This window comes from Homo sapiens, chromosome 5, assembly GCF_000001405.40.
Source record: "Homo sapiens chromosome 5, GRCh38.p14 Primary Assembly".
NCBI classification, from domain to species: Eukaryota; Metazoa; Chordata; class Mammalia; order Primates; family Hominidae; genus Homo; species Homo sapiens.
This window is the reverse complement of record NC_000005.10, coordinates 164,105,372-164,177,460: the sequence shown is the minus strand read 5'-3', so window position 1 is coordinate 164,177,460 and position 72,089 is coordinate 164,105,372. Positions and strand designations below refer to the sequence as shown.

The 72,089-nt window shown below is 36.5% G+C and overlaps 6 annotated features.

Annotated features, from left to right (window-relative positions):
• Positions 44,578–44,922: a silencer, noted in NCBI's record as "fragment chr5:163559545-163559889 (GRCh37/hg19 assembly coordinates)". NCBI's record gives its function as "represses an EF-1alpha promoter that drives an FKBP-Casp9 reporter gene in an ReSE screen in HepG2 liver carcinoma cells {active_cell/tissue: HepG2}" and the evidence as "EXISTENCE:reporter gene assay evidence [ECO:0000049][PMID:32094911]".
• Positions 56,900–57,400: an enhancer, noted in NCBI's record as "H3K27ac hESC enhancer chr5:163547067-163547567 (GRCh37/hg19 assembly coordinates)". NCBI's record gives its function as "activates a minimal SCP1, AML or CMV promoter by ChIP-STARR-seq in primed H9 embryonic stem cells {active_cell/tissue: H9 hESC(primed)}" and the evidence as "EXISTENCE:reporter gene assay evidence [ECO:0000049][PMID:30033119]".
• Positions 56,900–58,153: a biological region, named in NCBI's record as "MED14-independent group 3 enhancer GRCh37_chr5:163546314-163547513".
• Positions 56,954–58,153: an enhancer, noted in NCBI's record as "MED14-independent group 3 enhancer chr5:163546314-163547513 (GRCh37/hg19 assembly coordinates)". NCBI's record gives its function as "activates an origin of replication core promoter dependent on BRD2, BRD4, P300/CBP and CDK7 cofactors, and independent of MED14, by STARR-seq in HCT116 cells {active_cell/tissue: HCT116}" and the evidence as "EXISTENCE:reporter gene assay evidence [ECO:0000049][PMID:35650434]".
• Positions 57,245–57,574: an enhancer, noted in NCBI's record as "active region_23584". NCBI's record gives its function as "activates an Ori minimal core promoter by ATAC-STARR-seq in GM12878 lymphoblastoid cells {active_cell/tissue: GM12878}" and the evidence as "EXISTENCE:reporter gene assay evidence [ECO:0000049][PMID:35858748]".
• Positions 57,401–57,901: an enhancer, noted in NCBI's record as "H3K27ac hESC enhancer chr5:163546566-163547066 (GRCh37/hg19 assembly coordinates)". NCBI's record gives its function as "activates a minimal SCP1, AML or CMV promoter by ChIP-STARR-seq in primed H9 embryonic stem cells {active_cell/tissue: H9 hESC(primed)}" and the evidence as "EXISTENCE:reporter gene assay evidence [ECO:0000049][PMID:30033119]".

The following is a 72,089-nucleotide window of genomic DNA, read 5'->3' as shown; positions in this document are numbered from 1 at the left end:
TATCCCATGCCAAGTGAGAGTTAATAGGAAGAAAGTATAGTAGAGGAAATATAATAAGGACTCTTTTATCAATGGCCAGGGTTTGAACCCAGTCACATTTATATACTAGCTATATGATCCTGGGCAACTTCATAGGAGTTTTTTATCTATTAAATAGCATATGCATATTGTTAGAGCTGGAGGCTATTATCCTCAGCAAACTAACGGAGGGACGGAAAACCAGGTACCGCATGTTCTCACTTATAAGCAGGAGCTAAATGATGAGAACTTATGAACACAAAGAAGGAAACAACAGCCACTGGGTTCTACTTGTTGGTGGGAGGTGGGAGGAGGGAGAGGAGCAGAGAAGATAGCTATTGGGTACTGGGCTTAATTCCTGGGTGATGAAATAATCTGTGCAATAAACCCTCATGACATGAGTTTACTTACGTAACAAACCTTCACGTGTACCCCTGAACCTAAAATAACAGTTAAAAATATAAATAAATAAATGCACAAACAAACAAATATCATAGGCATGTAAGGTACCCAGAGAAGTGCTTGACATATAGTACGAGATCCATGAGGTGGATGTTTGTTCTAGTTTTTATGATTTTGGGGGGTACCTTAGGTCACTGTTAAATATAATTATGCTTTATTAGACATAATTTGATCCATAAAAGTATCACATATTTTTATGTGGTCTCACATTTGTTAGATATTCTTCACTTTATAAAGAAATCCTGGCTATGCGCGTTTACTTGAACAATGTCAGAATAATATGAATTAACATTTATTGCCTATACTATGCCAGCATAATGCTATGTGTATTATATGTTAATTTAGCGATAAGTAAACTAGAGATGATAAAAAGACATAGCCTTTTAATTCATGCTATAGCCTTACTTCAATAAATACCTAAGTTCAAAACACTTTATGATCATTCCTTTCACATTTTGTTGTTTTTTTCTATAATCTATTTTGTATTTTCTTTTGACCTGTATTGATAAGGAGTGAAAAGTGAATAAATTGGATGCCATAGACCCCTGTGTGCTGGCTCACATGGTGATGACGGAGCTAATTATTAGGAGGATTGTGGAGTAGACTATTTGGGTTTTTGGGTCAGGATCCCACCCAGATCTTGGCCAAGGCAGGAAACCAGGACAAATACCTCTTTTCTGATCCTTAGGTATTAGTCAGGGGCTTGATTACCAGGTAAGGGGTTAAGAATCCAAGTTCTCTATGCAAAATAGGAAGATGGAATAGAGTTAACAGAATGGCCTACTAGTCCCTTGATTTGGAATATGTCTGGTCTCTAAATAGATCAAAGCTGAACTTACAGTTAAAGATTAAATAATTCTCATTGCAAAGATTATATAGTACTTCCCAAAGCCTGTTCCTCATAATACTAATACATGAATTTACCTGTTAAGAAAGTGTCCTCTTGTTGAATGATTTGGGGGAATACACAGTTTGCACACATTTCTATGATAAATGCATCAAGAAATCTTGCAGTAGAGAAACCTATTCAATTTTATTTGATGCAGTGTTTCCCAAAACTGTTTGATTGCAGGATACTTATATCATATCTTTTAATATTTTTCTCATGTATTCTACAAAATATACCTTGATACATGCCATATTATAAAAGTATGTCTCCAAATCTCTCTCTGTGTATGTGTGTATGTGTGTGAAGCAAAATACGAAAAGGCCACATCAAATTGCTAACACAAGATTTGTAGGCAGGTAGCTGATTTGGGGTAAAGGGGAGGAAAGAATCAAGCAGAAAATAAAGAAATAACACGTAAAGTAAAAGAGTTGACAAAAATGATAGCCAACAAATAAAAATATAAATAGGAATTTATTCAATAAATGAATTTCATAGAATCTTATGAACAAAGCTATAAAAAGCAAATTAAAGGATAATATCCAGTTTAAAAGACCAAAAATGTGTGGAATAAAAAACAGAGGCAGAAATAAAACAAGAATAGGGGGTTAAAAAGAACCAATTAGAAATATTGGCAATGAAGACATAGTATTGAAATGATAAAGAAAATTACCATGGATGAGGTAAACTCTAGTTTGGAGACAAGGAAAGAAATAATGAAGTATATCTTTGAGGAATTTGATTTACAAACTTTTAAGTATGCTTACTGTATGCCAGGTTCTTTTCTAAGTGCTTCACAAATGACTCACTTAATCTTCTAGCAACCCAATAAAATAAGCACTATTGTTGCCAACATTTTACAAATTAAGCTGATATATAGAGGGTATGTTGCTTGAAATCACGTAGTTAGTAAATGAAGAATCCCCAGATCACTGCCCACAGAGACAAAGAGACACAAAGCACGAAACAGCAATAAAGAGACCTAAAAGATAGATTGATGGGAATTAAGAAAATAAGACTCTAATTTCCAGATAATGATTAACTTTGAGAAATGGTGGAGAGTTATTGAGGATGGGGATAAAATGGTATCTATAACTTTTCCTTTATTTGAAAAATGAGAGATACCTTTGAAGAAAATATAGGAAAATGACAACATCTGTTACATTTGGGGGATGAGTGTTTGTATCTTTGGATATTTGAAACATCATTAAAATTAAAACTTTAGATTTTAATTGAAAAAAACCTCTTCAAACCCATCTATAGAACAGAATGTTAGAATTCCATTTTGTAAAATAAATTACATGCACAGAACTAAAACGTATCTTTTTTTTACATTTGATATAACAATGCATTTATGAATGTTCTTATATTGTATGACAGCAGTCCCCAACCTTTTTGTCACCAGGGACCAGTTTCGTGGAGGGATGGTTTCAGGATGAAACTGTTCCACCTCAGATCATCAGGCTTTAGAGTCTCATAAGGAGCACGCAACCTAGATCCTTGTATGTACAGTTCACAATGGAGTTCACGCTCCTATGAGAACCTAATGTCACCGCTGATCTGACAGGAGACAGAGATCAGGTGGTAATGCTTGCTCCCCAACTGCTGTGGCATCCTGGTTCCTAACAGGCCACTGACCTATGGTACCAGTCCGTGGTCCAGGGGCTGGGGACCCCTATTGTATGAGATCCTCGTATTAAGACATTTTTCTATGCAAAAACATTTTTCTATGCTTTGGTATCCAGTCTAGACCTTAATGCGTGTTTTCTGACCCAGATATATTATACTGCTGGTCATAAATTCCACAGTTAGGTTACACTGTGGAAAAGTATGCATTACTTTTGGGCACCATACAGATATCTTTTGAGCTTATTAACCTAAAGCTTATGAGAATAGGGCAGCTTATCCTTCTTCCTTGCCCTTCCACTTTCATGATTCTTACCACTGCAAATCCCAAACTCCAAGTTTCAAAAAACAATATATAATAAGTTTGTCTATCATTAACTCTTTGATTAGTTTGAATGAACTAACAATATTTCCATTAAAATTTCTCTAAGTAATAGACTTTTACTTATTTTTTTCCAAAAAATTACTATTTGATACGATTTTTTTGCATTTTTTCATTCTTTTGTATATGTTGATTGCTAAATACAGCCAACACTCAGATGGTCACATTTTATGACAAATATATGAAACGGATGAAAAGATTGTTCAGGATAAACTCAGCATTTCTCATCAAATGCTCTCACTGGGTTGAACAAAAAGAGGAAATGTGTGCAATGTTTACAGGTAAAAAGTTCTCGCTATCACTCTTAAAATTCCATAGGCTTAGAAGAAATTAGGGTGTTGCTGATAGAAGAACAGTCTGTAGCTCTTAATGTTTATTTTATACTATACCCTTTACAACAGAATTTCAGATTATTGATCGGCATTGCCTGATTCCATTTCATTGAGTCCTATGAGAGTTGAAATTGCAGACTGAGACAAACTAAAAGTACCAAGTTCATCATGTTTAAAACTGCTTTTTCAGGATATTGCTTTCTCTATGCTACTTCAGTGCTGTTCCTCTTCCACTGATAGGTTGTAATTGCAAAATGGATGGGGGAAAAAGCAAAAAAAAAAAAAAAAGCAGTTATGGTCTTATGTGGTACAGTCTGTGATGTGTGTCTGAAAGATTTATGTCCTGATTAAAGAAGCCCTGATTGAATTTTGTGATAGAAAATTGTTTTGGTTATTGGCACATGTGCCCGCACATTCTTTGATCCAAAGTCTGTTTCACTTATTGCTTTGAGAAAGTTAAAAAAAAAAAAAAAAGGCCTAGAGAAGAAAAATGCTGTTACATAGAAAGGAGATTAAATGTATTCTGTAATATAAGGAAGGCACTGGGATTTAGTAACCAATAACTCATGGTCCAGAAATACTTTCCTATGCATTGTCTTTTTCAGTTTACATTTCATTCACTCAACTCACTCACTCATTCATTTACTCAGTAAATATTTAGCAAATGCTCCTATGTGCCAGGCATGGTTTTAGGCACAAAGGCCACATTAGTAAACAGCACGAGAAGGACAATGCAGTTTGGTTTGTAGTGAGTGCTGTCAGCTAGCAAACAGAAAAGGCCTGGCTGAGTGAGGATTTCCAATAGTGATCAATGCCATGAAGAAAATAAAATAGATTTCGAACTGCTGAGGATTAATGTGAATGGGGAGTCTTTTTAGATTAGATGTAAGGTCAAAAGTGACCTGTTTGAGATGGTGACATTTGAATGAGCCATCCCCGCAGCTATCTACAAGGGCTGAAAACAGTGAAAGAAAGGAGTGGTCAGTGTCAGAACATTGCAATAAAAAACAACACATACAAAGTCCTCAGGTGGAAGTGGACTTGGCCTCTTCTAACAGCAGATGGGCTCATTGGGGGTGGGATATTGTGGAGATTGGGAGAAAGGTGAGAGTGGTAAATATTATTAGAGAAAATCATTAGTTCTAGCATGGGGGTAATGTTTATTAATCCTTGTATCATATTTGAGTCACCTGGGGAACCCTTAAAACTACCACTGCCTAGGCTATACCTGAAACCAATTCAATCAGAATCCCTGGGTGTGATACCTATGCATCAGCTGAGAATAGCTCACATGGAGAATCACTCACATGAGGATGTACAGATTCTGTGGAATGAATCCTGCATTTCTTTCTAAGTGTAATGGCAGCATATCTCCCCTTGAGTGTCTTTTCCTGTCTTATATCTAAGAATAGATGATAAAAGCCTTACTAAACACATTGACCAACATCACCATCTCATCAGGCCAACTCTTTATATATTCCACAACTAAAGAAATTACATTTCCCACAACCAAATATTTAATCAATACATTCTGCCTTTCATAATTTACTTCCACATTTTCTACATGTCTGTCAAACTACTACTTCCTCCTTTACTTCCTCCGAAGGTCATTTTACCCATTATCTTGTGTTTTCCTGATCACAGACACAGCACTGGCATTTTCAAAGTTACAAGCAGCAGATTCCTTCAGGTTTTCAGGGTCACACACCCAGGAAGTCTAACAAGGTAAATTGACTCCGTGAGCGGATTTTGTTTTCCACATTTAATAGAAAATACTTAAGTGTGCTATTAATTATTTTTATTTTAGTGATGAAAACTTGTCTTCAGTGGATTCTAAGTATCAGGTATAGAATACTGTGTATTATCAATCTTGACTTTCAACTCGGAATGCTGGCCCTGGAAGTTCTGAGTGTACCTCAGTCCAGCCATGCACTTGGGGCTTTTTATGAGTTACATTACAACAGTTGAAAGTATTTCATGTTTTTAAAATAAGCAAGTTTTAAAAATTACATGTGATCATACTTCTTAGCTCTTACTCTACTGGCTCTCATTTTGCTGCCAAATCTCTCCTTAATGGGTTGTTATTTGGAGAGCTATTGGTGATAATGCACTGGGGGGCTGGAGGTGGGGTGGGAAAGGTGAAAAGGATAGACTGGGGATGGTCTCATCACCTTCCGCCTTGAAGTTAATAATTCCAGGGAAAAGAGGAAAAAAAGAGATGTTACCTTGATTTTTGACCATTAAAGGGAGATTTAAGAATTTAGCATAATATTGAAGATATTGATAACCTTAAAATGTAATGTGCTACCCACTTCATGTTCTGTTCTTTTGATTGAGTAGTATTTTCTGATCCAGAAGTAAATACTGCACATTTTACATATTTCCTTACCTTGGTGTTGAATGACTTACAGAGCAGAAAGGACAATGAAGCTAAATAAGAGAGTACGATTCAACTCTGCTGTTTCCATTTATCAGATCCCATAAGAATAAGAGCATTGAAACACATTTCTTATTACGAGATTTTGTTGCCCTCAAGGACATGACTTCCTGATGCCCGGATCCTAAATCGGAGTTTTATGAATCTTGATTACCTTGTGGAAAATAAAACGTATCACAGAATTCAGTCTCACATCTATTTGTGCGGGGGAGTTAAATTTATTTCCTGACAACATCAGCAAGTCTGATTTTAGAGAATGCAGCTCATTAGAATAAGTTAACCATATTAGAATATATGCAGCTCCACTCCCCCCTGCCAGCTGCTCTGGGTGCTACAATGCATCCTGAGAAGCCGTAGAGGAAACAGACCCACATCCACCTTCATTCACTGATTTTGTTCAGATCAGGTAATTGTTTCAAACAAATTGACAAACAAAGACATCTCTGACAGCCAAGGTTTAGTCATTTCCCATATCAGGTCCTGGGCAAAGGGAAGTCTTATGAGAGACTGGAGTACCACACAGAACCCCCAAATTCAAGTCATAGGATGCAGATGGAGAGTTGGTAAGTAGAAAGACACTCATCGGTACAGCATCCAGTTTCTGACTGAAGTATTTGGACTCTCTTCTTCTCCTAGCTTGAAACTACAAAAAGATTTTGCTAATGTTCTTATGTTCAAAATGTATTTAATTTTTTACTTTGTTCTAATCATTCCTTCCACATACACAATCTATCCCATTCTTCATTCACGATGTTGCCAATGCTTTTCAGATCATTATTATTTCAGATCATCATTATTGCTCGATATCCAAATTAATCCCTGCTCTTAAATTCTCAGAGAACGTGGCTCCCCTCTCCAACACACATGCATATGCACACACTCATTCTCATACACGGGAAATCTGTCCTTTCCAATCTCAGTAGATTAATCTTGCTAAAGTATCTTTTTTATAAGATTTCACAAACTATAGTCATTAGAAATGTGTATAATATTTACATAGAAATATTCATTAGTATTAGTGTATTATTCCACTTCTTGAAAACCTTAAGTGTCTCTTCATTTAGAGTGAAAGACAAGCACCTTAACCTGGCCCTACGTATCTTTACTACCTGCTGGAATTCAGACTCTTAACCAGATCACAGAGGGCATCATGGGCATCCATGGGACTTTACACATAAAGTGCTCAGCACCGTGTGTGACACATTGAAAGAACTCAAAAAAGATGGTTCTAATCATTATCACTATTTTATTATTTCAATATAAGGTGGCCTTAGGATAATCAGGCTTGTTAACTCCAGTTTCTTAAATCATTTGAAGTATTCTTGTGAATTGCCATTTCCACGCATTTAATTATATTTCTCTCCCCTTCACCTATATATTTTACTTTTTTTTTTTTTTGAGACTCGGTTAGGAAGGGCACATGGGGTAGTAGATAGGAACAAAGGTGTCTGCCATCTGACTACTTGATTTTGAATCCTGACTTCACTGTTTCCTAGTTTTATGTAAGTTGTTAACCTCCCTATACCTCAGTCTCCCTATAGGTAAAATAGGATAATCAAGACACTCATTTCCTGGACATGTGAGATTTCAATGAGACAATGCATATCGAATATTTATTACAGAGCTCAGCATGCAGTAGACACTCAAATGATATTTTCTGAATGATTGAGTTCAAGTTCTATGTCCTCTGAAAACATTTTCTCAAACAGCCAAGCCTCTGATGATTCAATCTTTGTTCTGAAAACAGTCTGTGCCACTCACTCGTGGCATAGAATCTTTGCCTTGTTACAGCATTGTCATTGTCTTGAATCATGTAACTTTTATTTCAATATTAACTTTTGCACTCCAAAATGGTTGTCAACTTTTAGAAGAGACAGGGAATTATACTCTGCCTCCCCCATTTAGAATGTCCACCATGAGGATTTTTCTTCATTATTCACTTACTCACTTATCGTTCATTCAACAAACATGTACTGTCATGTTGACTTGATTAAGACCACATGTATTACAGAAACTTTGATCTCATGGGATTGAGAATTTTGTAGGAGAAAACAAATACAACATTAGAAGAGTACAAGCCATTAAATTAATTAAAATTATAGCCAACAAATATTGTTTGTTTTACATCACTGACAGAATAAATATGTACTCACATATACATTGTATACTCATGCAGCGAGGATAGAACTAGGAAGAGGAGTAAGCTCATATCAAGTCATAGCTAAGAATCGACTACTCAATGTTTTTGAAATTTAGGATTTTTACTTCTTACCATGTGTGATGGTTAATATTAGGTGTCAACTTGATTGGATTGAAGGATGCCTAGATGGCTGGTAAAGTATTATTTCTGGGTGTGTCTGTGAGGGTGTTGTCAGAGAAGACTGACATATGAGCTGATAGACTGGGAGAGAGAGACCCACCCTCAGTGTGGGTGGGCACCATCCAATACACTGCCAGTGCAGCTAGAACACAGCAAGTGGAAGGAAATGGGATAAGCTTGCTTGCTGGGGTACTGGCTTCTTTCTTTTTCTCCTGTGCTGGATGCTTCCTCCCGCTCCTCCTGCCCTTGCATATCAGACTTCAGGTTCTTCAGCCTTTAGACTCTTGGACTTACACCAGTGGCTTGATGGGCGTTCTTGGGCCACAGGCTGAAGACTGCACTGTCACCTTCCCTAGTTTTGAGGCTTTGGGACTCAGACCGAGCCACTACTGGCTTTTCTCTTTCCCAGCTTGCATATGGCTTATAATGGGACTCCACCTTTTGTTAGGGTGAGCTAATTCTCCCTAATAAACTCCCTTTCATATATACATATATCCTATTAGTTCTGTGTCTGTGGGAAACCCTGACTAATTCACCATGTCATCTTTAAGTGATATAAAGTATTGGGGGCAATATTCATTGCTCAGTTTCCCTAGATTTAATAACTATTCCCATGAAGAATTCTTGCTTTTTTACAAAGTGTGGGCATGATTCAGAGAGCCTTATATCATCCACTGGCTAGTGTTCTCTATTAATTCCTATCAAAATAATTTTATGTCTTCAGCACATGATTGGGTACCCAGACTGTTGCTGAGTTGCTGAAAAGGAAACAGGACATTTAGGATGGAACAGTGTGTCAGCAACAGCTGCTCAAACTTAATATGTGGAATCTGTTAGCTAGGCAAACAGTCAAAAGTGGCGTTTATCAAAAGCATTTATCAGGGGGGAAAGAAAACACACAGGAGAGAATAGTGTTCTATTGATCTGCAAGAAGTTTATTTTTCCATTCAGCAACGTTAAACTAATCAATTTCTTAAATAAAGCAAAAATACTAGTATTGATAATCCCAATGATGGCTTAAGTTTTCTAGGACAACAGAGGTATCATATTGATGTTGTAATAACGCAAATGCCAGGCTTGATTGTGTTTGACATGTTCACTGGTGGGTTTTGATTGCTAGAATTAATTTCTCACTGCGAAAGAGATGTTTTCAAGATATTGAGTTTAGGGCTGGTGAATTGGAAGGATAACAAAAAGGACTTTTTTATTTCATCCTCCCTTGGTTGCCATAGGTGTTTAGTAATCCCAGGAAGTCGAGAAAGAAAAATGGTATTGTAAAAGTAATAGAGTTAAAAAATCAAAACTGGCTGCTTTAGTCTAAGTTATATAATTATTCCAAAGATTTAGCAAACTGAATTTTAATGTCCATAATTAATGTATTTATAATACTTACAATATTTATTTAAAATATTACATAAATGTGTATTTTTGAAAATCTTTTTAAACCAGATTTTCATGCCATAGATTACTATGTAGTGAGCTATCCACTACTCATTCCATTTCTGTTCATGTTACCTAGGCCCACCCCACTGTGTGCCCCACCAAATTTTAGAATACAGTTGTAGATAAGATAAGGAGGAGGCAGTTAATATAAGCACCTCTTATTTAACCCCCAGGTAGAAATGTCAGCTGTCATCAAATATTTCTAACTCTGGGTGACTCACAGCACATTTTGGGGGGGTCTGTTCTAATTGTCCAATTCAGGAATATTTTTTAAAAGGCATAAATTTGATCTCACTGTGCATCCTTTTTCTTTAATTTTCATTTCTAATATTCAGAGTGAAGATGGTATTAAAAATATTCTTGGTTGGGTGTGCTGGCTCACACCTGTAATCCCAGCACTTTGGGTGGCCAAGGCAGGCAAGTTGATTGAGCCCAGATGCTGGGAAGTTGAGGACACGTCACTGCACTCCAGCTTGGGCAACAGAGCAAGACCCTGTCTCAAAAAAATATATATTTATTCGTATTATTTGCATATTACTGATTGTATGAAAGAAACTCTACAAGCTCAAGAGGAGTGTGATAGAATATAAGCTCTAATCATTTTGTTATTGAAAAAGAGTCAGTATACCAATACATACCAATTCAAACTCTCATAAACTTGTTAAAAAATAAAATGAAAAAAGACAACATATTTTTTCAAATCAGTTATAAATCATCAGTGAAATAAAAATATTTTAAATATTGAAAAATTAACAAAACTATTTTTCTCAAGTATGAACAGTAATCTAAGAGATTGCAAAAGCAAAGACAAAAACTACTTAGCTTGTACAAATCATTAGTGAACAAGCCCACATAAACACAAGTGCATATTTAAATGCTGTTTTAAAAATGCATTTTAGGGGGAAAATCCTCTATAATAGGTGTTATAGAAAGGTCAACAGCATAAAACAGTGATACTAGCTAAAATGAGAATGCCCTTGGGGAATTGTGGAAACCCACAGAAAAGTATCTGCCAGCATCTTTTGCAAGATGGTGTTATGAGAAAAGGGATGAAACAAATCTTACACGTAGCGTGTAGTCTGTGAAATACATTTAACACCTTGCTCGGTGAAATTTTACTTGCAAAAGCAATTTATTTCAGAGGAAACGTATTTTTTTCTTTAATAGCTTGTCAAATAGCTGTAAAATTAGTCAATTAAATGTTGTTTAATGATAAAGGAAACATGTGTGGGTGGTTTACCTGTCAGAAGCACAGTGTTTGAATATTATTGGGGAAAGGGCAGGAAAGGCAGAGGTGAAAATGGAGACAGGCAAGGTGGTTAAGAGACTGAAGACACAGAGAAGCAGAGACTTTTAATGTATGCCGTGAGGTAAACTGGAGAAAGATGTGATGAAAATACAGTTTTAGGAAGATTTCTAATATGGTTTAGCTGTGTCCCCACCCAACTCTCACCTTGAATTGTAATAATCCCCACATGTCAAGGAAAGAACCAGGTGGAGATAATTGAATCATGGAGGTAGTTTCCCCCAAACTGTTCTCTTGGTAGTCAGTAAGTCTTGTGAGATCTGATGGTTTTATAAATGGGAGATCCCTTGCACAAGTTCTCTTGCCTGTTGCCATGTAAGACGTGACTTTGCTCCTCATTTGCCTTCTGCCATGATTATGAGGCCTCCTAACCCATGTGAAACTGTGAGTCAATTAAACCTCTTTCCTTTATAAACGACTCAGTTTTGGATATGTCTTTATTAGCAGCATGAGAACGAACTAATACAATTTCCATAAGAAGCAAGAGGTAAAATTTCTACAATACCCCTTTAAAGAAAACTTTCAGTATAGAGTCATAATATTCTTCAAGAATTCTTGAGGAGATATATCTTAGTGAATATGTTGAAGAGCAAAGAGAAGGTTCATTATTGCTTAGAATTATTTGACTTGTATTTTGAATATGATAGTCTGGCAGGTTTGAACTTCAACATAGAGGTCAACTGATCCTGCATCAAATAATGTCTTCCAAGGATTCTAAGAAAACTATCATAAGACAGTGAGACATTGGTGCCAAACTGAGATCAGAGGCATATGTAGAATGACGTGTAGAATGATGCTTTGTTTGAGATTGTTACTTTATCCAGTTGAATAAGTGTTAACAGAAATGACCAAACAAAAGTTTCCTAGTGAAATTACTCACCAATTTAGAGCTTCAATAAACACTCAGTTTCTTAAAAGCAGGGCTCCTTCTAAATTGTAGAGAATAAAATTATTATCTCTGAGAATACTGGTGTAACCAAATGATGGAAGCATTCTCTAATAGTCAATGTTGAAGAATCTGACTAGACCACTGTCATTCCATTTCCTCTTTCTGGACACATGGAAAGACTGACTGCATTTTCCAGTCTCCTTCTCAATTAAGTTTAGGGACCTGTGACTAGTTTTTATTAAATGGAATGTGAGGAGAAGTGGTATTTGTCACATCTGGGCCAAAGTTAACATGAGAAGAGGGGAAAGCATTGATGGCTGTTGCTATTTTTATTTTGCTTTATTTTACTTTGAGAAAGACTCGGTAAATATATAATGGGCTTGATTCAAAGAGAGCAAGAATGTCTTGAAATGTCAAAGGCTTGCATTTGTCATTCAAAGATATAACTTTGCCATTCATTCTATCAGACAATTCTTCATAACTCTTCAGTATCTGTAAAGATTAAGCTTAAGGAATGTATCAGAATTAGCGGATATTTTTAAACTGGGTAGATAGCTAGCATAATGGTTCACTCATCTGAATCATTAAAGCAATATACATAACTAATCAGATAGTAACCCAAGTTCCCCTTCTCTACAGTGAGGTTGGTTTGGTTCTCATTACCATAGATCCATAATTTACTTGCCCCTGTGTTCTGAAGGTTGTTCAGATTGGGTTCAAATCTGAAGGATAAGTGATGCTCATGAGCTCTATCCAGAGAGACTATATAGCCATCATTTTTATAGGACATTGTAAACTTGTACACTCTGCACAGCTGCGGCTATTAACAATGAAATACACATAACAGCTATATTTTATCATATAAATACACTGGATCACTCCTGGAGCTTTCTTCTTCCACACTGTGCATTTAACTCTATGGCAATTCAAACTTATCTTTGCCTCACTCCATGGCACTGAATGTTGCCTCAGGATAAGATCCTGGATGAAAATGAATTAACCTTCAAAGTATGGAAGAAAACTTTACATAAAATGTAAATTCTTTATCATTAAAAAGTTGATTTAAAGTATTCTAGCGGTATTTTTAAAAATTAAAATTCATAATGCATATTAAAATAATGAAGATTTTTATAGCCCTGGTGACTTAGGTTGTTAGATGTGCCAAAGGAATTTTTTTCTCTACTTTTTTTTTATCTGTCATTAATTGGTGCTGTTTTTACACAGAACTGTCTTCCTCTGGAGTCACCACCTGCAGTAACTTATTATAGATTCTTCAGTTCCATTATTCATATTTGTGCTTCTGTAACTAGATACCACCCTACTGTCATACACTTTATGTGACACATGGTGCTTAGAACTTGCTACCATTAAATGCCGAAAAATAAAATAGAAATCCCATTCATTTAATGTTACTATAATTTGACAAGTCTCCAACATGGGCTGGAGAACTGTAACTTCTCAAATCCTGTAGCTGGCAGTTTAGAAACCCAATAGTCAATAAATTGTGAAAATAGAAAAATACCTGAAGCATATGAGATATACAGAAATTAAGCCTTTAAATATAAAACTGGTAACAGCAAAGACTTCGTATTAGTCCATTTACACACTGCTATAAAGAAATACCCGAGACTGGGTAATTTATAAAGGAAAGAGGTTCTTCTTTCATACAACGGATTATAAACAATACATTGAAACCCTGAAGTAACTCTGGTACTTGCAAACAGAGTTTCCTAGAGGATGTTGTTTGAGTTATCCATTCAGGGATTTAACCATTAACATTTCAGATTCACCTTGTTGTAGAATGGTGCCATATAATTAAGTATCCAAACATAAACCTTAAAAACGATGCTTGTAAAGATGTCCCATGGACATACACACTAACGAAATCACACAGGGATGCCCTCCCCTGGTAACAGGTAAAAGCGACAGCATTGAAGAATTTATAATATCTAATACTTACTTAATTGTGGAGTCAAAATGACTACAAAATTCTCATGAGTACACTTAGTTTTATTACATATTAGCTGATTTCTTCCCAGAAATGTTGCAAATCATGCCTTCCAAGGACTGATACCCAGATACTTGACTAACCAAAGCAAGGTAAATGATTTAGAACCTAGTCCCTCTAATCACTGTAAAAAGATAAACTTTTAAAAATGTATTTGATTTTTACTAACCTGTTGCCTTGATGAGTTGCACTATAGCACTATAGCATAGGGGCTTGATTTTAAATGATATAAAACCAATTCAAACTTGTTTAAGCAAATAAAGAATTTATTGGGTTTACATATGGGAAGCCCATGGGTAGACGAAGCTGGCTTTACACAAGCAATGTTAAATGCCTCAAGCAATGTCATTTGGACTGTTTCTTTCTCTCTTGGCTCATTCCCTTTGTCAAGGGATTTCAATTTTAGGCAGGTTTCCCATGTGCCATGAAAGATGAGCAAATCAGCTACATGATTTGAGATCATATAGTTTGACACCTGAAAAAAAGGGGAGCCCTCTTTCTTCACATTCCATACATAACAGGAAAGCTTTTTACTGACTCTCCTTATTTTGTGGAGCTATCACAGGCCCAACATCTGTGACCATGGCAATTTTGGTTGGGATGACACTCTAGTCCTATAGCCTGTGGCCAGGTGAGTCAGGCACCATGAGTGATAGCTTTACCATGACAAAATGGAGTAGATACTGGCATCTGCTTTCCTCTCACATAAGAGAAATGCTGGTATTTTTATTACCAGATAGCCACTTCTGATGTTTTCTACATGCTGAAATGACTCCATGATGGTAAAGAATGTGTACAGTAAAGCCCGGCCATAAAATGCCTCTCCATACCCATTGTAGGGCATCCCTATATAGGGATGAAACATACACATTTTATTTTTACCTCAGGGATTATGTGATAGAGCAAGTGTGTATGCTCTCAATAGGCAGATTAAGCCAAAAATAAATATTCTCTTGATTAGAATTGAATAAAACCTTGTAAGAAGTTTCTCAGTAGTGCATTCTCACATAAAAATAAGCCAGTAACAAGAAGAGTAATATTATTTTATCATAGTTTGCATAATTACTTTCCATACATATTGTAGCTTAGCTTGTAGTTACCATCCCCATAGTGTCATTTTAAATTAATAGGCTTGCATATATTTTACCATAGTACCTATTATATGCTAGCTAAGAAAATAACAGTTGTAATTATACCTAAATATAGTTGCTCAAAGATTTTTAAGATTGATTATTTGTCATCCATATTATTTCTTTTAAATGCTTCAAAGAACAGTGTCAGTAGACTTTCATATATCTATATTATTTTGGCTTAGAAAACAGATAAAAACAATAGATATTGTACACTACACTCGGAGACTTTTTTTTTTTTTTTGAGACAGAGTTGCACTCTTGTCATCCAGGCTGGAGTGCAATGGGACAATCTCGGCTCACTGCAACCTCCGCCTCCCTGGTTCAAGTGATTCTCCTGCCTCGGCCTCCTGAGTAGCTGGGACTACAGGCGCCCGCCACCATGCCCAGCTAATTTTTGTATTTTTAGTAGAGATGGGGTTTCGCCATGTTGGCCAGGCTTGTCTCAAACCCCTGACTAGAGGTGATCCACCCACTTTTCCTCCCAAAGTACTGGGATTACAGGTGTGAGCCACCATGCCTGGCATACTTGAAAACGTTTCAGGCTATTCTGAGTCTTTCAAAATTAGGAGTTAGAATTTTGGATTAAGTCACCCAAACATATTATTTTATCAGAGTTTCCAGCACAACTCATCCCATTTGTTAGGAGCATTTATTAAATAAATGCCAAATATTGCATATGCCACACAATGTATGCAATTATAAGAGAAATAGAAGATTCACCATGTTATAATCAAAGAGGAGAAACAGAACACACATAAAATACACACAGGACAGGCCGGGCGTGGTGGCTCATGCCTGTAATCCCAGCACACTGGGAGGCCGAGGTGGGAGGATCACCTGAGGTCAGGAGTTCGAGACCAGCCTGGCCAACATGGTGAAACCCCGTCTCTTCTAAGAATACAAAAATTAGCCGGGCTTGGTGGCAGGTGCCAGTAATCCCAGCTACTCGGGAGGCTGAGGCAGGAGAATCACTTGAACCAGGGAGGTGGAGGCTGCAATGAGCTGAGATCATGCCATTGCACTCCAGCCTGGGGGACAAGAGCAAGACTTCGTCTCAAAAAAAAAAAAAACAAAAACACACAGGACAATCTCATATATCCAGATGAATTGGCATTGGGCTATGTATGATGTGAAAACTTCAGCTAGAAAGAAAACTGAACCTCAATGCAAGGGACACCATGTTCTCTTGCATCACACCTTACTCCCCTCCTGGGTCCTAATCCTCTCTGGGTAAGCTATAGCTGTGCAAGCAGAAAGGAAGAACTGCGGCATTAACCATTTGTAACTTTGCATGTATATGACTCTTTGTCCACCCTGTACTGACCCCCTCACTAATTCATTTTTCCATTCATGTTTATGCACTTGCTTCATATATGGGTCAAGGAACTCATGCATCTCTGGTAGCACAGAACCCACTGCAAGGGGAAGTCTGCTGTTCTCCAGCAGAGAAATTTAGATGACAGAATTTTCTCCTTGAGAAACTAACATCCAGGTGAAAGTGACAGGAATGTGAATATAGTTACGATTATCTTCAAGAAACTAAAAAAACAATAATTAATGAAAAAAGGCAAAATGGCATAGGATTTATGGAGTAATAAATCATATTCAGTATTTCCTCCATTAAATGTAGCATTCTAAGTACCGCAAAGCTAGCTGGAAATTTTTCATAGAGATGAGCCTAGGAAGAGACGATGAGTTCATTGATGAGGGAATATGGGTTTTTCATAAAGAAAACTTTATGTCGATCAGTCAAGACTTAGGTGTATGCTTACTGATCCATTGGTCCATGCATGTTTGCACACTTGCCTCACATGTGATCATGTGTTACAGTGGAACAGTTGCTTTTTATTTATTTTTTATTTTTTGAGACGGAGTCTTGCTCAGTCGCTCAGGCTGGAGTGCAGTGATGTGATCTCAGCTCACTGCAAGCCCCGCCTCCCGGGTTCATGCCATTCTCCTGCCTCAGCCTCCCGAGTAGCTGGGACTACAGGCGCCCGCCACTACACCTACATAATTTTTTGTTGTACTTTTTAGTAGAGACGGGGTTTCACCGTGTTAGCCAAGATGGTCTCGATCTCCTGACCTCGTGATCCATCCGCCTCGGCCTCCCAAAGTGCTGGCATTACAGGCGTGAGCCACCGCGCCCAGCCAGCTTTCTTTTCCTGCCTAACAAATCATCCTAGAACACAGTGCCATAAGACAACAGGGATTTGTTCTCAAGGGTCCAAGATGACAAAAACAGAAGCTTCAAGACCTCTTAAGGCATAACCTTGGAAGTCCCTCAAAATCACTTCTGTGTCATTCTATCGTTCAAAGCATGTCACAGGCTCTGTTCAGTTTGGAAGGGAAGGAGCATAGATTTTTCTTCTTGATAAGAGGAAGGGAAAATTTTAATTTGAAAAAGGCATGTGGATTGGAAAAAAATATTTTAGTGCTCTTTGCAAACAATGTACCACACTAGGAGCCCTAGTTAAGGCAAAGCTTTTCTAAATTACTGAGTACATCACTGTTATAATAGAATACTTGACCTTTTAAGGTGATAAAGCCTGTAAAACATGTGATCTGCTCATATTCCACAGTTTAAGTAAATCTCAATTATTCTGAAGATGCCTTACCTTTGGTGTCATTCTTAAAATTAGATTTAAGACCTTTTGTGAAAAAATATCCTCCAAAATGGGAACAACTAGTCAAGTTCTATTTCACTAACACTCAGGATGCATATAGTTCAATACTACAGCCACTGCTGGGCACTGAACCCCATCTTTTTCCTGCAGGCTGTCAGTTAATGTAGAGGCTGATAACTCACTATCAGGACTCAACTGCACAAAGAAATGCTTGAATTTCAGAAGGAACTATAGATGATCCAAAAAGCTTCAGAAAAATCAAGCTATGATGGTAGAATTCATCATGGTAAGGTAGTATTAATGGTGGTAATGCCCAAGAGTTTCTCAAATACTTTCAGCTCACTTTATCAGTAAGAAATGGACCCAGACGCCAGATGCAGTGGCTCATGCCTGTAATCCCCGTACTTTCGGAGGCCAAGGCAGGAGGATCACCTGAGGTCAGGAGTTTGAGACCAGCCTGGCCAACATGTTGAAACCCTGTCTCTACTAAAACTACAAAAATTAGCCAGGCGTGGTGGTGGGCGCCTGTAATCCCAGCTACTTGGGAGGCTGAGGCAGGGAACTGCTTGAACCCAGGAGGCTGAGGTTACAGTGAGCCAAGATCGTGCCACTGCACTCCAGCCTGGGCAACAGAGTGAGACTCCATCTCAAAAAAAAAAAAAAAAAAGAGAGAGAGAGAAAAGAAAAGAAATGGACCCAGAAAACCTATCTTGTTTAAGATCAGGATTAGAACAATGTCAGCCTGTATACCACTACACAATAGAGACCAGGACTAGAGCAACTACAATCGCTATTCCCAACTATCACAACTCTCATTATGTAATTTTATTTATATATATAAAAATATGGCACCAGGTCTCTTACTATGGCCTGTGGACCTCAGAAACCATACGGCTTTTGTGAATAGACATGTGTATATATGTGTTTGTACTTGTATACATGTGTATATGTATACATGTATACATAAATATATATACACACACAGAAACATGCATCTGTTTATTTTTCATGCAAATGACACATTATCTCTTGAGTAATGTCATCAAGGGTAGTACTGCTGGCCTGGCACAGTGGCTCATGGCTTGTTGTCCCAGAACTTTGGGAGGCTGAGGCAAGAAGATTGCTTGAGCCCAGGAGTTTGATCCCAGCCTAGGCAACATAGGGAGACCCCTGTCTCTACAAATAATAAAAAAATTAGCCAAGTACAGTGGCATGCACTTGTGGTCCCAGCTACTTCGGAGGCTGAGGCAGGAGGATCACCTGAGCCTGGGAGGTCAAGACAGCACTGAGCCATGATCATGCTGCTGTACTCCAGTCCGGACAACAGAATGAAACTCTGTCTCCAAAAAATACAGTAAAATAAAAAGTATTATTGCTCTTTGTGTTAGTTTAAGGAATGTTTTCAGTCTATGGAATAGTAACGTGCTCATTCAGAAAGTAGCCTACAAATCCTCTTTTTTTTAATTTGAAGTGATTTTGATGCAAAGAGAGTTAAGCTATCACCTCAAACTTATAAAAAAAATTAACCAAGTATTTCTCCCAAATGAACACCCTTTCCCAGACTTCAGAATCCTTTTTACTTTTGCTAAAGAATGAATGTTTATGTCCCCACTAAATTCATGTGTTGAAAACCTAATCCCTGCTGTGATGGGGCTTTGGGGAGGTAATTTGGCCATAAGAATGGTGGCTCCATAATGGGATTAGTGACCTTCTCAGAAGAAATAGGAAAGAGCTTGACTGTGTGAGTGCTCTCTTCCTCCCTCTCTGTACCACGATGTGAGGAAACTTCAGTAATTCTCACAATAATACTCTAAGTATCATTGCCCTCACTGGAAAAAAATCTCAGAAGCATACAATGACCTAATCAATATTAAAGGGCTATTGAGTTATGAAACTGGGGCTGGACTATAAATCATTCAACAGTACAGTTCTTCCTTTAAAACACTGCCCATATGTGCTTTTTTTTTCCAACATACTGCTACAATAGGTCTATGTCTGCTTCACCTCATTCTCTAATAATATTCAGTGTGTATTGAGTATCTTTTATGTACATGGCACTCTCCTGGCTATGAGAGATGTAAGACTAAATTTAATAGGATCTATGACTTTAAGGAGTCTGGGGTCTAGTGATGACTGCACCAGACTTGATTGTTTATTTTGTCCCAGGTTCTTCTGCTTCTAAGCCGATATACTTTGGATGTTTGTCTCTTCCAAATCTCATGTTGAAATGTAATTCCCAGTGTTGAATTTGGGACCTGGTGAGAGGTGTTTGGGTCATAAGGGGGGATCCTTTATGAACGACTTGGTGATAGCCTCACGATAGTGAGTTCTTTTGAGATCTGGTCGTTTCAAAGTGTGTGGCATTTCCTCCCTCTCTCTCTTCTCTTTCTCCTGCTGCCACCATGTGGCACACCTGCCCTTGCTTCACCTTCTGCCATGATTGTAAGCTTCCTGAGGCCTCACCAGAAGCAGATGCCAGCACCATGTTTCCTATAAAATCTGCAGAACCGTGAGCCAATTAAGCCTCTTTTCTTTATAAATTACCCAGCCTCAAGTATTTAGAGCAATGCAAAAACTGACTAACACATAAGCCATCCTCTACGTCGTTGGCAGATGAAGTCTCCCTCTCCATAAAATAGGTAGCCAGTATTTTTTAAGTGCTCACTATGTCCTAGTTTCTAAGTACCTTCAGTACATTCACTGATTTAATCTTCTCTACAACCCTAGAATATAAGAATCATTTTTATTTTTATTTTAAGATGCCTTTAGGCAAACACACACACACACACATGCGCACGCACACACGCGTGTAAACACATAGCAAGAGGAGTATGTTTGTTTTAAACCCAGGAAGTCTGATTCCAGAGTGTGAACTTGACCACTCCTCTCAAATGCCTCTTAGAAACTGAAACACACAGAATATTATGTCTCTCCCTTGATTAATAATCAGAATGGCTCCCTGTTCTCACAATGTTAAGGGTCTGCCCACTTTTTTCAGCTCTTTTTTATCATGTCCCTTGTCTTCCTTGGTAACCTTCTTTTCCTAGTTTCCTGCCTGACCACTTGACTCCAGACAGTTTTCTCCCTTTCCAAAGCTGTCTCTCTCTTTTGATCATGCTTAAAACATGTCCTTCTTACCCACATTCCTACTCAGCCTTTTAAAAATCCTGCCGATCTTTGAAATCTTACCTTCAGGAAGTTGTTCCTATCTGTATCTCTAAATCACAAGGACTCGCTTTTATATAGACTGAGATTATTCCAGAAGATTGAACAATGTATGGTTCACTCTCGTTTATTTCTGTTTTTCATATTTGCTTAACTTGTTTGTCCAAACAAAATCTTGGCTTGCATAAACATAAATCCCTTAAACTAGCATAATATTAGCTAAGAAACATTCATTTACAATTTACTAACAGATTAACTTCAAAGTTGCCTGAATTATGCCTTCAGGAAAAGCACAAATGCCTCTACAAATATTTAAATTAAAAAAATATTAAAAAACACAAAGTATTTTTTTTTACCTTGACAAAAAGAAATTGCATTTAAGAGAGAATTTTTATGATTAGAAGAAGCAAAATCATTTAGCCAGATAATTTAGGCACTAATATTTTGTTGAGTACAAAAAAAAGAGAAACTTTAAAGCCACCACATTTCTAATTGGTTGTCTACATTGATTAAGAGGGAAAGGTAATTTAGCTTTCACTTCTGTGAAATTCATGTGTTTTTCACTGAAATTACTCAGTTGAACTCAATAGAGATTTATAACCTATTTCCCATACCTAGCAAAACATGGCAAATTTGCAACCTAAAAACACTGACATGTTTGACCTCTGACAGAGATATGTGAAAAGTCTCTCATTTCATGGACAGTCTTTCCTGCAACCTATTTTTTTAAAATGCTTTAAGATTTCTGCAGCATAGTGTTGAAATCTAAATTTTCTCTTTAGTGTCAAGGTTTAAATCTTAATTTGTTTAAGTCTTTCTCAGAAGCATGACACATTCAGGTACTTGTATTGGTATGATCTTCTCATAATTTCACCTTATTGCAATTCTAATGATTTCTCATTTTAAATTTAAAACGTCCAATTAGTTTATGGTGCTGAGGGATAATTCTAGAAAACCGGCACAGACAGCAAACTTGCCATTTTCAAATGGAATGATTAAGAACCAAACAAAGGGCTTTTTCCAGCCAGCTCAACTGAAACCAATGAATAATATTAAATGCATAAAGGAAAAATGAGGGCACAGAATCTCACTAACTTGAGGGCTTCGTAATGAAGAATACACTCTTTCTTCTTGAAGTTACAGCTCTGATTCAGTTTGGGAGTTGTCACCTTTTTAGACTGGCAGGGTGATTCTAGGAGAGTAAATTAGTGAAGGTTCTCCATTTCTCGGTGGTCAACTATTATCAAACACTTAATACAGGAGGCCCTATTTCCAATGACTATGAACTAATTATCTATAAAAGGCCAGTCTTGATGGTGTTTTTGGTAATAGACGATTGCCAAAAGTTTAATACTCTCTGGAACTTTGAGATCTTCAAATACAGATGCCATGGTTTGGCTATTTTGTTGTTAATGGGATTATATCAGCAAAGATAAAAAATTGAAATATTTCTATTAGACCATTAAACTAGATTTTAATTTTATAGACTATCAATGTTTATAGATTTTTCTATTATAGTCAAGCTATGTTAGCCATTTTTACTTATATCTTATTTAAACCTCTCAAAAAAGGCATGAAATGAGTATTTTTATCTCTGTTTTACTTTTTACTGAGGTAATAGGTGTTTATGACTTGGCAAAGTCAGTCAACAACAACCAAATACTAGTAAATGGAAGATGTGACATGACTCTGTGATCTGTCTTCAAAACCTATGTGCTTTTTATTACATTAGAGTTGCATATTTTCCAAATAATCAAATGTGCTGAGGTCAGATTTTGGTAAGGTTTATCTGCAATCGAAAATTCTGAAGACAAATTGCAAACTTCTTCAACTGTAAAACTCATCTCATTAGAATCTTCTTCAGCCAAAGCAATTTGTCTTGTTCAGGGATTAGGGACTTTTCTTAAACATGTCTTTAAGGTTGAACTTGAAAAGCAAAGTTTCAAGATGTAAAGTCTGACCACTTCTTGGCAGCTAAAATATTACATGGGTAGTTTTTTCATCTCTTTCAAAGAGGAAGTGTTCTTTTCATTGAAAGCTGAGCTAGAAGATTTTGAGAAACTTTAAGTTGTATCTCAGATATAAACAAAATGCTTTCTGTAACCCAAATGATCATAACCAAGATTTTCATTCTGGAAATATTTCCTGTCAGCACAAGCAATTTTTTCAAAGCATATTTTTGGTTGTTGTAACAGCAACTTGTAAAATATTCTTGATGCATCTATATAAAATGGTACATAAAACTTTCACCCTACAAACATTTGATTGTGGAAGGAAAGGTAACTTCCTGCCAATATAAACTGACATGAAAAAAATGATCTTGTCCTCTATTTTACTGCCACTTCACCTCCACTACCCAGACCTAGACTACTCACGCAAAATCAAATAAAACATCCAAATGGGGCAGACATTGGTTCAACAGGGTTTTTGCATTGTGGTGATAAAATAACTGAGTCATTGAAATTCAGGGCTGTACTTCTGGGGGTAGGAGCCAAAGAATACTCATGTACACATTTCATCGAGTATTTACTGGACATTCATTATGTGCAAAACTTTACACCAGGGATCAGCAAACCTTTTCTGTAAAACACCAGAGATTAGTTTGGACTGTAAGCTATGTGACTGTTTCACAGCTACTCATCAGATGCTGTTGTAGCACACAGGCTTCCATAAACAATAGATAATGCTTGGAATGACTGAGTTAAAATGAAACTTTCCTTACACACACAGGAGCCAAATTTTGGCAGCAAGCTATAGTTTTGCCAACCCCTGCCATATACCTCTGAAGCACAGGAAGATTAATGAGTAACAAAAGTGTAATTAATGGCTCACAGTTCAGAGGGAGTGTTATTATTATAATACACTTGACGTAGGAGAAACATGAAATGATATAATACAATCATAACAAATGCTAACAGAAGATAATAGCAACCGTGCTGTTTCTTGAAAGATGATTAGGATTTTACCAATGGAGGTCTGGGGTAGAAGGGAACTCTACATAATAGTACTATCATCAGTAAAGGGACCAAGAAGTAAAGTGGAGATACAGTCTGGAGAGAGCAAGAAGTCAAGTGTAACTGGAGCAACAGGACCTTAGGGACTGTGTTAAAAGAGAGTAGAAAAGGCAGCGCAGGGCCTGTGGTCAGCCATTAAATAATATGTTGAAGGGCTTAGACTTGATGCTTTAGTTGCTGGAGCATTCTAAGTTCAGAAAGAATACATACAAAACTGCTGACAGCTGGCTCACCCCTCATCTAAAGAGTGAGGTTATGGGTGAGGATGTGGGGTACAAATTTTTGCGTTTTATTTTTTTCACTTCCATGTACTTGTTTTAATTAATCATTTTATTTTAGGTTAAAGGGTGCATGAGAAGGTTTGTTAGATAGGTAAAATTATGTCATGGAGGTTTGTTGTACAGATTATTTCATCACCCAGGAATTAAGCCCAGTACCCAATAGTTATCTTTTCTGCTCCTCTCCCTCCTCCCACCCTCCACCCTCAAGTAGATCCTAGTGTCTGTTGTTTCCTTCTTTGTGTTCATAAGTTCTCATCATTTAGCTCCAGCTTTTAAGTGAGAACATGTGGTATTTGATCTTCTGTACCTGTGTTAGTCTTCTAAGTGTAATAGCCACCAACTCCATCTAGGTTCCTGCAAAAGACATTATCTCATTCTTTTTTATGGCTGTATAGTATTCCATGGTGTATATGTACCACATTTTCTTTATCCAATCTGTCATTGATGGGCATTTAGGTTGATTCCATGTCTTTGCTATTCTGAATGGTGCTGCAATGAACATTCACGTGCATGTGTCTTTATGGTAGAATGATTTATATTTCTCTGAGTATATACCCAGTAATGGGATTGCTGAGTCAAATGGTAGTTTTGCTTTCAGCTTTTTGAGGCATCACCACACTGCTTTCCACAATGGTTGAACCAATTTACACTCCCACCAACAGTATAAAAGTGTTGCCTTTTCTCTACAACCTCACCAGTATCTGTTATGTTATGACTTTTTAATAACACTTCTATACGTTTTTAATCTGTCACAATACACATGCATTAGTTTTGAAACAAGGCAGAAAGTAATTTATCATTTTTTACCTCCATATCTCATATTTTTAAAAATTGTGCTTGAAAATATACAAATTAGTTTCTTCATACACAGAATGTTGGTTTATTATTTGTATGTTGCATGATTTCTGCTGTTACCAAACACAGAGGAATATGAAATATTTTGTACAAGTGGAGTTATTATTGGTAAGGAGGTAAAATGACAGTACACATGAACCATGCGGCACTTACCCCACCAGACTATACCCTTCATGAGATCAGGGTTGTGTCCATAACATACCAGGTGCTCCAAAAATATTTGTTGGATGAATAGCCATAAGGTTTTTTCCTCTAAGTATATTCAATAACCTTGCTGCAATCAAAGAGAGAGGCCACTAATATTTTCTAAGTAGCCCTAAAGTGGGTATCTGTTATTTTTGACAATCAGCACCCATTCATCCCACAGGTAGAGAAGTTCCCCAAACTTTCTTTGAGCAGCCAGCCTTCTCCACATTTGCAGCTGGTTGGGGCTGATACACTCCCAGCTCTAGAGTGGACACAGTTACTAGTCAGGAATGAAATGTGACCCAATCAGAGCTAAAGGTTTGTCAGTTTTTTAACAAAGTTGCGGTTAGAAATTACCACCAATAATTTTGAACTTGAAAGCATATGGGCTAGGGATGCTACCTCTATCCTGTCACCATTTATAATGTACCCATGACATTAAGACATATAAGAATCCTAGGGACAAAGAGGCCAGAAGCCATGTCTTAGTGACACCCAGGATACCCCCATTCAAGCTACTTCAGAAAGTGTCCTTACTCCTAAATTCATTTAGTTATATGAGACCCCAAATTACTATATGATAGCGATCATTTATAATTAATTTGCTAATAAATATTTTCTTTTCAGCAGCCAATTCCAGTTGGTTTTATTAGGCTTATAGTTTTCCCTTTGGTTCTTTATAGACTTTACTTTGTGAGAAAACATTTTGCCCACTTTTGGTTGCACACTTTGCCCCCAAATCAGTAACATCTTATGTCTTAGACTCTGGAATCATGATATACCTGTTAGTTTCCTGTTTATCAACCTCCAATTTACATCCTAAGACTCAGTTCAGCTCAAGCAGCATTCAGTGTTGTTTTTTTTTCAAAAGATAGTAAAAAGAAATAAAAATTATAATACCTTTTCTATTTATTGGCCTAATTTTTTCTTCTGTTTAATAGTAGAAAAATTGAGCTAATCATAATCCTATTAAAAATGAAACAAAACAAACAAGCATTGATGTGCATTTTTCTTTGCACTTGATAATTAGTAAATCATGGCTTCAGTCAGGAGAAGAGTTTATATTTTTTCAAAGTAGAAAATGGTATCTTGACTAAAATAACTTTTTTTTCATTACAAAAGACCTAATGGATTTTCATGTCTTTTTCTCCCACAATTGTATATATTTTTTCTGCTTTATTCTTTCCTGTGGCTTTTCTAAGTCAATTCCTACCATTTCAAACATACCACTCATTCCTATTTAAAATTGCCCATATTTTCAGGTGGTTAAAGATAGGTCAATGATGGTATTACCATAATTTGTTGCACAGGCTTGAAAAATCATTTGATCTGAGATATGGTGCAGCCATATAATTTCTGTGAACACCTCATGAAAAATAAAATATTTTTTTAGCCAACTACCATTTCTTCCAGAAACTTGAAATTATGTGTGTGTTGGTATGAGCTAGACATTTATGTAAGATGACTGAGTTTCCTCTTCTTGAATTATCCCCATAACTCATCACATATTTCTAGCATTTCTTACATAGGAATAAAAAGCAATAACAAAACCCTTGTAGGATTTTTGCGGCTTGCAAATTGGAAGCACACAGTAAATATTACTTCCCTTCTTATTTAAACACATATATTCAAGAATTGAAATAAGTTAATGATAATGTAGTGGCTACTTATGTTTCTTAAGTAGTTGGGGAATATAGGAAACTAAATGTATGCTTAGGATATCTGCATGTGAAAAATGATCACTGAGTAAGAATTAGAGATCCCTTTGACCAAAAATATTCTGTAAGGTGACCTAGTCAACTATATGCCATAATCTTTCTCAGTTATTCTTCTCGACAAAGGAAAATTTGATACAGATAAATTTTCTTTAGTTGAAGAAACACAGATTTCTTCAAAATCATAAATATAAGATAATCCAAAAGATAGTGAGATTAATCAATTTTATACTTAATATTATATGTTTTGAATGTCTACAAAATTATTTTTATAATATTAAGAAGAGGATAATAGAATTTCATAGGCATAAACTTTTCTCTATCACCTACAATATTTAATTTATTCCAAGATAGACCCTCTGAGACTCTGTAACAAAGCATGCAGACCTAACTGTGCCCCTTATAATGCTTAACTGCTTGGAAACACACTGAAACATTTTTAAGGGTTTTTTTTTTAATGTCAAATTTTATTGGGGCAAAAAGCAAAGCACTTATTTTCAGGAGATCATTAGTTGCCTAAATGAAAAAGTAAAACTGTATCTTTCCAAAATAGTCTGTGTTGAAGGGACAGTTTTTTCCCAGTGCAACTTCGTAGCCTGGCACTAAATTTTGTGCACAGTGAGCATGGCTTCTGTGCAATTTATGGCATGTGCATTACAGCAGATTTCAAATAAATTACGAACTGTATGTGTTACTGAGGCACTGTCAAACTAGGATTGATTTGGACAGTTTGTAGTTAATTAAGTCCATTTCCAGTTCTGTCTCTTCATCCAATTTCAAAGCATTCTATATTGAAAGCCTATTTTCAATTAGTAAGAAGGATGAAACAAAAAAATTAATTAGAAAAGTGATGATCTCCATTTAAGTCTTCATAGTGAGCAATTATGTATCTTAAAAGTTAAGAAATTGAAGAGTTGTACTTGTCTAATATATTATGTCTTTGATATGTATCTTATGTATATTAAAACTTTATGTAGGCATGGCATTACAGCGAAAAAATGTAATGATTGAAGTTATCTGTAGTTACTGTAAGTTTAAAAAGGCCATTTCACTTAGTATTTAATTATTGAGGATTAGACTTGATAATATTTTCTGAAGGATATAAGTATAGCACATATATTAGAAAATTTTGTGATAAGACACATTTGTTTAGTGAATCTCACAAGTTTGAGGCACACAGATAATTTTTAAAGCCCACTAGGTGATTCTGATATAATAAACCACCACTCTCCAACTAATCCCATCCTGTCTTTATCCAAGGTCCTGTGAGCCTGCCTGCCACAACCAATATAAGGCAGGTTTGAATAGCAAATACATATTGCAGAGGTATATACAGGTACCATAAATAAGCTTTGCCACTTACTAGGTGAGGTTTTTTGGCAGGGATTTTTTAATCTCTCTCTTCCTCAGTTAAGATGTTTCTAAATTGAGGATAATACTACAAAATCTACAGGGAAGAGTCAAGGATTAAGGAGAGACTGCTGAATATTTAGCTCAGAACCTGGCACAGAGATTGGTTATCATCCTCATCGTAATGATGATACTGACAGATACAAACTAGTAACCCAGGTTCTAAAACATTTACACCTATATTGTTATAACAGGATATTATTGTGCCTGGGCTCTGGAAAGTGAAAAGATTTGAGATTGTTGGGTTTGGCTTTAAACACATTGAGTTTGACACGCCAATGGGGTTTCAAGTTGGAAATATCAAGAAGGCAGATAAAATGAGACAGGGTTATGTGAAAATATTTGAAGTTCATCAATGTTAATGGGAGATTTGCAGCTTTAGACGCTTCTTTGTGGATTCTTCTTAAGTTAGAAGACGAAATTCCATATAGTCTGAGTAGCGGCAGAGAAGGAAGCTCAGGACAAGACCTAAGGAATGGACTTACAGGTGAAAGAAACTGAAAGAGAATGCAAAACCAATTGTAAAGCACAGGAGGTGGTAAGGCAGCAGAAAACTAAGAAGAGAGAAGAACTCAAGATACTAAAATATTATAAAAAGGCTAATATAATTAAAACAGTGTGCTAATGGCATACAGATAGTGAAATAAAGGTCAGACAGAACAAGAGTCACGTACATTAAGTATATAATGTAGATGGAGTTTCAAATCACTGGGATAATATGATTTAGTAAATAAATAGTAAGTGAATGCTTGAGTGATCTTTAAAGGGAAAGAGACTTTTTTATTATATACTATACACATCTACTCTTAGGGTAGATAGTGTATCCTCACCAAGAAGAATAAAGACCCATTTATAAAAAATGTACTAGCCGAATATTGGGAAAAATGATGAAAACTTCACAATCCACAAAAGAAAAAAATGGCAGATTTGAATAACAATGTACTAATTCTCTGTTATGAAATTACACTAAACAAAGTTAACACATAAATAATTTAAAAAGGGAGAAGGATTTTGACATATACAAGCCAAATATTAATACTTATAAAATAAAAAGGGCTTCTATACATCAACTTCTTAAAAGTTCATTTATCCCAAGAGAAAAATGGACAAAGTATGTAAACAATAAATTTCCAGATAAAAACTACAAACAAATAGCAGACACATGAAAATATAATACTAATCTTTAAAAAAGTAATATAGCTTTTGATGCCTATTATACAGGTTCAAAAAAATAAAATATATTGAAATATTCAGTGTGTGTGTTATTAAACAAAAATGTATTCTCATATTTAGTTGGTGGATGACAAATTGGTACAGTGGTTCTGAAAGTCTAATATGATACCATTTATCTATATTATAAATGCGTGTAGGCTAGAGCCCAGAAAATCCAGCAACACTAAAACCATTAATCCTATCTCTCATGTAGAATTATAAATATAAAAAATTATATATAAACAATTTAGATATGTTCACAGGAAAGCTTATTATCACAATAAGAATGAAGAAAAGACAAAAATGAAATTTAAAAATTTTAAATATCCATTGATAGGGGAATTATAGATCCAAAAATAAAGTATTTCAGAAATTTTAAAAATAGCAAAGTAAATCTACTGACTTGAAAATATATCAATAACATATTATTGGACAATAAAATAACTTGGGTGTATTTAAATGTGTAAATATATGCTGAAGCAAAATATTGCTTACAAATGATATTTATAATTGTTAGCCATGAAAAGCTGATTAGAGGAAAGAAGGAAAATTTTTACCTTAAGGCTTCAAAGAATTAGTTGGGTAATGGTTTTGCTGGTATGTGTATGCTCTTCAGTTTTCCTAAATTTTCTTAAATGAGTATCAGTTACATTTACAATATTTTAAAACAGAAGTTGCCTTGCATCTTGGTAGAGTTAAAATTATGTAGTCAGTAAAAACATATTACTTGAAGACATATGCAGAAGCATATCACAGCTAAACTATTTACTTCCAATGCAAATTCCTCAAGTTCTTTCACCTTTTTGTGCCCCAATTTCCTCAAATGCAAAATGAGCCTAAAAATACCTCCTGTGTAGCATTGTTTTTCTGAAACATCAAATGAGACATCAGTCTGATATTGAAGGTAAAATCTATGCTTCGTGGCTGGCATATAAATATGCTAGTATGATTTTTATTGTTTTTCTTGGTGATAGCGACAGTGGAGAAGAAAATAGCTAGCTTTGATATTTCAAGGAGAGATTAGTAGAAATGTGGGAACAGATGGAATGTGAAATTTATGTCCTTTGAACTACCACCCAGTTTTTTGAAGAAGTAGGCTATATCAAGATTATTTTTCTCCAGCCTGGGTGACAGAGAGAGAGAACCTGTCTCAAAAAAAGATTATTTTTCTTTACTACCCCTTAAATCACCACACCAGCCTCATCTTCCCCTTCCTTGCAGTTTGCTCTGGGTGACTAGCCAGTCTGCAGATATATTCTTCTTTGCCCCATCTTTGAGCCTCTGTGCCAGCTCTTTCCATCAATGAGAATTTCCGTACCACCTGTTGACAGCCAACCCATCTTGTAAAGAAAAGCTCATTCTCGCACTACTGCTTTCATTCTTCATTTCCCACACTTTATGGACATTGCTAGCACATCCACTTGGTCACCTTGTATCATCATTTGTGCCAATGTAGATCACTTACAAGATAAACTTCTTGATGAGTGTGGGAGACTTGAGAGGCGAGGGATGGTGAGACGTATTAAAGTTGATGGCCACACAGAATTTAATAAAACACAACTTAGATAACTTTCAGTGACTATTAAGTGAATTTAAGATAATAGGAAGATGGAGGAGCTAAGGAAAAGGCAAATATTGAACTTCATTTTTTGCTGAGTTAATTATGATGCTGTAAAAAAAAAATAGGATAGCGATGATTTTCTTAAAAATGAACAGAGAAAGACATTTCTATTTCAATTCCTACTCCCAAATTAAAATAAAAATGACAGCAACAAAAGTAGTGAAGGAAACCCCATTTTCAGTGAAACTAAGGAAGAATCATAACCCTAAACCACAACCACAAAACATGAAGATTAGAGTAAAATTTGAACTAAATCAAGGGAGACTGTGGTAAAAGAAATAAAAACTTTTTTTTTTTTTTTCACAGTAGAGGATGCCATTTTAGGTGGCACAGCCTTAAAGGACCAAATAATCTTTCTTGAAAAGTAGAGCTCTGAATGAGTAGATAAGCCAGAGGCATATGCCTGGATTTTATTCCCCATACCACTGTTTGCATATAGGTTTGAAGGGCGGTCCACACAGATCTGTCTGTGTAGGTGTACAGGAAATGGTTCAGTGAAATGGAAAGATAAAGGAAAGAAGTAAATGTTTTATGTACTGATTACAGCAAGCTGCCTAAAGATAAATAAATGCTAAATTGCAATGCATGAAGTCTAAATACAATTGGTTATTTTAAAGAGAAATGTAGATTCCTGGATTTATCTCAGAAAATATTAAGAAAAGAATTGAAAATGCAGTCAAAAAGCTGCCTTTCGAACAGTTACAAGGCTGCGACTATTTACAGGGGAAATGTAATAAACCTTTAAGAACCAGATAATTTCTATTGCTATGTTATTTAAGCTGCCCCACACCATTAATTTTTTAAAATACTAGTTTAAAAGAAAGGCTTTTCCAGATCTTTTTACAAAGCAAGGACAGCTGTGATTCTGAACTATAATGAAGATAGCCCCCCCAAAAAGTACGTAAAAGAAAGAAAATGCAAGCAAAGCTCACTTTTTTATTATGTAATTTTAAATGACACATAATAATTGCACATATTTATAAGATGCAGAGCATGTTTTGATATAAATACACAATGTGTAATGATCAAATCCATGTAATTTGTATACCTATACATCAAATATTTTCATTTTTTTATGTTGGGAACATTCAAAAAAGCTCTCTTGAAGCTATTTGAAAATATATAATAAATTTTTATTAACTATAGTCACTTTACAGTGCTACAGAACATTAGAACTTATTCCATCTATCTAACCGTAACTTTGTACCCACTGACCGACCTCTCTTCCTATCCGCTGCCCATCCTTTCCAGCCTTTTATAATCACTATCCTCTCTACTTCTATCAGATCAACTTTATTAGCTTCTACATAGGAGCAAAGCTCACTTATTATTAAGACAAAAACTCTGAGTGAAATAATAGTCAAGTTAATCTAGAAGCTTTTCAAAATAATTGTAAATAGGACTCAACTTTGAGCTGCTAAGATGGTTCAATATTGAAAATTGTTTATATTAAGAGTATAGGGGTATATGCTTGTCTCTACCAAAATTTAAAATAGTCTTTTATAAAATTTAACATTCATTCTAATAAAACTTACAGTAAAAATGGGAATCAGTAAGCTAAACACACAGTCACATAAAAATACACAAACTCATTTAGAAACATTCTCAGTAAAGACATTAACGAGCCAAGAATGCCCACTTCAAAATAGATGATATTTTTAGGAATTGTTATCAATATTAATTTGGCTAGAAGTAAAATGTCATAAAGGAAAATAAAAAAGAGTTATTCTTATCTTCGCAAAATTTGATCATATTCCAAAAATTACAAAAGATTCAATGGCATATTATAATAAATATAGCAATGTTTAATAAGAAATTGAGAGTGTTCTGTCTTTGCCCATGAACAGTATCATCTTACTTACTTTCTAGGAAAAAGGAAGTCTTTATCAGCTCAGCCCCTCATTGAAAGAGAGAAAGAGAAAGAGAAGGAGAGAAATATAGAATTATAACTTGGGTAGAGAGAGGCAAGTTGGAAAATTAAGATCAGTGATTTTGCAATAACTCCAAATTCTAGATGTATTTGGAGACAGAGAGTCAGAAAAACAATTACAGAAGAAAAGGGGCTTAGGGCAGAAATAGTTATGTAGAAAGTAAGGAATTTTACAGTTTGAGTACTAGAGAGAGATTTTGAGTGAGTGCTCAGGACACCTGCTCAGAGAAGCTTGCAGGTGTGACTCATTAGTAGAAGGACCTATGGCTAGGGGCATAGGCAGACCAACAGACTCAGAAAAACATGGGGACTAAATAATTTCAGAGAAACAAGAGGGTGAATATGACATCTACATGGAACGTTCCTAAGAGCTGGACAAAAATAATTTCTTTTGGACATGATAACAGATTACAAACAGTGTCCAACCATCTTTTTTATTTCCCCATTGGTGAAAAATGAGATGCATAGTGTCTGCCATCCAACTTGCTGGAAAATATAAGTGGAGTTCCTTTCTTTGGAGGCATGAATTAGGATTGTAAATAGCGTGGTGGTTAAAATTATCAGTTCTACCTTTCTTTTTTTCATTACTTTTAATTAACAAATAACAATTGTATATATTTACAGCATACAACATGATGTTTTGAAATATATATATATATATATGTAAACATCATGGAATGGCTAAATAGAGCTAATTAACATTTGTATCACCTCGCATACTAATTTGTGGCAAGAACACTTATAAGCTACTCTCAGAAATCTCTAAGTGTAAAGTACAGTGCCATGAACTCTAGTCACCACAGTGTATAATCAATCTTTCTTTTTGTGTTTTGTTTTGTTTTTGAGATAAGGTCTCATTCTTTCATTCTTTCACCCAGGCTGGAGTGCAGTGGCACAATTTCGGCTCACTGCAAACTTCATCTCCTGGGCTCAAGCAATTCTCCCACCTCAGCCTCCTGAGTATCTGCAACTACAGGCACATGCCACCACGCCAGGCTAATTTTGCCTTTTTTTTTTTTTGTAGAGATTGGGTTTCCCCATATTGCCCAGGCTAGTCTCAAAATCCTGGGCTCAAGCGATCCACCTGCCTCAGCCTCCCAAAATGCTGGGATTACGGGCGTGAGCCACTGTGCCTGGCTACAATAGATCTCTTGACCTTATTTCTCCTAACTGAAATTTTGTATCATTCGACCAATATCACCCCAATTCTTCCCACCAACACCTCTCCTAGCACCTGGTAACCACCATTCTACTCTCTGCTTCTATGTGACATACCCATTTCTAGATTACAGGATTCAAATTCTAGATTTGTTTCTGAACCTTCTGTGTCTTGGTTTCTTACCTATAAAATGTGAACAATAACAGCACCTCTTACCTAATTTTGTTGTAAGTATTCAATAATTAAAGAACACGTTTAATACAAAACTTGAATTTGTATGTACTCAATAAATACTCTTTTAATGAAATACACTATGTTAATTTTCTTGGAAAATATATATTGGTATGCCACTATACAGTGTGTCATCTCTCAATATAATATCCTTTAGCTCCAGCTTACCTTATGAACATAACATACCAGGAAAGGCATTCTTTAATACTGAACATGTACTAAATAAAGCACTTTTTAATGTTGAAAGATTCTCATATTTAGTTTTTTTTTTTTTAACTTTTTTTTATTATACTTTGACTTCTAGGGTACATGTGCACAACATGCAGTTTTGTTACATATGTATACATGTGTCATGTTGGTGTGCTGCACCCATTAACTGGTCATTTACGTTAGGTATATATCCTAAAAAACTGGCAATTATTTGTCACAGGAAAACTTTTTTTGAATTATTACATAAAATTTCACAGACAATAAAGGATAGATTGTGTTTAGTTTCATGGTGAGCAATTATCCAAAGAAAAGAAAGAAAACAGTTGTTTGATTTCAGAAGGAACTATGTTCACCACTTCACAAAACTGAGAAGATAATTTGGTTGAGGAGATAGATTTCTCATTTTAAAAAAATACTCAATTTATTTTAGTTCCTGCTGTGTCTTCCTTCAAAAGGATGATCAACTTTATACATTTCTAAAAAATTTTTGCTCCATTGAACGTACAGACATAACCTGAATACATCCTTATCATTTATTTTCAAAAGAGATGTCATGACTCCCTGCCAGGTTGCTATCTGTATTGCCCACAAGACAGTCAACCTGATGACACAGGATGAAAATGGTTTCCAGCCCTACCCATGAGTCTAACTCTGTTAACTTCACTTATTGGAGTTTATATTTTCATGTATTGGCAATTTGTCCCTTGCATTGACTTACTGCCCTATAGTGGAGATTACTGCTGTAACTACTGGTTCATTCTTCATCACCAGGCTTATAGCTCTCTCTGGCCACTCTAAGGTAATATTTAAGTACTCTGCATCACAGTACTACTTTAGCATGACTAACAATGATATATATGTTGAAAAATAAGCAAATTTTCACAAGAACTATGTGTACCAGTTATTACTAGTGGGAAATATGACCAGCTAGGTCTGGTGAAGGCAGATCATGAAGAATTATTAAAACAGTCAGAGAAGCAAGTTAGATCACTATGGACTTACTTATATTTAGCCTACTCAGGGTTTACTGTGATTTTGAATCAGAGAATTCTTGATCTTGAACAAATCTGGAAAATTATCAGCTATTATCTCATCAAATATTGCCCCTTTCTCCTTCACACTTCTTTTTGCATTCTCATTAAAATATATATATTTTTTGAGACAGGGTCTTGCTCGATTGCCCAGGCTAGAGTGCAGTGGCACAATCTCCTGTCACTGCAGCCTCCACGTCCCGCGCTCAAGTAATCCTCCCACCTCAACCCCCGAGTAGCTGGGGACTCCAGGCGCATGCCAAAGCCCAGCTAAATTTTGTATTGTTTTGTTTTGTTTGTTTTTGTAGATATGGGGTTTTACCATGTTGGCCAGGCTGGTCTCGAACTCCTGAGCTTAAGCGATCCACCCACCTCAGCCTCCCAAAGTGTTGGGATTACAGGCATGAGCCACAACACCCGGCCATTAAATTCGAATTAAACACGTTAGTACTTTTCACCCTTTGTTCCTCACTTGTATAGTTTTCATTGCCTTTTATCTCTATGTTGGACAGTTAGTTATTACTTTAGGTATTCTTTCAGTTTGCTAAACATGTCTTTAACTTTGTCTAATCTGCTATTACACCTATCCATTGCACTTATTTATTTAATCACATTTTTACACGTCTTTTTTTTTCTTAAATATGTCTGTTCTCGTTTTATAAACGTAAGTAGTGTTCATTCTCATATTCTAAATTTTACCATGTTAAGAATATTTATTTTACAGCATTCTTGTATAATTCCACTATACGATATTACACATTATACAATGTGCAATTATACAATGTGCAATTATACAATGTGTAATTCCATTATCTGAAGATCCTGGGGATCTGATACTATTGGTTTTATTTTTGGAGTTCCCAGGAGTAATCCATGGGGAGTCTGTGCAGTCTGGATAGAGACAGCATCCTTCCAAAGAGAATTTGTTTTTACTTCTGCCAAGTACCCTTACGTTTTACCAACCCAAGTCTCCTTTATGGTAATTACTAATTTAGAAGTTGTCAGGACAAAGGAAATAAATTTAAACCACACACAGCTAGCATGAGGCCATATTTGTGTTTACAAGTCTTTAGGAAATGCATTTTTCCCAACCAGAGTTCAAGCCAAAGTAGCTAAATTATCTGATCTTATTTTGGAGTTTAGCTGATTTTTTTTCTTTTCCTTTCCATGTTTTCATTAGGTTATGCTATTTAAAGCTTCTACAATTGTCCATTTTAGCTCCTATGTGGACTTCCCACCCCTCATTCACCTTTAACAATGTCCATTAAAAGAAAGCCTTTTGGTTTCTAAGATTGGAAAACACGTCCAGGTAAATCATAACTTTAGTGCAGTTAACTACTCCAGTCAAAACTTTTTTGTTTTAGGTCACTGTGGAGTTTGCTTACTGTCTTAGTCCACTAAAGCTCCTATAACAAAATACCACAAACTAGGTGACTTATAAACAACAGAAATTTATTTCTTACAGTTCTGAAAGCTGAGAAGTCCAAGATTAGGGTGCCAGCACAGTCAGGTTTTGGTGAGGGCCCTCTTCCAGCTTGTAGACTATTAACTTCTCCCTGTGTCTTCACATGGGGGAAAGGGGCAACACGGCTCTCTGAGCCCCCTTTTATAAGAGCACTAATCCCATTTATGAAGGTTGTGCTTTCATGACAAATTACTTCCCAAAAAACCATACCTGTTAATACTATCACTTTAAGGGTTAAGATTTCAACATACGAATTTAGGGGGACTCAAACATTCAGACCATAGCACTTACATTCTCACAAGCTCAACATTTGAAAGAATGTTGTTATCTTTTATCTAGGTATATTTTATCCACCTATCTTACAGTGGGAGGGTTTTCTATTTACTCGATCATACTGATAGAAATTCAAGTTAGTGTAATCAGTAACTTGACTCAGGAAGTCATGATGTTCTTAAAATGTATCATCTGGATTGAGTCTAGTTCAAACTGGTATGCTTAAGTCTCACATCCTGGTAAACTCTCAGCCCAGGACCCATACCCAGAATTAGCCACATCTGGTAGTCAGAGTTGTTGATGGCAAGTGATAGAAACTGACCAACTGTCTTAAATAACAATAAAAATAAATAATACAGAGGGATATTGGGGATTCCCAAAATCAGCCGCAGGCTGATAGCCAGTCCTAGAGGACGAAAAAGAATGAAGAAAACTGTCATGTACATCTGGTTCAATATTCAAAAATTCCCTCCAGGAGCAATGATTCAAGCCTGAATATTTTCTCTGCCTCCCAGCTGAGTCCTAGAGGTGAGCTTAACTCCCACTAAGATATAAAGGAGATTCTCTAAAACGGAGATGTGATACAGCAAAACAATACAAAATAAAAAGAAATCTTATTTCAGCAGTTGTGGCAAAACAGTTGAAAATATGTGACACTTGGAATTGATAGAGATCTTTAGATGTCTTATAATTATATATCCTTCCCCAGCAGAATTACGAATAAATCAGGTCGCTTTCATCTTATATTTGCTGAGTTTTTGTTATGCTAAGTGCATATTTTTGTATTCTTGTGACAAAATTTTCACATATTTATCTTTATTGCATTTCTGTCACTTGCAAGAAACATTTGGAATTTCAGTGGAATCATCCTTAGCATTGTTCAAGTCCATCCCCACCTTGATATATTCTATGTTCACTCAGCCCTTATTGCTTACCAGTCTTGAACAATTATATAATTTCCTACTGCTATATTTCAGCCATTATACCCCTACTCATTATGTGAACTTTTATTGATATTTAACTACAAAACTTCTTTTTTTATAAAAGAATTATTTCTTATGCAATCTGTAAACTAGAAAGGAAAGTATTGTGTTTCACGCAACAGCCCTGTAGTTAAGTACTATTATTCCTACTGTAAAGATGAGGAAACTATAGTTTAGAGAAATTAAACAAACAAACAAAACATGCCCAACTCTTACGGAGTTAGTTAAGAGCAGAGATGAGATGCAAACCCTTTATTTGACTATAAAGTTTTGTTCTGAGCAATTAGGTCATTCTGGTGTAAAGTATCAAATAATTGTTTCCAAACACTTTCCCACTATTAAGTAGATGACTGAATGCCTTCTTTATTACTTCCTAGATTATAACATCTGCTTATTCATCTTTCCAACAAATAGTAATTTTGTAACTATGTACCAGGCACTTTTCTAAGTGTTTAGAATACATGAATAAATTAAAGAAAAAAAAAATCTCTATGCCCATGTATCTTTGTAGCAGAGGTGAGATAGACAGCAAATAATAAATACAATAAATTCCAATTTTAGGTATTTCAGATGGGGTTAAATACGGTGGGAAAAGAATTTAAAATCCTTTAGGCTGAGTGGAAAATAAGAATGCTGGGGAACAGAGGTTGGAAAGAATTGTTGCACATTGTAGTCATGTGTTAGGTTGAACCATATGAAATTGTTTTTGACTTATGAAAATGGCAATTCATAGCATTCAGCCTATATAAGTGGTCAAGATAGACATCATTGAGAAGGTAAGCTTTGAGCAAACACTTGAATGGGATAAGGGCTAACCAGACAGATATTTGATGGAAAAATGATTTAGGTTCCTTCTGTGCATGACATATAAACCTTTTCTCATTTTAAAGTTCTTTTGATCTGACCATTGGCCTCCTATGATAAATATTCATCTAGTCTCAGACATCCTCTGTTACATGTCAGAATTCATCATTCTGGAAGTGTAAGGTATCCAGAAAGCCAGACATTTTTCATAATGTTGTTAGTGTCATGAGCTTTGCACGTATTTCCCCTTTTTCCAAAAATAAATTACCATAAAAAGACCTTTAGGAAACTTCAATTCTCAAGTATTTCTTCCCAGTGATTCAGAAGCAATAGATATATTTGCTTGCTTGCTTTTGGCCTATCCATCACTGCCACATAAAAAATAGTTGTAGGATCTTCAATATGTTTGGTAAACCCTGGAAGGCTCAATTATGATATAATCATCTCTTTGGGACACTACCATGTGTGCCGTAAAGTATTAACTCAATGGGCCTTAGTTACTCAAATCCTGGATCTTCCAAAGAAAGGACTGATCCTTGACCAGCTCTTGGGGATAATCTCTGAGCCCTTGGAATCTACTGCTTTACAAGAGTGTTTTAATATATAGCAGGCTTTGTATCACATCGGTTTGACCTCTGGGGGCTAGAATCTGAGTAGCCACAGTCAGTCAAGTAGGAGCTGCATGCCTACATGACTGACCCCATTAAAAACCCCAGTTCCGGCCGGGTGTGGTGGCTCATGCCTGTAATCCCAGCACTTTGGGAAAATGAGGCGGGCGGACCACTTGAAGTCAGGATTTTGAGACCAGCCTGGCTAATGAGGTGAAACCTTGTCTCTACTAAAAGCACAAAAATCAGCCGGGCGTGGTGGTGGGTGCCTGTAGTCCCAGCTACTCAGGAGGCTGAGTCAGGAGAATTGCTTGAATCTGGGAGGCGGAGGTTGCAGTGAGCCAAGATAGCGCCACTGCACTGCAGCCTGAGCGGCAGAATGAGACCATCTCAAACAAACAAACAAACAAACAAACAAACAAACACAACCACCCCCACCCCCGCCCTTCGCCTCAGGTCCCAAGGTAGAGGTGAGCTTCCCTGTAGCAGCACTTTGTACGTATTGTCTCAAATTGTTACTGGGAGAATTTAAGACTGTCTGTGCCACTCTTTGGGAGAAGACAACAGGAAGCTTGTGAGCTTCAGCTTGTGCTTGGTTTCTCCTAGACTTCACTCTAGGCATCTTTTTTCTTTTCCAGGTTTTAATTTGTATCTTTTTTACTACAATAAACTGTAACTGTGAGTATAACAGCTTTTCTGAATCCTCCTTTTGGTGAATCATTGAGCCTGAGTGGTCTAAGGGATCTCCAACACATCAACCACCACACCTTATCCCTTTTTCCTGGGACCTAGTAATCGTATGCATTATATTTCCAGGATCTGATCACCCTTTGCCTTTGAATGGAGTCCAGGAGAAGAAGTAGGCTGTCCAGCATTGTGTTCCAGAGCCCCACCCCATCCTAATTTAATATCCTTCACTTCTTCATGTCGACACACAGATTTTGATTGTTCACCTTTTCACAATCTCTCCATCCCAACCCTGGCTTTAATCATGGATTGTTCCTCCTACTTTGATTAGGAACTTTTCATTTTGGAAAATAAGCTTAGATACACAGATTTCCATATTTGTAGCAAGCACCCTAGGTGCCTGTTATATCTCCTAAAAGTTGAAAAGACAAAGTTCTCAATTACAGTCAGTTTCTTTTTGTTCTTTATTTCACTATGTTGTCCAGGCTGGTTTCAAATTCCTGGACTTAAGCAATCCTCCACCTTGGTCTCCCAAAGTGTTAAGATTTCAGGCACGAGCCACTATACCTGGCCCAAGTCAGTTTCTTTAATCAGTTACCAATCTCTAATGACCATTGACCAAAGTATTTATAAATTTCCCATCTCTTTATGTCTTTTTTTATGGTAAAAATTAACATTAAACATTCTTCTTTTCATAATCAAATATAGATATTATGTATATAAAACCTATATGTGAACTGCAGTAATGTGGAAAACATGTTCATTGCATGGAAGGTTGGATGATTCATCTAATATTATTCTATAATAGAGATCATGCATTTTTATACAAATTAATAAAAATCTTTTATTTTAGTAAAAAGGCAGAGTTTTTCAAATTTTAAATACTGGTATCAATAATCTAATGTGACAAAACTATTTTCTACAACAATGTTGCTTTTTTGGAAAGAAGACATTGGATTGGAAAACGTATAAGAACCCTAATTTATAAACAAATTTTACTTTATATCTTAATTTTTTAAGTTTCATTTTCAGTCACACATCACCCCTACAGTGACCTAACATTTTTCAATATGCAATACAATTTGCATATGCAATTTCAATGCAGTGACCTAACATTTTCAATATGCAAAAACGATGAAAAAATTAGTTAATAAAAATAAATATGTTATTATCAAACATGTTTTAAAATTTCTTCAATATGTCCTATTTCAAAAGTTGTGCTCATCTTTAGAAGGACATAGGAATCAGTGTTCAAAATGAGCAATGAATCAACTATTCCAATAAAAGCATCAGGCAAATTACTACTTATAACATAATGTTGAATAGTACCTCAAACTTATGAAATAAAATAATTCTATTAGTAGTAATCATTTTCCCATCTCTGTAAATTCTGTTTCTATAAGTAATGAACCAATCCTTAATGCTTCTGTGGAGTAACCTCTATTCACATTATTATTTGGCTGATCATCCTTTTGGGGAATATTATGTTATGTAGAACCATCACTGTAAATGAATTTGCTTAAATGTATGGTTCTAAATTAGTGGATTTGTCATCATTTTGGTTGACACAGGATTCATTTAAATATAATTGAGAAATGATTTGAATACTATATATGTATATGTACTATATATGCATATTAATACTATATATGTATATATAGTACTATAGGAATACTACATATGTATATGTACATGTACTATGTATGTATATATATGTTCAGCCATTCTGATAAGTTATCATCCATACTGCTATATTTAGCTTCTTTCTGGGAATATAGCTTTAGCAATTCAGAAATGGACTGCAAACCTCTGACTTCCAGATAGGTCACTGTCAGTTAAAAAGTGCATAGTATAAATACACCTCAGTTTATGAAAAGATATACGTTTAACTCACAGATCTCACTGAACAGTAGATATTTATAGAAAACAGGCAAAGGAAACCCAGCCATGACTAGATGCAAATATTCCAGTTTACAGTTTCTAGTATAATCTCTATTAATATCTTCCACAATGAGATCAATTTTAAGAGCATCTAATAAGAATTTACCAGTCAGCCTCGCATGCCTTGACTCTTTCGCTAGTCACACAATTGTTTGTTTATCATTGAAGGAAACTCACTTTTCTTATGAAGTGTGGTGCTTTCCTTAGGAGAGGGGTTTTAGATTTGCAGATGCTATTTATGTCATAAATGTACAAGCAAGCACAGAAACAAGCAAGAAATGACTGCCTTTTATGTTGATGTAACAGAGAATATGAATATTTGAATGGTATATGCAAGTAAGAGTTACGTAACAAGGAGAAATCTTCTATTTCATTTATTTCTGGGAGAGGGAAACACTTTCAGACATGTTACCTGAAAAGGTTTGCTTAAAGTACACATGAAAGAATGCAAGACTTTTAAAATAAAAATTTAGTTTGGGTAAAATCAGGCAGATAGAGAAAAGAGGAGAGAGTATATAAACTTAACTTCATTGACTTTCTTAAGAGAGTGATGTCATCTATACCTGTTTTATCTGCCCTTATCCTTCAAACATCAGAATTAATATTTTATTTATAAATGGAATTTACACTCAATTTACTGAGCATCTCTAATGTACCAAGACTGTGCAAAGTTCTCTTATTTTCTGCATTTACTTCATGTTTAGAATCAAAACCATTCCTGATTGTCTTAAGGTCTATAATATGATTGTTACATCTTATGCAGCACTCTTATATGTTAGTCTGGGTATCAAAGCCATCTTTATTAGAAATGGAAGTTATAATATATTTGGCTTCAAACAATGTACATCTATTAAATTTAATGAAAATATCCATAATCAAAAGTAAAATAATTTATATAAATTACATTTCTTAAAAAGTCCCAAAGGAAGCAGTGTTGCATGAAAAATGTAAATAAAGCAAAATCCTTATCTACCATTAATATGCCTGCAACTCCAGCCTTAGGTCAGACAGAAGCTGTACACTATCAAGTAAGGGAAGGATCATCAGTGTGCTAGTAAGAGTCATTCAAAAAGTTGTGGCATATCTTCTCTACCAAAGATAATTTTAATAACCATTTTTCTCTAAATAACTGATTTCCCTTTTTCAACTAAGCAGGTCATTTCCCACACCTGCTTTATAAGGGTAAAAAGAAAATTTATACAAAGATTCTAAGTGCAATTATTTTTATTAGTCAATTTCCCCCGGCTATAAAGAAATACCTGAGACTGGGTAATTTATAGAGGAGAGAGGTTTAACAGGCTCATCCTTCTGCATGCTTGTGCAGGAAGCGTAATGCTGACATCTGCTCAGCTTCTTAGGAGGTCTCAGCAAAACTCACAATCATGGCAAAAGGCAAGATATGGAGCAGCATTTCACATGGCCAGAGAAGGAGCAAGGTGGGGTGAGGGTACACACTTTTAAATAACCAGATTTCACTGTCACAAGAACAGCACCAAAGGGATGGTGCTAAACCATTCGTGAGAACTCTGCCTCCGTGATTCAATCACCTAGCATCAGGCCTCATCTCCAACACTGGGGATTACAATTTGACATGAAATTTGGGCAGGGACACATATAAAAACTGTATTATTCTTCCCCAGCCCCTCCTGAATCTCATGTCCTTCTCATATTGCAAAATACAATTATGCCTCCCAAACAGTCCCCAAAAGTCTTAACTTATTCCAGTATTAACTCTAAAGTCCAAAGTCTCATCTGAGAAAAAGCCAGTCCCTTCTGCTTATGAAACTATAAAATAAAAAAAAAAAGTTAATTGTTTCCAAGATACAATGGGGGTACAGGCATTAGGTAAATACTCCCTTTCCAAAAGAAAGACATTGGTCAAAAGAAAGAGGTTGCAGGCCCTATGCCAGTGTAAAACCCAGCAGGCTTGTCACTGAATTTTAAAGGCCCAAAGAGTCTCCTATGACTCCATGTCTCACTCACATGCAGAGCACATGGTGGGCTCCCAAAGCCACTCTGTAGCTTTCCAAGGCTTATCCCCCTCACACTGAGTGCGAGCGGCCTGGGGCTTTTCCAGGAATAAGGTACAAGATGTTGGTAGATCTACTATTCTAGGATCTGGAGGATGGTGGCCCTCTTCTCACAGCTCCACTAGGCAGTACCCAGTGGGGACCCTGTGTGGGGACATCAATACCACATTTCCTTTCTGTGCTGCCCTAGCAGAGGATCTCCATAAGGGCTCCACCCCTGCAGCAGGCTTCTGCCTGGACATCCAGACTTTTCCATACATTCTCTAAAATCTGGGTGTAGACTCCCAAGCCTCAATTCTTACATTCTGTGAACCTGCAAGCTTAATACCATATGGAAGCTGCCAAAGCTTATGGCTTGTACCCTCTGAAGCAGTGGCCCAGGTTATACCTGGGCTCCTTTGAGCCAACGCTAGAGCTGGAGCAGCTGGGACCCAGTGAGCAGTGTCCTGGAGCTGTGCATGAAAGTGTGGCGCTGGGCTTGGCCCATGAAACCATTCTTCCCTCCTAGGCTTCTGGGCCTGTTATAGGAGGGCCTGCACAAAGGTCTCTGAATGCCTTTGAGGCCTTTTCACCATTGTCTTGGATAGTAGCACTTGGATCCTTTTTTCTTATGCAAATTTCTGCATCCTACTTGGATTCCTCCCCTGAAAATGGGCTTTTGTTTTCTACCACATGGCCAGGCTGCAAATTTTTCAAACTTTTACACTCTGATTACTTTTTAAATATAAGTTTGCATTTTATGTCATTTCTTTGCTCAGACATATGAATGTATGCAGTTAGAAGCATCTGGGCATCTCTTGAGTGCTTTCATGCTTAGAAATTTCTTTTGCCAGATACCCTAAATCTCCACTCTGAAGTTCAAAGTTCCAGAGATCCCCAGAACAGGGGCACAATGCAGCCAGACTCTTTGCCAAAACAGAGTAAAAGTGACCTTTACTCCAGTTACCAATAAGTTCTTTACTTCCATCTGAGACCTCCTCAGCCTGGACTTCATTGACCATATTACCATAAGCATTTTAGTCATACCAATTCAATAAGTCTCTAGGAAGTTCCAAATCTCCCTTCATCTTCCTGTCTTCTTCTAAGCCCTCCACATTACTTCAATCTCTGCCTGTTACCCAGTTCCAGAGTTGCTTCCACATTTTCAGGTATCTTTATAGCAATGCCCCATTCCTCAGTACCAATTTTCAGTATTAATTTGTTTTTATACTGCTATAAAGAAATACCTGAGACTGAGTAATTTATATATTTAAAAAAGGTTTAAGTGACTCATGGTTTTGCAGGCTGTACAAAAAGCATGATGCTGGCATCTGCTCAGCTTCTGGGGAGGCCTCAGGAAGACTTACAATCATGATGAGGGCAAAAGAGGGAGAAGAACTTTACACAGTTGGAGAAGGAGCAAGAAAGAGAGGGGCGAGGTGCTACACACTTTTAAACAAACAGATCTTGTGAGAACTCATTCACTACCATGAGAACAGGATCAAAGGGACGGTGCTAAATCATTCATGAGAACTCCACCCCCATGATCCAATTATCTCCCACCAGGCCCCACTGCCAACACTGGGGATTATAGTTCAACATGAGATTTGAAGATTTGGGCAGGACACATATCCAAACCACATCATTACTCATCTCTGGTAAAACTGTATTTTGTAGATAAGTGAATCCATAATCTTTTTTACTATTTGATGGGGACCATAGGAGGAGGTCAAAGGCAGCAAAAAGACACTCTAAGATCATGCAGTTCCAAATAACATTAAAGAAAATAAGTTACAGGGAAGCTAAACATCTAGTGGCTTATGCCTATAATCCCAACACTTTGGGAGTCTGAGGTGGGCAGATCACTTGAGCTCAGCAGTTCAAGACCAGCCCAGGCAAAGTAGTGAGACCTTGTCTCTACAAAAATATAAAAATTAGCCAGGCATGGTGATGCATGCCTGCAGACCTAGCTATTCAGGAAGCTGTGTTGGGAGGATTGCTTGAGCCTTGGAGGTCATGGCTGCAGTGAGCATTGTTCACACCACTGCATTCCAGCCTGGGTGAAAAAGTAAGACTCTGTCTCAAAAAAAAAAAAAAAAAAAAAGGAAAAATAAAAAAGAAAAAGAGACTAGTGGGATTTTATTATCTACAAATTTAAAACATACAAATATGTATGTACATACACACACATTGAAAACAAATATATATATAAATATACAAACATATGTTTTAAATTTGTAGATAATAAAATCCCACTATTCTTTTTCTTTTTTCTTTTCTTTTTTTTTTTTTTTTTTTTTTTTTTTTTTGAGACAGGGTCTATATATGTATTTGTATTGCCAGAAATGACAAGTAGTCTCACTCTAGGGTGTATCACATAGGAGAAAGTAATGAGGTAAAAGCAAATTGATATATTTTGTAGTTGAAAAATTAAAAGGGGGGATGAAGGAGGGAGGGAGGGAAGAAGGAAGGAAGAGAAGAGGGAAAATAAAAGAAGAGAAAACCCTTTCCTTAAATGGTATGGGACCAGTAGAAAAGGCTAATTTAAGGATAAGCAAGAGGACAAAAAGCCTAATGGGAAAAGTTTGGTTTGTTACAAAGTCTACACCTAAGACCTGAGAATGTCTGGTGTTGGAAAATATACATATTCCTCATATATCGCTAAGTCCAGGTCCTGTGCTGGTCTCTGAGAATATAGCAGGCAAAAAAAAAAAAAAAAGCAAAAATTCCCCAATGCTCCTGTCCTCAGGGAGTTTAAATCCAAGTCAAGGGGAAAGATCATAAACACAAACTATGATATAATATCTCACTTGGGAATAAATACTATCAGGGAAAAACAGTAAGAGAATAAGGACTAATTGGGAGGAAAGAAGGTATCCATCAGGATAGGACATGAGCAGAGACCTGAACAAAAGGAGCAAGCAAGTCCTGGGGCCAGCTGGAGGCAGGGTGATCCAGACACGGGGAACAGCCAATGCAAGAAGGGAGGCAATGATGCTCCTTATGTGTGGAAAGGACATGACAGAGCCTGATGTGGCTGTAGAATGAGTCAGGAATAGGAAAGGAAGTCAAAAGAGGTTGAAAGTGGAGCAGGCTGCAGACTGCACAGAGTTTATGGAGGGCTTTGGATTTAACTGCAAGGTGGGAAGCCATTAGACTGTTTTGAGCGAAGGAGTGACATGTTATGACACGTGCTTTAGAAAGATCTTCCCGCCTGCTGCAAATAAACTGGACTATGGAGTGACAAGGGTGGAAGCAGGAGAACAGTTAGGAGGGTTTCGTATGTATATTTCTCTGTGTGTAACTACTGGTACTACTTTCCAGATAAAAAAGGGGATTAGTGATACTTCATTTACCAAAGTGATTCCAGGCGGATCATGTCATGTTAACATTTTAAAGGTGTTATTTTATTGTAAAAACACGTTTAAAAAAGTTTAAGGCAAAAAATCATCTACAATAAAATCGCCTAATCAAATAAATGTTTTTGTCAATCTTTCTCCCAACCATTTCATGTATTTATGTCAATTACCATATATGCAGTAATTTTGTAGATAGAATTACATAATCTATACTTTTACCTTCACATTTAACATTTCATCACGTGTATCTTCCTACTCTAAGTGTTTGGTTTTCCTAGCTCTCTATATTTCTTATTTTCTAACTGCTTTCCTCTTCCTCCAAATAACCACATGATATTTCCATATCTTTCTTGATACATAAACATTTCCTCTTTGAAATATTCTACTCTCTAAAAATGTTGTTTTGCCTTCATAAAATATGTGTGATTCTTTCTGACACCCGTAATTTTACTTGCTAGAGGTCTAAGGTTTTAATGAATTAATTCTTGATTTTAAAAAATGTATCCGAACTATTTTTAGAATAAACAAAAGTATGTAGATATTTAGTCATATTTCTGAAGGCAAATCTGTTTAAATATGGTATTTCTTTTCTTTCTTTTTTTTTTTTTTTTGGCACATTTGCTGTCTGGGTCATGAACTCCCATTCTCTTTCCTCCTTCAAACTCTCCCTGCAGCTCATTTCAAAGGGGAATGGTGTGTTTGTAAATACATTTGCTATTTAAAATGTATTCCAAGAATGGTTTTAGTGAAGCTTATTACTAGAATTGCATTTGCATTACTAAGTAATAAGTATTTACTCGAAGTACTGTTTGTGCATGGCCATCTGGTTTAATAACACATCCAAGGTTGAGACAGCTCCCCAGGGCTCCACAACTCACTGAGATCTTTGAGAGGGCACAACTACATCAGCAGACCCAGAATTTAAAAACACACAGCTTTTAAACTGCTCATTGGCCCTGAATGCAGTTTTCTTCCTTTGGAAATTATGATAACAGAGTGTTAAAAGTGTAGGGTCCAAGACATTTTATTTAGTCTTCAGTCCCAATAATCAATATTTGGGGGAGAACATTGATGCTGTGATATTTTAAACATTTCATTTTCCTAACTATATTCTAACTATATTAAACAAAGAAAAACTGTGCTGGTAGAAATAAGTATTTTGTTACAATTTTACAGGACATAATTATTGGGGGCAGTAGAAGGACTTAATCCATTTTAGTGGTATTCAGTTACAAAAGATATCAATCACTATTTGCAAAAGAAATAATTCAGTTAAATAAGTCTCTTCCAAAAATGTTCTCTTCCTCTGAAATATTTTAGAAATTGATATGGCTTGACTCTGTGTCCCTACCCAAATCTCATTTTGAATGTTACTCCCATAACTCCCATATATTGTGGGAGTTAATTTGAATTAACTCCCACAATAATTTGAATCATTGGGTAGTTCCCCCTATACTGTTCTCTTGGTAGTGAATAAGTCTCATGAGATCTGATGGTTTTCTCAAGCATTTTTGCTTTTGCATCTTCCTTGTTTTCTCTTGCCACCACCAAGTAAGAAGTGCCTTTCACCTGTTGTCATGATTCTGAGGCCTCCCCAGACATGTGGAACTGTAAGTCCAGTTAAACCTCTTTTTCTTCACAGTTTCAGGTATCTCTTTATCAGCAGTGTGAAAACAGACAAATATAGGAAACTGGTACCAGGAGTGGGGTGTTGCTGAAAAGATGCCTGAAAATGTGGAATCAACTTTGGAACTGCGTAACAAGCAGAGGTTGGAACAGTTTGGAAGGCTTAGAAAAAGACAGGAAAATGTGGGAAAGTTTGGAACCTCCTAGGGACTGAACGGCTTTGACAAAAATGCTGATAGTGATATGAACAATAAGGTCCAGGCTGAGGTGGTCTCAGATGGAGATGAGGAACTTATCGGGAACTGGAGCAAAGGTGACTCTTGTTTTACAGAGATTGGTGGCATTTTGCCCCTGCCCTAGAGATTTGTGGAACTTTGAACTTAGAGAGATGATTTAGGGTATCTGGCAGAAGAAATTTCTAAGCAGCAAGGCATTTAAAAGGTGACTTTGGGTGCTGTTAAAAGTATTCCATTTTAAAAGGGAAATATAGAGTGTGAAAGTTCAGAAAATCTGCAGGCTGACAATGCAGTAGAAAAGAAAAACCCATTTTTCGAGGAGTAATTCAAGCCACCTACAGAAATTTGCATAAGTAGCAAGGAGCCTAATTTTAATCCCCAAGACAATGGGGAAAGTGTCTCCATGGCTTGTCAGAGACCTTCACAGCAGCCCCTCCCATCACAGGCGTGGAGACCCAGAAGGAAAAGGTGGATTCAAGGGGCAGGCCCAGGGTCCCCATGCTATGTGCAGCCTAGGGACTTGGTGCCCTGTGTCCCAGCTACTCCAGCCATGACTGAAAGGGGCCAACATAAAGCTCTGGCTGTGGCTTCAGAGGGTGGAAGTTCCAAGCCTTGGCAGCTTCAATGTGGTGTTGGGCCTGTGGGTGCACAGAAATCAAGAATTGAGGTTTGGGAACCTCTACCTAGATTTCAGAAGATGTGTGGAAATGCCTGGATGCCCAGGCAAAAGTTTGCTGCAGGGGTAGGGTTCTCATAGAGAACCTCTGCTAGGGCAGTGCAAAAGGGAAATGTGGGGTTGGAGCCTCCACACAGAGTCCCTACTGGGGTACCGCCTAGTGGAGCTGTGAGAAGAGGACCACTGTCCTCCTGACCCCAGAATGGTAGATCCACCAACAGCTTGCACTGTGCACCTGGAAAAGTTGCAGACACTCAACGTCAGACTGTGAAAGCAGCCAGGAGGGGGGCTATACCCTGCAAAGCCACAGGGGTGGAACTGTCCAAGACTGTGGGTAACTACCTCTTGCATCAGGATGACCTGGATGTGAGACATGAAGTCAAAGGAGATCATTTTGGAGATTTAAAATTTGACTGCTCTGCTGCATTTTGGACTTTCATGGGGCCTGTAACACCTTTGTTTTGGCCAATTCATCCCATTTGGAACAGCCGTATTTACCCAATACCTGTACGATCATTGTATCTAGGAAGTAACTAGCTTGCTTTTGATTTTACAGGCTCATAGGTGGAAGGGACTTGCCTTCTCTCAGATGAGACTTTGGACTATGGACTTTTGGGGTAATGCTGAAATGAGTTAAGACTTTGGGGGACTGTTGGGAATGCATGATTGGTTTTGAAATGTGAGGACATGAGATTTGGAGGGGTCAGGGGTGGAATGATATGGTTTGGCTCTGTGCCCCCACCCAGATCTCATCTTGAATTTTATTCCCATAACTCCCATGTATTATAGGACGGGCCCATTGGGAGATCATTTGAATCATGAGGGTGGTTTCGCCCATACTGTTCTCATGGTAGTGAATAAGTCTCATGAGATCTGATGATTTTATCAAGGGATTTTGCTTTTGCATCTTCCTCATTTTCTCTTGTGGCAAAAGAAGTGCCTTTCGTCTCCCACCATGATTCTGAGGCCTCCCCAGCCATGTGGAATTGTGAGTCCAATTAAACCTCTTTTTCTTCCCAGTCTCAGGTATGTCTTTATCAGCTGTGTGAAAATGGACTAATACAGAAATATAATCTGCAGGTTTTATATTATTTTCTATTGCTTTTTGGGAAACTAAAAAAAACTCTATATAAGGTTCCAAATTGATTATACATTTATATATGAATAAATACATGAATATGTATATATGTGATGTGTATACATATATATATGCATGCACACCTATTTTTTCTAAGAACATTCCAGAACAAATAGTTTGTGTTTAACAGTTTATTCTTGATACCCACTACTAATATTCTCCAGATAAACCCATAAGCAAGTATTTGGAACAATAGATAGTCAACAAAATATTTTTCATTACATTATCCTATTACTGAAAGTTTGTTCATTTCATTTCTTCTGATAAAAAAAATAAATGCGCAAATATATAATGTCAGTCAGCCTCCCTCTGAGATCTTTATAAAGACTTTACTTTTTGCTTCAAGTACATGACTAAGTAGTGCCCTCTGTCCTTAGTATATATAATACACTAAAAGACCTGAATTCAATCCTTTAATCATAAATGCTCAAAGAAAACAGGCTGTTCTGTGTTCTCTAGATACGTTATCAGCTGTACCTTGAAAAATGACTTTCTATTTTAGAAAGTGAATTTCCAAGAAGAATTATCATGAACAGAAGATCTAGCTGAGAGAAGCTCTCACCCAGTAGAACCTGAATAAATTAATTCCCTGGTTACAAAGATCCTTGATTCCTCTTCACATTTGACTTACATATTTAACCAGAAACAAAGAAACAATTTATAGCCAAACCAAGTATTTCTATAAATCCTTCAAAGAATTAAGACTGAAATCTAAACTTATCCAGCCCATTTACATCACAAAAAGCAGGCTCATAACTCATGATTTTTCAACACCAAGCAATGCTTAATAAAATTCTAATTAGACATCTAAAGGTTCATCATGCTACACTGACCAGAGAAAAATTTGGGGGGTATTAAGCAATTTTTTTAATACCTGGTTTCTCTCATGAGTTTTAGGAATATTATATGAATTATTGTTACTATACTCAGGAAAAACCACCATAGTTAGATGTCCTGTTTAGGAACTTGAGTTATTTAAAAATATTTGTCAAATATAAATTTTAGTTTCTATTTTCTGTCAACTACAGTAGGCAAAAGAATGTTTTCAGAAGACTAGTCTGAGACCCTAGTAAACAAACATTTCTAACATTTGTGCTATTTTGGCTCTGGCTAGATAAAATTAAAGTAGACTATTACTGGTCTATTTCAGGATTAGGGAACAGAAGCAGAGGTTAAATAGAAAAGAAAAATTGCAGGAATGCAATGAAATCAGTTAAGCAGTGTGAAATTGCCACTTCCCAATAGGTTCTCATTGATGGAGAAATGTGTTCAGGCTTACACTTATTAGCAGAAGCTTTTCTTTTTGTCACAAGTTAAATTGTTTCCTATACATAACCAAAACAAAACAAAAAAAAACCCAACTAGGAAGATGGACGTGGTGTTTCCTATCATATAAAACTTTATCCCATAAGCTAATATGTCTGTTCCACTGATATAATTAGTTTAGGTAGACATTCTTCTTAATTTTATCAGATTAAATAAAGCCTGATAAATCTGTCAGAGCTTAATTTTTAATATTCTGAATGTTTATGCCCTTTACCCCAAATTTATGTGTTAAATCCTAACTCCAAATGTGCTGCGATTTGCAGCTGGGGACTTTAGGAGGTGATTAGACCTCGTCCTAGAGGGACGAGCTCTCATAAATGGAATTATTGCCTTTAAAAAGAGATCTCACGGAGCTCCCTTTTTTATTTCTGCCATGTGAGGACATCTATGAACCTGAAGCAGGCCCTCACCAAACACTGATTTTGCCAGGGCTTTGATCTTGGACTTCCCAACCTCTGAAACTGAGAAATAAATTTCAGTAGTTTATAAGTCACCCAGTCTATGTTATTTTTGTTAAAGCAGCTCAAATGAACTAAGACAAAGAGCTATTTTGAAGGGTAATGCCTAGGAAAATATTTTCACCATTATACATAATTAGTTCCCTTGCAGCTTCTGCAAAATAGCAAACTATAGAACAACTTAATCACACTGAAAAAAATTCTTATCTTGCCCCTCAGCTTTCAACCTGGCTCTTCTTGTTCAACTGTTGATATTTTAGTCATTCCCAAGCAAAACCTATTTAGTTAAAAAATCTTTTGCTGTGAAGAAGCTCTTTAGTCTAAATAGATCCCATTTGTCAATTTTGGCTTTGGTTGCCATTGCTTTTGGTGTTTTAGACATAAAGTTGTTGCCCGTGCCTATGTCCTGAATGGTATAGCCTAGGTTTTCCTCTAGAATTTTTATGGTTTTAGGTCTTACGTTTAAGTCTTTAATCCATCATGAGTTAATTTTCGTATAACATGTAAGGAAGGGGTCCAGTTTCAGTTTTCTGCATATGGCTAGCCAGTTTTCCCAACACCATTTATTAAATAGGAAATCCTTTCCCCATTGCTTGTTTTTGTCACGTTTGTCAAAGATCAGATGGTTATAGATGTGTGGTGTTATATCTGAGGCCTCTGTTCTGTTCCTTTGGTCTATGTATCTGTTTTGGTACCAGTACCATGCTGTTTAGGTTACTGTAAACTCGCAGTATAGTTTGAAGTCAGGTAGCATGATGCCTCCAGCTTTGTTCTTTTTGCTTAGGATTGTCTTGGCTATGCGGGCTCTTTTTTGGTTCCATATGAAGTTAAAGTAGTTTTCTCCAATTCTGTGAAAAAAGTCAATGGTAGCTTGATGGGGATAGCATTGAATCTATAAATTATTTTGGGCAGTATGTCCATTTTCACGATATTGATTCTTCCTATCCATGAGCATGGAATGTTTTTCCATTTGTTTGTGCCCTCTCTTATTTCCTCGAGCAGTGGTTTGTAGTTCTCCTTGAAGAGGTCCTTCACATTGCTTGTAAGTTGTACTCCTAGGTATTTTATTCTCTTTGTAGCAATTGTGAATGGGAGTTCACTTGTGATTTGGCTCTCTGTCTGTTCTAGATGCATAGGAATGCTTGTGATTTTTGCACATTGATTTTGTATCCTGAGACTTTGCTGAAGTTGCTTATCAGCTTAAAGGGAGTTTTTGGGCTGAGACGGTGGGGTTTTATGATATACAATCATGTCATCTGCAAACAGAGACAATTTGACTTCCTCTTTTCCTATTTGAATACTCTTTATTTCTTTCTCTTGCCTGATTGCCCCAGCCAGAACTTCCAATACTATGTTGAATAGGAGTGGTAGAGTGATGTGACAGGGCATCCTTGTCTTGTGCTGGTTTTCTAAGGGAATGCTTCCAGTTTTTGCCCATTCAGTATGACATTGACTGTGGGTTTGTCATAAATAGCTCTTATCATTTGAGATACGTTCCATCAATATCTAGTTTATTGAGAGTTTTTAGCATGAAGCGGTGTCTAATTTTCTTGAAGGCCTTTTCTGCATCTATTAAGATAAATGTAGTTGTTTTCATTGGTTCTGTTTATGTGATGGATTACATTTATTGATTTGCCTATGTTGAACCAGCCTTGATCCCAGGGATGAAGCTGATTTGATCATGGTGGATAAGCTTTTTGAGGTGCTACTGGATTTGGTTTGCCAGTATTTTATTTAGGATTTTCGCATCGACGTCCATCAGGAATACTGGCCTGAAAATTTCTTTTTTTGTTGTGTCTCTGCCAGGTTTTGGTATCAGGATGATGCTGGCCTCATAAGATGATTTAGGGAGGATTCCCTCTTTTTCTATTGTTTGGAATAGTTTCAGAAGGAATGGTACCAACTCCTCTTTGTACCTCTGGTAGAATTCAGCTATGAATCTGTCTGGTCCTGGACTTTTCTTGGTAGGTAGGCTATTAACTACTGCCTCAATTTCAGAATTTGTTAGGCAACCTACAGAACGGGAGAAAAATTTTGCAATCTATCCATCTGACAAGAGGCTAATATCCAGAATATACAAAGAACTTAAACAAATTTACAAGAAAAAAACAAACAACCCCCTCAAAAACTGGGCAAAGGATATGAACCGGCACTTCTCAAAAGAACACACTTATGCAGCCAACAAATATATGAAAAAAGCTCATCATCACTTGTCATTAGAGAAATGCCAATCAAAACCACAATGAGATACCATTACATGCCAGTTAGAATGGCGATCATTAAAAAGTCAGGAAACAACAGATGCTGGAGAGGATGTGGAGAAATAGAACACTTTTACACTGTTGGTGGGAGTATAAATTAGTTCAAACATTGTGGAAGACAGTGTGGGGATTCCTCAAGGATATAGAACCAGAAATACCAGTTGACCCAGCAATCCCATTACTAGGTATGTACCCAAGGAATATAAATCATTCTACTATAAAGACACATGCTCACGTATGTTTATTGTGGCAGTATTCGCAATAGCAAAGACTTGGAACCAACCCAAACGTTCATCAATGATAGACTGAATAAAGAAAATGTGGCACATATATACCATGGAATACTGTGCAGCCATAAAAAAGAATGAGTTCATGTCCTTTGCAGGGACATGGATGACTCTGGAAACCATCATTCTCAGCAAACTAACAAAGGAACATAAAACCAAACACCACATGTTCTCACTCATAAGTGGGAGTTGAACACTGAGCACACATGCACACAGTGAGGGGAACATCACACATTGGGGCCTGTTGTGGGGAAGGGAGCTAGGGGAGGGATAGCATTAGGAGAAATACCTAATGTAGGTGATGGATAGATGGATGCAGCAAACCACCATGGCCCGTGTATACCTATGTAACAAAACTACATGTTCTACACTTGTACCCCAGAATTTAAAGTATAATAAAAATAAATAAAATCAAATGATTTTTATATATTCCCGATTATTCTAAATATACAACAGAATTTTAGTCAAAGGTGGTAATACATTATTTATAGTCCTTTATATTGATTTCTTTAAAATTTAAATATTTGTTCTAAAAATGTAAACGTATGCTTTAAAATAATTTCATAAGTATGAAAACATGGGTTGCTCCTCTTCAATTTGAAATTACTCTTATGTTGATTCATATTTGTAAGACTGTAATTTTCATTATTATTTATTTTTTCCTGCTGGTGTTCTGAAAGGTATATGAATGGGAAGCAGCTAATATATCTCTATCAAGAACATGTTTTGGAAGTTAGACAGATTCAGAAAAGTATCATAGAAATTTTTTAAAGACCATTAACTATGCTCATTTCTGCCATTTCAAGTTCTGTGGCCCCAATTCAGTTATTTAAGCTCTTTGTGACTTTGTTTCTCAATTTTAAAATGTGTGTAATAATAGTATCTGGTTCACAGGTGCTATGGACTGAATTGCGTTCCTCCAAAATTGGTATGTTGATTCTCCAAACCCCAATAAGATAGTGTTTGGAGATGGAGCTTTTGGGAGTTACTTAAGGTTAGATGAGGTCATGAGGGTAGTAACCTCATGATGAAATTAGTTCCCTTATAAGAAGGTACATAAGAAAACTCTCTCTTTCCCTCTCCATTTCTCTTTCTCTACCTCTCCTCCCTACCTCATTCACACAACAAGGAAAAGCCATGTGAACACACATCTACCACGCAGGAACAGAGCCCTCCCCAGAATCTGACCATACTGGCACGATGATCTCGGGCTTCCAGACTTCAGAAGTGATCGAAAATAAATTTCTGTTGGTTAAGCACCTTGTCTATGATATTTTGTTACTGAGACAGCCAAATGCCTAGGCAGATAAAAAGGGGTCCCCAGAGAATCTCCTACTCGCCCCTCAAATGTTTACATCAGAGGCTTTTGTGCAAACGAGGGAACCTGCCCAGGACTTGTCTGGGCATGCCCACAGCAAACTGGAGCCAGACTTGTGGGCTGGGGGAAGTGGGTGGAGCCACAGGGAATTTATGCCATTTGCAGGGGAGGAACCTGCTCTCCAGCTCCTATAGTGACCTGGGAATCAATCTGTGAGGTGGGAGGCCTGTCAGCAAGACTCAATTTCGCTCTCCTGAGCTTTTTTTCTTCCTTTCCCCTGCTTTTTGCCCAATAAAATCCTGCTCTATTCACCCTTCAACGTGTCTGCATGCCTAAATCTTCCTAGTCATGTGACAAGATCCTAGTTTTAGCTGAACAAAGGAGCAAAATTCTGCAACATTATGGCAGAATCCATGGCAGCATGGATTGTTCCTACATATATTTATATTGTAACTATATATGTATATATATGTATAAATATAAACTGAGTCAGTTGTCATAAAATGCTTAGAACAGCCTGGCACATATATGTTTTAACAAGTATTATTATTATTATTTTTGAGACAGAATCTCGCTGTTGTTGCCCAGGCTGGAGTGCAGTGGCACCATCTCAGCTCACTGCAACCTCTGCCTCCTGGGTTCAAGCAGGTCTCCTGCCTCAGCCTCCCTAGTAGCTGGGATTACAGGTGCACATCACCACGCTCGGCTAATTTTTCTATTTTTAGGAGAGACGGGGTTTCGCCACGTAGGCCTGGATGGTGTTTTAACAATTATTATTTGGCATCTAGACGAATATTATAAAATCTGAGAACATCAAGATTCATCTGTACTTTTCTCTTACAGTTGCCAGCAACTGGTTTCCCCAAGAGTTATCTAAGGCCATCAAAGTGGCTTTTCCTGTGTGTGACAATGGACACATAATTAGCCACACACCCAGATCTCCCAACTCTCAACACGTCATTTTAGAAAGCAGCATTCAAGGTGCAATTTTAAAGTTAAAATATTAAAATACTAACAAACTGTATTTCTATTGCGCTCATTTCATTCTTCTAATAAAATGTGTCTAGTTATTTTCATTATAACCATCATGCAAGGGCAAAGTCCTTTATAAATAAATATACACAAATATATGCACATATATAAAAATGTATATTCATAATACACACACACACACACACACACACACACACACACACACACACACCCCAGAGCTCAAAAAGGTAAAGTCAAAGAAAGACTTTCGTTACTTGGGTAGTAACACATTTTTGGTCTCTAGAACAAAACTGTTTCCTGAAGCTTACTTCTATGGAAACCTGCAAAGCATCTGCCCCAGGTGCTAGCAGAAATTGCATTGGCAGTTTTTAATTGTGTCTGTGGAGAGTGTTTCGAAGGCAAACATATTTTAAATAGTTCTTAATGCCTGTGGGTGTAGCAAGAAATGAATGTGTTTTTTCAAGCTATTCATTACCTGCCCTTAATGACAGACACATTTCAGGGAATTCCTTTAAATTTTTATTTACTAAAGGGAGCTTTGTTAACTCTTTTATTCTGAGAAATGAATGAACATATAATCAAGCTGTGTATTCCTTTGAGATATCCTTTTCTGTGTGTGTGCCTATGGCTAGCCTCCAGTCCCCTTATCATGACAATCCTAGAACATTCTTCACACTTTAGTTTCCCTCTCCTTCAATCTGAGACACAATATAAAGTAACAGTAAGTGCACAGATGTTTGCACTTAGGTTCACTCATTTAAATTTCAGCTCTTCTAATTTCTAGATAAGTGAATTGAGGAACACTACTGAACTTTTGTATTTTTGCACAATGTTTTTCTTTCAGTGACGTCTCCTCACTAACCACAAAATACAATTCCAATTGTTCTTTCAGTTACTGAGTTCCACCACCACATAACCTGTCCTTTACTATGTAATCTTACCCCTGCACCAAACTAATAATAATCCTCCCTTCTATTGTTTATACCTACCTACACATGCTTTTGTTTATGCAACTTTTCTTACCTGCTGTGTGGGGTTTTTTCTTATTTATAGGTCATCTCTTTATTTTTTTCATGAAAATGCCAATCTGCATAAATCTCAAGTATCCAGTGATTTCACAGAGCCCCTTCTTGTACTATTACTTATAATGCTACTTAGTCTGTTACCACTTTATATAACACTTAACTATTATGCATTGTTGAATTTAAGTTGGTATTATTTCAGCAGAACTGTAATGGTTCTCAAGTGACCACAGAAAATATGAGAAGTTGGATAAGAAATCTCCTTTACATTTCCTTTACATCTCTCAGGACACAGCAGCATTTTCTCTGAAGATGAAATGAAGAATGAGCTCTGCCAAGTATGTTATTCAATTTGTTTAATGTGGCTGACATTACTGCCGTTCCACTGCTACCTAGTTTCTGTGTCTGCCTGGACATACGGTAGGATTGTACTATCCCAACCTACTGACGTGAACTGTGGTGATATGACATGCTTTGACCAATAAAATGTGAACAAAATTTGCATGTGTAACTTTCGGATAGAAACATTAGTTTGTTGGGGCTCTACCTCTTCTCTCTTCCTCTGCCATTGTAACCATGGAAGCATGTGTTGATATAGATATTCAATGCCACACTTGTTTATGGAGGACAAGTGCATGGACAGTTGCCCAGAATCAAAATGGGCTTGTCATGAGAAGGAAATAAACTTTGGGCTTTAAGCCATGGATATTTGTCAGGGGAATTGTTTGTTATTGTAGCATAGCCTAGCCTATCCTGACTGACATATAAATATATCTGAACAGATAAAAATGGCATCTAAATCTACTTTATCCATCAATCCTTGAATGCCTTTCTGGATAATGAATTGATTGCATTTCTTAGTTTATCTTTAGTCACTAATTCATTCAGTAAAGATGTTTACATTTAAGGTTTACTATATGCATGGAACTGGACAAGTTGTTGAGGATAAAAATAATAAACTGAATAGCTGTGGTCCCTAATCTAATTGACATTCTTGTGTAAAAGACCCCCACCCACCAAAAGAAGAGAATGACAGAAAACAAAAATAATTCAACAAACAAAACAGTATGTAAAAGCAACAAGCAAGAGTCTAACAGAGAATACCAGAGAACTTATTTAGATATGGTGGTCAAAAATTCTTGTGATGGGGTGAAATTTAATCTGGGCTCTAGAGGCTGAGCAGCAAGGAGTGCTATAAGAACTGAGGGTGGCCGGGCACAGTAGCTCATGCCTGTAATCCCAGCACTTTGGGAGGCCGAGGTGGGCGGATCATGAGGTCAGGAGATCGAGAGCCATCCTGGCTAACACGGTGAAACTCCGTCTCTACTAAAAATACAAAAAAAATTAGCCAGGCATGGTGGCGGTCACCTGTAGTCCCAGCTACTTGGGAGGCTGAGGCAGGAGAATGGCATGAACCCTGGAGGCAGAGCTTGCAGTGAGCCAAGATTGTGCCACTGCACTCCAGCCTGGGCGACAGAACGAGACTCTGTCTCAGAAAAAAAAAAAAAAAGAACTGAGGGCAAGAGCACAGGAAAGCAGTGTGTGCAGGTGCTCTGAGACAGGAGAGAGCATTGCTGTTCAGAGAAACTCAAAGAATGTGGCTGTAATTAAGTACCATGTTTCCAGATTACTACAATTTTAATTGTATGTTCTCTAAACTCTAGAAGAGTCCCTGAATTTCCTAATGACATTGCTCTGTGGAAAGAACATTTAGTGTCATCCACCATGAAGACTTCTTTCAACTCAGTAACTTCATGGATTATGGGGAAAAATGTTTTTTTTAGAAAACTCAGAAAACAGGAAGAGACATAATATACAAAGGCTGTTTACACATATATTTATAGAAAGCCTAAGCTGCAAGAAAGAAGAGAGCAACATTATTCCACAGAGAAAATAAGTGGTTAAGTTGTGTAGCTTGACATTTATGGCTGTGGAGTTAGTTTTGCCCACATGATGGTGAACTCACTCCAATATAAATAAATCGAAAAGAGTGCAATCTTAAATCACAGCTGCCATTAAAAAAAAACAGAATTTTTTAAAACAAATCTCAAAACAAGTTGTTTTAAATTCTTCTTTAATATTCTCAGCAAATAGTTGATCTCATCAATGATTCAAGAGTAAAAATTGATGAATTTCCTGTTTTATTGAAATGATGATCCTGGTTGAATAACGTAATTAATTAACTTCATACTGACATTGAACATATGAAAATAACACTGTGGCTTTTCTGATAGTAGCCAAGATGGCTTGTAAATTTTTATAGCCTTTAAAACATTTTAGCTTTTTCTTTACTCTATCTGCTTCTAGAATTAAGATTTGTCAGCAGCCAATTTTTCACTTGATGATTTATTTTATACAGAAAAGAAGAACCTTTGAAAAGAATGTAAAAAAATGTTTTGGGTTGCTCTTTGTCAGCTTGATATTGTCTTTCTATTTATTTTTTGTTCGTCACCATTGCAATCTTCTTCCACCAGCCTTCTAGATTACCACAAAATCGCATGAATGATGTTTCTTAAACTCAAAACAAACATATAATAGCAAAGTCACACAAATGAATCATATTTGTATTCATTCTTTCCATATATATGGCATATTTAATCCAGCTATTGGTGGTTATTATGCCCATGTTCAATTAAATTGCAGACTGTATTTTAATTTCATATTTTTGTGGATATGATGGAAAACAAAAATCCAAAAGATTTTGAATGGCTAGACAAATATATAAAATTTAAAAACATTCTGTGTTCTAAGTGTATGAATGTATAATTTTGAAAGATCCCATTTATTGATAAAAGTAGAGAAAAAATCCAAAAGATTTTGAATGGCTAGACAAATATATAAAATTTAAAATCATTCTAAGTGTATGAATGTGTAATTTTGAAAGATTTATTGATAAAAGTAGGGGGAAAAAGGGTGTATTTAGTCCTACCTGATCATTTTCTTTTCAAAACTACTGATGTTTCCCAAATCATGGCTGTCTTTATTCTACTGAATGTCCCAACTATGTCTTGGGTAAATGGCCTAGCAATGGCTAAGGGAACAGCACAAAGCCTTTCAAAAACCAGTTGTTATGAATGAGTGACAAAGGAAAGCAAAGTGTTCAAATCCAATCCCATAAAGGTGCTTACATGCCCTGAATTTTTGAGATGAGGCCGACCAGTATATTTCCTCAACTCAGCTTCCCTGCCCGCTACTTTGTTTGTAGACAAGAGTTTTCAGGGTATCTTGCCTGCGGTTTTACTCACTTGACTTTGGAGTTAAAACTCTGTGAGGCCAAGTGAGCATCTAGATTAGCATGACAGTGGTCTCTATGTCAGTGGTCACCACTTTCATACAGTACAATTGAGAGAATTCATATTATAGTATTACAGTATTATTATTTGACAGTGGAAGATAATTCACAATCACTCTGTGAAACAAAGTTGGAAGATATTTAAATAGAGCAAGTTGTGAGAGGGTGTAGTTGGGTCCTATCTTTTTAAAATCATTAAAAAATCTCTGCCTTTTACTTAGATTGTTAGTCCATTAACCTTTAAAGTAGTTATTCTTTATTGATATGTTTGATTTCCTTCTACCATTTTATGTGTTTTCCATTATCACCTTTCTTTGGTTGTTGCTGTTGTTTCTTTGTTGTTGGATTTCTCTAGCCCGCTTTCTAAGATTATTTACATATATTTTAAATTCCACTTAAACTTTATATTGGCTTTTTAGTCATGACAATTAGGTTATTGCTACAGAGATTATAATGTACTTGTCAACTTTCAATACCTTATGTAAAGTTAATATTATATCAGTTCATGTAAAATATAGAAATGCTGCAATTCTTTTTATTCTATATGAAAGAAACCTCAAAAGACAACGTTATGATTGTGCCTTTAATTCATGTTGTGGTTTTTTTTTAAAAGAAAAGAAAACAGAATTTTGCATTTACCCACATATTTACTACTTCCAATTTTATTCTGAGGATTCAAGTTTCGATCTCAAGTCATTTTCCTGCAGCCTTCAGAAGTTCCTTTGGGGCCTTTAATAGATCTGCTGGCAACACATTATCTTTATATTTTTTTTCATCTGAAATGTCTCTGTTTCACCTTGATTCGTGAAGATTATTTTCATTGGATATAGAATTGTGGGATAACATTGTTTTATTTCAGCATTTTAATCATGTTCACCATCTTCGGGGCCTCATAGCTTCTGATGGAAGCCAGTCATTAGTTAGATCATTGTTCCCCCTTATGCAATGTTTTGGGTTTTTTGTTTGTTGTTTTGGCTGCTCTTAAGGTTTGCTCTTTAATTTTGGCTTTTGGTAATTTTGCTACATTTTGCTTAATCATAAACTACTTTTCTTTTTTTCTTTTCTTTTTTTTTTTTTTTTTTTGAGACAGAGTCTCCTCTTTCGCCCAGGCCGCAGTGCAGTGGCGCTATCTCGGCTCACTGCAAGCTCCGCCTTCCGCGTTCAAGCCATTCTCTTGCCTCAGCCTCCCGAGTAGCTGGGACTACAGGCGCCCGCCACTGCGCCTGGCTAATTTTTTATATTTTTAGTAGAGATGGGGTTTCACCGTGTTAGCCAGGATAGTCTTGATCTCCTGACCTCGTGATCCGCCCACCTTGGCCTCCCAAAGTGCTGGGATTACAGGCGTGAGCCACCGCGTCTGGCCAATCATAAACTTCTTAATGTGTATTTTCCTTGATATTTATCTGGCATCATTTATTTGTACATTTCTTTTTACATCAACTTTGAAAAACGTTAAACTATTTAAATTATTTAAACTATTTAAAATTAATTAAATTATTCAAATATTTGTTCTGCTCCACTCATCTTTCTTTCCTTCTTTTATTTCAGTCACAGCCCTGTTGGAACATTTATTTGCATTAACTAACAGTTCTCAGATTCAGGTTCATGTTTTCAGTCTTTTTTCCTTTGTTCTGCATCTGGGATAATATCTTTTATTATATCTTCTTCAAATGTGCTTACTATTTCCTTTGTCATCTGCATTTGGCTATTAAGTTCTTCCAGTGATTTTTTTAAAAATCTCAGATAACATTTTTATTTATCTCTTGAGATTTTCTGTCTTTTCTTTCACTGTGTGCACATTATATTATACTTCTTTTGGGATTGTTATAAAAGCTGTTTAAAATTCTTGTCTGCTCTTGTCAGTATCTGGTTCAGGGTTGAACCTTGCTGATTTTCTTTTCTCTTGAGAATGTTTATATAATTTTTTTGCTTCATTTTGGTTTATATTCTAGACATTACAAATATTAAGTGGAGGACATTCTGGATAATGTTATTGTTCTAGAAATATAGTTTCTTTTATTTTTGCTGGAAATTATGATGGCTGAACTTGAACTGTTAACACTATTTCATGGGCCACTGCTCTGCTCTATATTCTGATATTTTGTCTTCAGCTGAACTTCATTGCATCTATTTCCAAGCCCATTATTCCCACATTTAGACATTCTGGGTACAGTTGACCCTTGAACAAGATGAGTTTGAACTGCAAGTGTCCACTTATTTGCCATTTCTTCTTTAATAAATATGTTTGATCCTCTCTATCTGTGGTTTCATAGCCCTGAATGCAACCAAAAGTGCACTGAAAATACAGTATCATGAGATGTAAAAGGGATGGATGAAGAGGGCTGATTTTTGTATCTGTGTTTGGGCCAACTGCAGGACTGGAGCATGCATGCATAGATTTTGGTATCTGTGCTGGAGCAGGTACTGGAACTAATCCTCTGCAGATACCAAGGGACAACTGTATTAGATTATTTTTAAAGAAATAAGACAATGCAGGTGTAAGTAAAGACCTCTGAATAACATTCCTCAAATTCTTTTCTAACACCTTCTAAATTTGGTCTGTTTTTATTGTTATTATACACATCAGAATACACATAATCAATATCATATCATATCATATATCATACAATAATCAAATATCTGGGCACCCTGTGGTCCAGTCAAGCTGATACATAAAATTAATCATTACACTAAAAGTGCTAGAATAAATATTCTTTTATAGGTATTAGTTATTAACTAGTGATACACTTAAAACTAGAATTGCCATGTGAAAGCATATGTCCATCTTTAGCTTCACTAAATATTGCCAAATTGCTATCTAAAATAAATCAGCTTGCACTCTCATTAGCAACAGATGAGAGTTTGAGAGTTCTTTCTTTCCTTCTTTTTTCCTTCCTTCCTTCCTTCCTGTTTTGTTTTGTTTTCTTTTGTTTTTTCTTTTGAGACAGGGTCTCACTCTGTTGCCCAAGCTGGAGTGCAGTGGTGCAATCACAGCTCACTACAGCCTCAAACTCCTGGGCTCAAGCAATCCCCTAGCCTCAGCCTCCCAAATATTTGGCACTATACGTGTGAGCCACCACACCCAACTAATTAAAAAAAAAAAATTGGGGGTAGAGAGAGAGTCTATGTTGGCCAGGTTGGTCTTGAACTCCTGGCCTCAAGCAATCTTCCTGTTTCAGCTTCCCAGAATGCTGCGATTACAAGCATGGGCCATTGTGCCCAGCAGCGTTCTTTCTACTCATTCAACAATCTTCTAGTCTTGGCAGTCTTTTTAATTTTCATGGTTATGATGGATGATGAGGGTAGGAGGACTACAGCTTTATTCTGGAGTGCTATGCTGCTGTTTTCCTAATCATTTGATTGGAGGAAGCAGGCTTTTGTGGGCTTTTTGTTGCTGTTGTTCTGTACCTACTGGGCATTTCTAGCTTAAAGGATTTTCCATTACCCAGTCCAGGATACATGAGATTAAAAAAGAAAACCTTAGGAACACACCACCATAAGTTTCATCATTTTCTGACATTATTAGCCAGCCTCTCTTCTCTCTACATTTCTGAGTCATCTTATATTTGATTTATGTATAATATACAGAGTTTTGGTTGTATTCAGTAGTAGGAATAGAGAGACATTCATCTACTCCATCTTGTTTCCTTTTGTATGAAATTCACAATTAGTTTATGTCTTGTGGAAAAACTAAATTGTGATTTTGACTGAAATCACATTGAATTTAATTATCAACTTGAAGTGTTCTACTTTTATATTCCCAAAATGCTTTATAATTTGCTTTATACAGTTTTTGCATATATTTTACTAGATACATTCCTTTATATTTTTACTATTTTTCTAATATAATCTCATTTCTATTATTATTTTTAATTGGTTACTGTGGGTATGTAGGAATATTGATAATTTTTTACCTGAATCACAGAACTTGCAATCTTGTGGACCTTTCTTAATAATGTTAATAGTTTATGTGTAAATTATCTTGGGGTTGATATGTAAGTTATATAATCTGTAAATAAGCACTGTTTTGTCTCTGACTTTTCAATTTCTCTGTTCTTCTTTCTATCTCTTATTGTATTTTCTAGCATACTCAGTACTATATTGATTTTAGGACATCTTTTTCTTATCCCTGATTTAAAAGAACACTAATGTTTTATTATTGTGTAAGGAGAGTCTTTCATTAATCACAGTTTGCCATTCTTCCTCTTAGTCTGAATACACAGCATGTATTTCACAAATGTAGAAACATTAGAACTGTTTTAAGAGAAAAGATGTAATTAACATGATCTAGTCAATGTAAGGGAGATCGCCTACATGCACATGCCTTATAAAATCAGTACATTACCTAACAGAATGGTAAACAAAATAAAATAAAATAATTAATTGTAACTGTGGCCTCTTTTTCTCTTGAGGCAAGTCATCACTTAATTTCTACATTTAATGGCTAGAATTATTACAGATAAACAAGGTGTCAGTAGCTGAGATGATAGTAAATCCATATTAATCATTTTTTGTACCCTTAGTTACATAGATGATATATTTTTATTTTGAATATTCATTTGCACATCTTAAATAGGCAAAAATCATTTTCATGTTGCAAGAGAGGAAAATTTTTCTGTCTATAGTTTTTAATAGGCTGAAGTATAAATATGTTTTAATTTAACTCAACACAGGTGTCAGCTGGGGTCTTCTTGACTTTAAGATCATTCAAGAACATTCTAAACACACAAATTTAATGCTTGAGAATTTCACACTTTTTTGCTAATATCTGGTGCTAAAGCATGGTTCATTTCCTTCATCCCTACTTGATATTATATTCTACTACCATGTCACAATTACCACAAACTTTAGCCATTATGCCTGATTAGACAAGAGGCTTCATTACATCAAGAATTTTATAAATTAGTTTGTAGGCTCAGATCACTACAAATTCCACACTGAAGTCACCTGACTTGCAGACCAAACATTATTTCTCATTATTTTTTTCTTTCCCTCTGGTGCAGAGTTGAATTATCTACACCAAGTCCCTACATATCCTGCCTTATATTTTGAAATCATCTGTAAAAATAACAAAATTGTTTCTATTTTCTCATATAAAATATATCACTTTTTAACCAACAAATGAATATTTTTTCCTGAAATAAAAGATGATGTTTAGAAACTTCTTACATATACATCTTTCATCATTTCTCTAAAACACATTCAGTGTTGTGATAATCTCATAGTCACATTTTTACAGTTGTTCAGTACTACTAGAATAAAAACTTTAAAAAATTCTATAAAACTTTATTATATCTCAGAGAATGACTCATACTATAATCATACTATAAATCATATTTTCAGAGCATTAACTTAGAGAAGAGCTAGACAGGAAATTGATAATGTATGCAGCTTGATGCCTTTTCATATATTGATTTACATGTCATTTGTCTGCAATTATTGTTTAAATACAATTCACTCTTTGCTAATAGGAGACAATTATCACCATTACACATAGTTCAGATTTTCACAAAATGGTTTAAACCAAAGCCCAAATTTACTACTATTTTCTCTTGGAATGCTAAAGAGCATTTTAGCACAAATGGAACACAACATTTACTTGAGCATTGTAGTCATTTGTGTTGAGCTCTGCATTTCATTTGAGATCTTCTTCCTAATATTTATCAACATAAGATTGGGTATGCCTTGCCTATGACAAGAAGGGAATGCTGATGGCCTAAAGACCATCACTTAGGTAGTTTCTGGCCATTACACTGTTTGTACATGGGATCACTATAACAATCATAATATAAGTGTGATTTCCTACATTGCAAATCAAACATTTCACCTGCTTAGTTTAAAATAGATTAAAGAAGAATCCTGAAGCAAACCAAAGATCCTTTCCTCCATGATTATTGCTCTAAATGAGCTCATGTGGGACGGAGATTCTCCTTCATTCTGCTTCATTCTCTATCTCCAAACTGGAGGCAATAATCAGATGCAATTATTAGAAGCCCTGACTTCATCATTCCTTCCCAAGGGTGAAATGGCCTAGAGTCAGTGCTTTCAATTATGCTGGGTGGCCCAGGAATGGACAAGCTGATTCATAGATGGCTGTGCTTGGTTCTGCCCCAAAGGCCCCAGAGGAAATGCCTGGAGGAGAAGCTGAATCTCCCTATCAGTTGGTTCTCTCCTCTGTCACCAGCCACAGGATTAAATAAAAAGTTGAGTCTAGAAGACAGACTTTTTTCTCTCTTTTACATTTATGATCCATTTTAAATCACTCTGACGTTAATATGAAAATTCCATAGGCACACTTGCATGTCCTCATTAAAGGATAAAAATTAAAGATGAAGTGACAGTTATCACTAAACCAACTACAGAGGAAATGCCCATAGAACTAACATACTCAGTCCAGATTTCAAGCAGTTTGGGCCGACAAATTAAAAATGCAAGTTCCTTTTAGGAAACCCATATCAAAAGAATGCTTAATCACATACAATATATCCCATTCTGTTTTGATCAACTGAAATCATTCTTCCTATTTTGGGCTTCTCAAACCATTTGCTGTAGAATTCTTCTCTTTGACAATCTTGTGAGAGAGTCAATACATAAAAGAGTACACTGAAACAAATTTCAGTTCCTCTGCCTGTCACTGAGTGAAAAGTAGACCCCTATCCATCCCCTGCCCCTGTGCCAATTCCTCTCATTGCACACACACACACGTGCCCATGCACACACACACATACATTTCTCCAAGATGGAAGCTGACTTTTAAAACAACTCTCTATAATTTTGGACATAGTGAAAAATCTAGAACTATATAAAACCCACAGCTAAAGGCCTGTCTCTTTTCTTTATTTTCAAAGACATCGATTCTTTCCACATAAAGAAAGGAGGCAGAAAATAAAAAATACTTTCAGTCCACAGTATGATAGGTCTCAAATCTTTTTTGAAACCAACCATAAACCATAAACAATACTGGCAAAAAGCAAGATACAAATGTCTATTTTCAAGTGAATATTTGCATGATTTCTTAAGACACTCCATGCTTAGATTTCTGGTTTTGATACAAGAAAAAGGCTGCCCGAAAGCCTATTTTCTGCAGAGAAAGTTTTAATGGTAGAGAACAGAAAGAGGGTGTTTAGAAAGAGAAATAAGAAATTTATAATGCCTGACTTGTAAAGAAAAAGAAAAGGTAATGAGAGTCCTAGATTCTACTGTAGAGATGTGATTTACTGTCTATAGCTAGAATTTTAAGAGAAAATAGTGAAGGAAAGATTTTCTCCCATATTTTATCACTGCTACAGCCCTCCCTTAAATTTTTTCTTGGTGAAGGTATCCATCCACCACAGCACGGGGTGCAGCAGATGTGTAACATTTAATGTGTTTAATAAAATGACACAGTGTTCTGCTTTAACTGTGCATTTGCCATCCTTGTAAAGTAATGAAAAGCTACCTTTCCTGAGAAAGAATGACACCTGCAAAATTGATCTAGGCAGACTAAAAAAAAAAGAAAGGAAGTTAGAAAGTAATCACAAATCTAGAAAATGTCCAAAGAGGGTAAGGTGCAGGAAGCAGTGTGTAATTTTTTTGCTTTGGGATAAAGTACAGAACCTAGATTTTCAATTTTAAAGAAAACCAACACACTAAAAAGTGTCATTTTTCTTTTTTTGCTTTTTCAAAAATGAAGAAATTTCAAAATTATTAACAAGTAGCATTTAAAATAAAGATTTATCAATAATAGTTGAAAACACCTGCTAAAGGTAAGAGAATAGGAAAAATGTAAATCATTGTAAAGGCCACTCTGAAATCTAGTTCAAACATGAGCTCAGCCAAGGCCAAGCACAGGATGCTGCTGAGAGAACTGAGAAGCTAAATATTTTATGCATATGAAGTAGTTTAAGAACTTTCCAAGACAATGTGACTATTACAGCACCAATGATAACAGGAGCTCTGATAAAAAAAAAAAAAATCAAAGGAATAACAGATATCTGAGAAGGCTTCATGGAGAAGGACTACCCTAAACTAACTAACCTGATGATAATATAAATGGAATTTCAATCATCGAGAGAGGGAAGAATACATTCTAGATGGGGGAATAGCCCAATAGGAAGTAATTAATATTACATATTTCAGGCCCAAATTTTGCCAGAATAGATAATAATAGACAAGGCTTCCTTTCACTTGTGAGGAGAGATTAAATTGAGTAAGTATAAATAATTACATAATATTAAATATTAGAGAGAGTAGTTAAAACATTTTATGTGTTGTATTAATCTGTTCTCACACTGATATAAAGGACTACCTGCGACTGATTACTTTACGAAGTTTTAATTATGAGGTTTAATTGACTCATAGCTCTGCAGGGTTAACGGGATGCATAACTCGGGGGGCCTCAGGAAACTTACAATCATGGTGGAAGGTGAAGGGGAAGCAAGCACCTTCTTCACATGCTGGCAGGAAAGAGACTGAAGGGGGAAGTAGTGCCACACACTTTTAAACCATCCAGATCTCATGAGAACTCACTCACTATCACAAGAACAGCAAGAGGGAAATCCACCCCCATGATCCAGTCACCTCCCAGCAGGCCCCTCATGTAATTTGACATGAGCTTTGGGTGGGGACACAAATCCAAACTATATCATTCCCTGCTGGCCCCTCCTAAATCTCATGTCCTTCTCACATTGCAAAATACAATTATTCTTTTCAACAGTCCCCTAGTCTTCACTCATTACAACATTAACTCAAAAGCCCACAGTTCAAAGTCTCATCTGAGACAAGGTAAGTTCCTTTTGCCTATGAGCCTGTAAAATAAAAAACAAGTTAGGTACTTCCAAGGTACAATGGGGGTACAGGCATTGGGTAAATGCTACAATTCCAAATGAGAGAAATAGGCCAAAACCCAAGGGTTACAGGCCCCATGCAACTCAACTCAGAAACCCAGTAGGTCAGTCATTAACTCTTAAAGCTCCAAATAAATCTCCTGTGACTCCATGTCTCATATGCAGGGCATGTTGATGCAAGGGATGGGCTTCCACAGCTTTGGGCAGCTCTGCCTCTGTGGCTTGGCAGGGTATAACCCCTGTGGCTGCTTTCACAAGCTGGTGTTGTGTGCCTGTGGCTTTTCCAGATGCATAGCGCAAGCTTTAGGTGGCTCTACCATTCTGGGGTCTGGAGGACAGTGCAGTGACCCTCTTCTCACATCTCCACTATGCAGTGTCCCAGTGGGGGTTGTGTGTGGGGGCTTCAACCCCACATTTCCCCTCTGCCCTCCCTTAGTAGAGGTTCTCCATGAGGGCTCCACCCCTGCAGCAGACTTTCACCTGGACATCCAGCCATTTTCATACATTCTCTGAAATCCAAGTGCAGGTTCCCAAGCCTCAATTCTTGCTTTCTGTGCACCCGCAGGCCCAACACCAAGTGGAAGCCACAAAGGCGTGGGGCTTGCACCCTCTGAAG